Raw genomic sequence first — 72089 nt, forward strand, 5'->3', positions numbered from 1 at the left:
AATTATAAGCATTTCATAAGTATCAAAGGCTTTTATTGACAATTACATGACCTCTGCAATCCGCCCTGGCATGCTGTCAATTAACTTCTGGGCCACATCCTGACTGATGGCAGCCCATTCTTGCATAATCAATGCTTGGAGTTTGTCAGAATTTGTGGGTTTTTGTTTGACCACCCGCCTCTTGAGGATTGACCAAAAGTTCTCAATGGGATTAACATCTGGGGAGTTTCCTGGCCATGGACCCAAAATATATATATTTTTTGTTCCCCGAGCCACTAAGTCATCAATTTTTCCTTATGGCACGGTGCTCCATCATAATGGAAAAGGCATTGTTCATCACCAAACTGTCCCTGGATGGTTGAGAGAAGTTGCTCTCGGAGGATGTGTTGATACCATTCTTTATTCATGCCTGTGTTCTTAGGCAAAATTGTGAGTGAGCCCACTCCCTTGGCTGAGAAGCAACCCCACACATGAATGGTCTCAGGGTGCTTTATTGTTGGCATGACACAGGACTCATGGTAGCGCTCAACTTGACAAGCTTTTTTTCGGATGCCCCAAACAATCAGAAAGGGGAATCATCAATGAAAATGACTTTACCCCAGTCCTCAGCAGTCCAATCCCTGTTCCTTTTGCAGAATATCAGTCTGTCCCTGATGTTTTTCCTGGAGAGAAGTGGCTTCTTTGCTGCCCTTCTTGACATCAGACCATCCTTCAAAAGTCTTCGCCTCACTGTGTGTGCAGATACACCTACCTGCTGCCATTCTTGAGCTAACTCTGTACTGGTGGTGCCCCGATCCCGCATCTGAATTAACTTTAGGAGATGGTCCTGGTGCTTACTGGACTTTCTTGGGCGCCCACAACAATTGAACCGCTCTCCTTGAAGTTCTTGATGATCAGATAAATGGTTGATCTAGGTGCAATCATACTGGCAGCAATATCCTTGCATGTGAAGCCCTTTTTGTGCAATGCAATGATGACGGTACGTGTTTCCTTGCAGGTAACCATGGCTGACAGAGGAAGAACAATGATTCCAAGCACCACCATCCTTTTGAAGATTCCAGTCTGTTATTCAAATTCAATCAGCATGACAGAGTGCTCTCCAGCCTTGTCCTCATCAACACTCACACCTGTGTTAACGAGAGAATCACTGACATTATGTCAACTGGTCCTTTTGTGGCAGGGCTGAAATGTGGTGGAAATGCTTTTGGGGGATTCAGTTCATTTGCATGCCAAAGAGGGACTTTGCAATTAATTGCAATTCATCTGATCACTCTTCATAACATTCTGGAGCATATGCAAATTGCCATCATACAAACTGAGGCAGCAGACTTTAATATTATTAATTACTATTTGTGTCATTCTCAAAACCTTTGGCCACGACTGTATACCTAATAATATATATGTGAAATATGTTTTGATTTAGAATGGACCATTATCATGCACCTGTCTCGAAACATGTAATCTATGCACTTAAATAGCAAATGGAGGATGCTTTTCCTGTGGTTCAATTTCCTGCCAGCCAGGTAGGCTATACTCCTGTTGTAAAGAGAAACAATTTCCTTAATACTAGGAAAGTTGAGAAATAAATATAGTAGGCCTAGCCTATAGAAATCTGATGGGATCCTCGTCTTTATAAGAGGCCATCACTCTGTTTTTGTCATGTTTTGTCTTATATTGTCTTGTCATTTTGCTTTTCCTTCTGTTCGTTTTCCCCCTGCTGGTCTTTTTAGGTTCGTTCCCCTTTTTCTCTCTCCCTCCCTCTCTCTCTTCTCTCTATCGTTCCGTTCCTGCTCCCAGCTGTTCCTATTCCCCTAATCAATCATTTAGTCTTCCCACACCTGTTCCCTATCTTTTCCCCTGATTAGAGTCCCTATTTCTCCCCTTGTTTTCCGTTTCTGCCCTGTCGGATCCTTGTATATTGTTCACCGTGCTGTGTCTTTGTATCGCCCTGTCGTGTCGTGTTTCCCTCAGATGCTGCGTTGTGAGCAGGTGTCTGAGTCTGCTACGGTCAAGTGCCTTCCCGAGGCAACCTGCAGTTTATTATCGAGTCTCCAGTCAGTTCTCGTGATTACGAGTGGAATTGTTTTTTATGCTTTATTTACCGCTCCGATTTGTCTAGGAGTATTGCTATTTCCTTTAACTGGATTAAAGACTCTGTTTTCGCCAAGTCGCTTTTGGGTCCTCATTCACCTGCATAACAGAAGGATCCGACCAAAGAATGGACCCAGCGACTACAGACGCTCGTAACACTGCCGTCGAGATCCAAGGAGCCATGCTCGGCAGACACGAGCAGGAATTGTCTGCTGCTCGTCATGCCATGGAGAACCTGGCCGCTCAGGTTTCCGACCTCTCTGGACAGTTCCAGAGTCTTCGTCTCGTGCCACCTGTTACTTCCTGGTCTGCCGAGCCTCCGGAACCTAGGGTTAATAACCCACCTTGCTACTCCGGGCAGCCCAAGGAGTGCCGCTCCTTTCTCACCCAGTGTGATATTGTGTTCTCTCTCCAACCCAACACATACTCTAGAGAGAGAGCTCGGGTTGCTTACGTCATTTCACTCCTTACTGGCCGGGCTCAAGAGTGGGGCACAGCTATCTGGGAGGCAAGGGCTGATTGTTCAAACAATTACCAGAACTTTAAAGAGGAGATGATTCGGGTATTTGACCGTTCAGTTTTTGGTAGGGAGGCTTCTAGGGCCCTGGCTTCCCTATGCCAAGGTGATCGATCCATAACGGATTACTCTATAGAGTTTCGCACTCTTGCTGCCTCTAGTGACTGGAACGAGCCGGCGCTGCTCGCTCGTTTTCTGGAGGGACTCCACGCAGTGGTTAAAGATGAGATTCTCTCCCGGGAGGTTCCTTCCAGTGTGGACTCTTTGATTGCTCTCGCCATCCGCATAGAACGACGGGTAGATCTTCGTCACCAAGCTCGTGGAAGAGAGCTCGCGTCAACGGTGTTTCCCTGCTCCGCATCGCAACCATCTCCCTCCTCTGGCTCAGAGACTGAGCCCATGCAGCTGGGAGGTATTCGCATCTCGACTAAGGAGAGGGAACGGAGGATCACCAACCGCCTGTGCCTCTATTGCGGATTTGATGGACATTTTGTCAATTCATGTCCAGTAAAAAACAGAGCTCATCAGTAAGCGGAGGGCTACTGGTGAGCGCTACTACTCAGGTCTCTCCATCTAGATCCTGTACTACTATGTCGGTCCATCTACGCTGGACCGGTTCGGGTGCTACATGCAGTGCCTTGATAGACTCTGGGGCTGAGGGTTGTTTCATGGACGAAGCATGGGCTCGGAAACATGACATTCCTTTCAGACAATTAGACAAGCCTACGCCCATGTTCGCCTTAGATGGTAGTCATCTTCCCAGTATCAGATTTGAGACACTACCTTTAACCCTCACAGTATCTGGTAACCACAGTGAGACTATTTCTTTTTTGATTTTTCGTTCACCTTTTACACCTGTTGTTTTGGGTCATCCCTGGCTAGTATGTCATAATCCTTCTATTAATTGGTCTAGTAATTCTATCCTATCCTGGAACGTTTCTTGTCATGTGAAGTGTTTAATGTCTGCCATCCCTCCCATTTCTTCTGTCCCCACTTCTCAGGAGGAACCTGGCGATTTGACAGGAGTGCCGGAGGAATATCATGATCTGCGCACGGTCTTCAGTCGGTCCCGAGCCAACTCCCTTCCTCCTCACCGGTCGTATGATTGTAGTATTGATCTCCTTCCGGGGACCACTCCTCCTCGGGGTAGACTATACTCTCTGTCGGCTCCCGAACGTAAGGCTCTCGAGGATTATTTGTCTGTGTCTCTTGACGCCGGTACCATAGTGCCTTCTTCCTCTCCGGCCGGGGCGGGGTTTTTTTTGTTAAGAAAAAGGACGGTACTCTGCGCCCCTGCGTGGATTATCGAGGGCTGAATGACATAACGGTTAAGAATCGTTATCCGCTTCCCCTTATGTCATCAGCCTTCGAGATTCTGCAGGGAGCCAGGTGCTTTACTAAGTTGGACCTTCGCAACGCTTACCATCTCGTGCGCATCAGAGAGGGGGACGAGTGGAAAACGGCGTTTAACACTCCGTTAGGGCATTTTGAGTACCGGGTTCTGCCGTTTGGTCTCGCCAATGCGCCAGCTGTTTTTCAGGCATTAGTTAATGATGTTCTGAGAGACATGCTGAACATCTTTGTTTTTGTCTACCTTGACGATATCCTGATTTTTTCACCGTCACTCGAGATTCATGTTCAGCACGTTCGACGTGTTCTCCAGCGCCTTTTAGAGAATTGTCTCTACGTGAAGGCTGAGAAGTGCTCTTTTCATGTCTCCTCCGTTACTTTTCTCGGTTCCGTTATTTCCGCTGAAGGCATTCAGATGGATTCCGCTAAGGTCCAAGCTGTCAGTGAGTGTCCCGTTCCAAGGTCACGTGTCGAGTTGCAGCGCTTTCTAGGTTTCGCTAATTTCTATCGGCGTTTCATTCGTAATTTCGGTCAAGTTGCTGCCCCTCTCACAGCTCTTACTTCTGTCAAGACGTGTTTTAAGTGGTCCGGTTCCGCCCAGGGAGCTTTTGATCTTCTAAAAGAATGTTTTACGTCCGCTCCTATCCTCGTTACTCCTGACGTCACTAGACAATTCATTGTCGAGGTTGACGCTTCAGAGGTAGGCGTGGGAGCCATTCTATCCCAGCGCTTCCAGTCTGACGATAAGGTTCATCCTTGCGCTTATTTTTCTCATCGCCTGTCGCCATCTGAACGCAACTATGATGTGGGTAACCGCGAACTGCTCGCCATCCGCTTAGCCCTAGGCGAATGGCGACAGTGGTTGGAGGGGGCGACCGTTCCTTTGTCGTTTGGACAGACCATAAGAACCTTGAGTACATCCGTTCTGCCAAACGACTTAATGCTCGTCAAGCTCGTTGGGCGTTATTTTTCGCTCGTTTCGAGTTTGTGATTTCTTACCGTCCGGGTAGCAAGAACACCAAGCCTGATGCCTTATCCCGTCTTTTTAGTTCTTCTATGGCTTCTACTGATCCCGAGGGGATTCTTCCTTATGGGCGTGTTGTCGGGTTGACAGTCTGGGGAATTGAAAGACAGGTTAAGCAAGCACTCACGCACACTGCGTCGCCGCGCGCTTGTCCTAGTAACCTTCTTTTCGTTCCTGTTTCCACTCGTCTGGCTGTTCTTCAGTGGGCTCACTCTGCCAAGTTAGCTGGTCATCCCGGTGTTCGAGGCACTCTTGCTTCTATTCGCCAGCGCTTTTGGTGGCCGACTCAGGAGCGTGACACGCGCCGTTTCGTGGCTGCTTGTTCGGACTGCGCGCAGACTAAGTCAGGTAACTCTCCTCCTGCCGGTCGTCTCAGACCGCTCCCCATTCCTTCTCGACCATGGTCTCACATCGCCCTAGACTTCATTACCGGTCTGCCTTTGTCTGCGGGGAAGACTGTGATTCTTACGGTTGTCGATAGGTTCTCTAAGGCGGCACATTTCATTCCTCTCGCTAAACTTCCTTCCGCTAAGGAGACGGCACAAATCATCATCGAGAATGTGTTCAGAATTCATGGCCTCCCGTTAGACGCCGTTTCAGACAGAGGTCCGCAATTCACGTCACAGTTTTGGAGGGAGTTCTGTCGTTTGATTGGTGCGTCCGTCAGTCTCTCTTCCGGGTTTCATCCCCAGTCTAACGGTCAAGCAGAGAGGGCCAATCAGACGATTGGTCGCATACTACGCAGCCTTTCTTTCAGAAACCCTGCGTCTTGGGCAGAACAGCTCCCCTGGGCAGAATACGCTCACAACTCGCTTCCTTCGTCTGCTACCGGGTTATCTCCGTTTCAGAGTAGTCTGGGTTACCAGCCTCCTCTGTTCTCATCCCAGCTTGCCGAGTCCAGCGTTCCATCCGCTCAAGCGTTTGTCCAACGTTGTGAGCGCACCTGGAGGAGGGTGAGGTCTGCACTTTGCCGTTACAGGGCACAGACTGTGAGAGCCGCCAATAAACGTAGGATTAAGAGTCCAAGGTATTGTTGCTGCCAGAGAGTGTGGCTTTCCACTCGCAACCTTCCTCTTACGACAGCTTCTCGTAAGTTGACTCCGCGGTTCATTGGTCCGTTCCGTGTCTCCCAGGTCGTCAATCCTGTCGCTGTGCGACTGCTTCTTCCGCGACATCTTCGTCGCGTCCATCCTGTCTTCCATGTCTCCTGTGTCAAGCCCTTTCTTCGCACCCCCGTTCGTCTTCCCTCCCCCTCCCGTCCTTGTCGAGAGCGCACCTATTTACAAGGTACGTAGGATCATGGACATGCGTTCTCGGGGACGGGGTCACCAATACTTAGTGGATTGGGAGGGTTACGGTCCTGAGGAGAGGAGTTGGGTTCCGTCTCGGGACGTGCTGGACCGTTCACTGATTGATGATTTCCTCCGTTGCCGCCAGGATTCCTCCTCGAGTGCGCCAGGAGGCGCTCGGTGAGTGGGGGTACTGTCATGTTTTGTCTTATATTGTCTTGTCATTTTGCTTTTCCTTCTGTTCGTTTTCCCCCTGCTGGTCTTTTTAGGTTCGTTCCCCTTTTTCTCTCTCCCTCCCTCTCTCTCTTCTCTCTATCGTTCCGTTCCTGCTCCCAGCTGTTCCTATTCCCCTAATCAATCATTTAGTCTTCCCACACCTGTTCCCTATCTTTTCCCCTGATTGGAGTCCCTATTTCTCCCCTTGTTTTCCGTTTCTGCCCTGTCGGATCCTTGTATATTGTTCACCGTGCTGTGTCTTTGTATCGCCCTGTCGTGTCGTGTTTCCCTCAGATGCTGCGTGGTGAGCAGGTGTCTGTGTCTGCTACGGTCAAGTGCCTTCCCGAGGCAACCTGCAGTTTATTATCGAGTCTCCAGTCAGTTCTCGTGATTACGAGTGGAATTGTTTTTTATGCTTTATTTACCGCTCCGATTTGTCTAGGAGTATTGCTATTTCCTTTAACTGGATTAAAGACTCTGTTTTCGCCAATTCGCTTTTGGGTCCTCATTCACCTGCATAACAGTTTTCTCCCGCAATTGCATAGCCTATAGAAATATTGTGCAAAGTGAGCTCATGGGCTCTCATCAAGTGTTTGATTAGATTTTCGATTACATTTGCATTGATGTAGGAGTGATTATAGGGACAATAGAGTGCTGAGTACCAGACAGTTAACACGTTTGGTAGGCTACTAATGACCATAAGCAGCATCAGAGCTTGGAGAAGCTTAACTACCGTGACTAAATGTTCACATGGAATTTAACTGCAGTCATGACTCGTGACTGCCGTTGTGGTGGTAATAGGGTCACAGTAACAGCCCTAGGTCTGACTTCTTGGTCCTGGTCAGGAACCTGACAGCACTGTTCTGGACTAGTTCAAATCAAATCAAATCAAATTTTATTTGTCACATACACATGGTTAGCAGATGTTAATGCGAGTGTAGCGAAATGCTTGTGCTTCTAGTTCCGACAATGCAGTGATAACCAACAAGTAATCTAACTAACAATTCCAAAACTACTGTCTTATACACAGTGTAAGGGCATAAGGAACATGTACATAAGGATATATGAATGAGTGATGGTACAGAGCAGCATACAGTAGATGGTATCGAGTACAGTATATACATATGAGATGAGTGTGTAGACAAAGTAAACAAAGTGGCATAGTTAAAGTGGCTAGTGATACATGTGTTACATAAGGATGCAGTCGATGTTGTAGAGTACAGTATATACATATGCATATGAGATGAATAATGTAGGGTAAGTAACATTATATAAGGTAGCATTGTTTAAAGTGGCTAGTGATATATTTACATCATTTCCCATCAATTCCCATTATTAAAATGGCTGGAGTTGGGTCAGTGTCAATGACAGTGTGTTGGCAGCAGCCACTCAATGTTAGTGGTGGCTATTTAACAGTCTGATGGCCTTGAGATAGAAACTGTTTTTCAGTCTCTCGGTCCCAGCTTTGATGCACCTGTACTGACCTCGCCTTCTGGATGATAGCGGGGTGAACAGGCAGTGGTTCGGGTGGTTGATGTCCTTGATGATCTTTATGGCCTTCCTGTAACAACGGGTGGTGTAGGTGTCCTGGAGGGCAGGTAGTTTGCCCCCAGTGATGCGTTGTGCAGTCCTCACTACCCTCTGGAGAGCCTTACGGTTGAGGGCGGAGCAGTTGCCGTACCAGGCGGTGATACAGCCCGCCAGGATGCTCTCGATTCTGCATCTGTAGAAGTTTGTGAGTGCTTTTGGTGACAAGCCGAATTTCTTCAGCCTCCTGAGGTTGAATAGGCGCTGCTGCGCCTTCTTCACGACGCTGTCAGTGTGAGTGGACCAATTCAGTTTGTCTGTGATGTGTATGCCGAGGAACTTAAAACTAGCTACCCTCTCCACTACTGTTCCATCGATGTGGATAGGGGGGGTGTTCCCTCTGCTGTTTCTGTCATGCAGGTGAATGAGGACCCAAAAGCGACTTGGCGAAAACAGAGTCTTTAATCCAGTAAAGTAAATCTACAATCATAAGACATAATTCCACTCGTAATGACGAGAACAGACTGGACTCGATCAAGAACTGCAGGTTGCCTCGGGAAGGCACTTGAACGTAGCAGACTCAGACACCTGCTCACCACGCAGCATCTGAGGGAAACACGACACGACAGGGCGATACACAGACACAGCACGGTGAACAATAGACAAGGATCCGACAGGGCAGGAACGGAAAACAAGGGGAGAAATAGGGACTCTAATCAGGGAAAAAGATATGGAACAGGTGTGGGAAGACTAAATGATTGATTAGGGGAATAGGAACAGCTGGGAGCAGGAACGGAACGATAGAGAGAAGAGAGAGAGGAAGGGAGAGAGAAAAAGGGGAACGAACCTAAAAAGACCAGCAGGGGGAAAACGAACAGAGGGAAAAGCAAAATGACAAGACAATCTAAGACAAAACATGACAGTTTCCTGAAGTCCACAATCATCTCCTTAGTTGGAGCCTCTGTAGTGATCTGGCTGGGAGGCCGCCAAACAGCGCATTGCCGTAGTTGGTCCGAGAGAAGATGAAGGCGTGGATGAGTTTCTCTCCATCTGGCTGGGAGAGTGATGGTATGACTTGGGCAATGTTTTTAAAATGGAAAAATTATGTTTGATCCATTTTAGTTTTCTGTGGGCATCAAAGGACAATGAAGGATCACACTTTATAGGTTGCAGGTGACAGAGCACAAGAGGATGTCCTGGGCAGATTTTTCCATCACTGGTGACCTGTTTGGGTGGCCCAATAAGCATAGCCTTAGTCTTATTACTTTTCAACTGGTGGAAGTTCTCTTTCATCAATGCCCGTATGTCCTCTAGGCAGCTGCTGAATTTTGCTAAGATAGAGATGGTGTCCAGTTTGGTGTTAATGTAAACCTGGGTATCATCAGCGTAGCAGTGGATGTTTAACATTATAATCTCTGAGGATATGGTCGAGAGGGAACGTGTAAATTAAAAACAGGATAGGCTCAGCACTGACCCTTGTGGGATGTCGCAAGTGACGGAAGAATCCTCCGATCTGGACTCTCCAATAGTGATGTATTGGAGGGGTAGCATGAGAACCAGTTCAGGGCTATTCCAAGAGACAGCAGTATGCTTTCTGAGACACCGCAGGAAGATGTTGTGGTCTACGGTGTCAAAAGCAGCACTGAGATCTAAGAGATCCTGAATCAGCAGCCATCAGTAGGTATTTGGTAACTTTAACCAGAGCTGTTTCGGTGCTGTGCAAGGGCCAGAAACCAGACTAGAAAACCTTGTACAGATTTGATGAAATATGCATTTGAAGCTGGTTTGCAACCACTTTCTCTAGTACTTTTGATAGGAAGGGGAGGTTGGAGATGGGCCTGTAGTTGTATAGGATGCCCTGGTCAAGGTCGGGTTTCTTTGGTAAGGCGGTGACTTCAGCTGTTTTGAAGATCGATGGTACCTCTCTGGTTAGCAGGGACTTGTTGATCAGGGTGGTGACAAACATAAGCAGGCTAGTTGAGCAGGTTTTGATTAGGGATAGGATCAAGGGAGTAAGTGGTGGCCTTCATTTTTTAGAAATGGTTGACAGCGGAGGATGGGATTTTCGGGTTGTGGGCTCATGAAGTGGGTTGCAGCCTTCCTACAGGCCATGATGTTCATCTTGATGGTGTCTTTTTTTCTTGAAAATATCTGAGAATCGATTGCACTGCTCAGATGAGGCTGCAGGAGAGCATACGTTTGCAGGGTTGAAAAGGTGCTTGATGGTAGAAAACAGGGTTCTGGGGCTACCTGCAGAATAGATGCTTAATCAGGCTGCTTTTAAGGCATCAGAGTAGCGTGCCTGGTGGTCTATATGGGCCAGCAGGTGGATAGTGATGCCATCCTTCATCCAAATGTCTCTCAAACTTACGGCCATGAGTCTTCATTCTGCGCTGTTCATCAGTGGTGCAAGGAGACAAGCTTTGGAATGTTACTTCACATGTTGTATCAGGGGCAATGATGTTCAGGATATTACTCAAAGTGCTGTTATACAGATTGACCATGTCATTGAGGGCCAGCTCACTGCAGTCAGATTCAAACGCGGGCTGGATATGTTCCTGAAAGGGGGATGGGTTGAAGAAAAACCCCACACAAATCTGGCCCGTATGATGCATTTTGGGTGGAGCTTTCCTTTCTATGTTTCCTCAGGTTAAGGAACTATTATAATAAATAAAAAATGACCTTTTATTTAAATTGTAATTATATGGAGACCTAGGTCTCTTTTACAAATTTACTCTGTATATACTCCACATACATTATACCCAAACAAATACACATTAAAATACAAAAATACAGTCATGGGACCCACAAATAAAACATCACAAATCACCCAGAAAAACAGTTAAATTCCTCCACAAATAAGTCCCCAATCAATACCTTAAATTGCCTGAACGGCACCAGAAAATCAAGATAAAATGAATTTTGAATTCTGTTCTACCAATACAGTGCATTAAAACTAAAAGCAGATTTACCTAGCTTGGTGGAGACCCTAGGAACCTCAAGAGTTAACCAATCCTGTGAACGGGTCATGCAACTCAGGTGTATATACTTCAACAGCAAAGTTAGATGCCTTCTAAACAAGTAAGGCCTTCAAAAACAAAAAGGGAGTGATGCAAAGATCTATGGGTCTTTAGCAAAGTCCAGCCAACCTTTTGATGCAGGATGGAGGGATGAGCATCAAAACTGTCACCTGTAACAAAACGAAGGGCACTATGGTAGATGGCATCAAAAGGTTTAAGAGTAGTAGCAGGTGCACTTTAATAAACAAAATCACCATAATAAAGAACAGATAAAAAGGTTGAATGAATAATCTGACTTCTACTACTGTCCTGATTTGTCATAGATGCGGTTGCTAAAAAAACTTTAATGACCAAGCCTTCCTTCATGACCTGGCCTCTGTAAATTGGTATAGAATCAGTTTGATTCCCTGTGTATAAGACACATGCACCTTCTTTTTTTATATTTTCAGTTGTATTGTTAACAAACACGCCCCTCCTAAAGAAAAGGAGAATTAAAAACAGGTTCAGCCCCTGGTTCGACCGTAATTTGGCAGAGTTACTCCATCTCAAGAATTCCATTTGGCAAAAGGCTTGGCACACGCATACTCAGGCTGACTGGCTCTCGTTCAGGCAAAGGAGAAATAAGTGCGCTCAGGCTATTCGGAAGGCCAAAGTTAGTTACTTTAAGGAGCAGTTCTCTCTCTGTGGATCTAACCCAAAGAAGTTCTGGAAAACAGTTAAAGACCTGGAGAATAAACCCTCCTCACAGCTGCCCATGTCCCTTAATGTTGATGATGTGATTGTTACTGACAAAAAGTACATGGCTGAGATTTTTAATCACCACTTCATTAAGTCAGTATTCCTATTTGACTCAGCCATGCCTCATTACCCATCAAACATTTCCTCATCTCCCACCACTTCGAATGTGACCAGCCCCGATGCTCCTCCCCCATATTCCCCAGCCCACTACAAAGTGTCTTTCTGCAGGCAGTCACTGAGTCGGAGGTGCTAAAGGAGCTCCTTAAACTTGACCCCAAACTAACATTGGTTAGATGGTTTAGATCCTTTCTTCTTTAAGGTTGCAGCACCTATCATCGCCAAGTCTATCTCTGACCTTTTTAACCGGTCTCTCCTCTCTGGGGAGGTTCCCATTGCTCAAAAGGCACGCTACGGTGCGTCCTTTATTTAACGGGACCGATCAAGTTGATTCCCACCATTAGAGGCCAATTTCTGTTTTGCACTGTTTTTTAAAAGTGTTGGAAAAATTTAATCAGCCTACTGGCATTCTTGATATCTAAGGTATTCTCTCTGGTATGGAATCTGGTTTCTGCTCAGGTTATGGATGTGTCACAAGTCCTAAATTATGTCACCATTACCCTTGATTCTAAGCAATGTTGTTCTGCTATTTTTATTGACTTGGCCAATGCTTTTGATACGGTAGACCCATTCTTGTGTGCCGGCTCAGGAGTATTGGTGTCTCTGAGGGGCCTTTGGCCTGGTTTGCTAACTACCTCTCTCAAAAAGTGCAGTGTATAAGTCAGAACATCTGCTGTCTCAACCACAGCCTGTTACCAAGGGTGTACCCAAAAGCTCAATCCAAGGCCCCACGCTCTTCTCAATTTACATCAACAACATAACTCAGGCAGTAGGAAGCTCTCTCATCCATTTATATGCAGATAATACAGTCTTATACTCAGCTGGCCCTTCCCTGGATTTTGTGTAAAACGCTCTACAAACAAAGCTTTCTTAGTGTCCAACAAGCTTTCTCTGCCCTCAACCTTATTCTGAACACCTCCAAAAGAAAGGTCATGCGGTTTGGTAAGAAGAATGCCCCTGTCCCCACCGGTGTGATTACTAGCTCTTGAGGGTTTAGAGCTTGAGGAAGTCACCTCATACAAGTACTTGGGAGTATGGCTAAACGGTACACTGTTCTTCTCTCAGCACATATCAAAGCTGCAGGCTAAAGTTAAATCGTAATCGCTCCTCTTTCACCCCAGCTGCCAAACTAACCCTGATTCAGATGCCCATCCTACCCATGCTAGATTACGGAGACATCATTTATAGATTGGCAGGTAAGGGTGCTCTCGAGCGGATAGGTGTTCTTTACCATTCAGCCATTAGATTTGCCACCAACTCTTCTTATAGGACACATCGATGCACTCTATACGCTTCCATGAACTGGTCATCTGTATACCTGTTACAAGACCCACTGGTTGATGCTTATTTATAAAAACTCTTTTAGGCCTCAATCCCCCCTATCTGAGATACAGTGCCTTGCGAAAGTATTCGGCCCCCTTGAACTTTGCGACCTTTTGCCACATTTCAGGCTTCAAACATAAAGATATAAAACTGTATTTTTTTGTGAAGAATCAACAGCAAGTGGGACACAATCATGAAGTGGAACGACATTTATTGGATATTTCAAACCTTTTTAACAAATCAAAAACTGAAAAATTGGGCGTGCAAAATTATTCAGCCCCCTTAAGTTAATACTTTGTAGCGCCACATTTTGCTGCAATTACAGCTGTAAGTCGCTTGGGGTATGTCTATCAGTTTTGCACACAATCTTTTTCCCATTCCTCCTTGCAAATCAGCTCGAGCTCAGTGAGGTTGGATGGAGAGCATTTGTGAACAGCAGTTTTCAGTTCTTTCCACAGATTCTCGATTGGATTCAGGTCTGGACTTTGACTTGGCCAACACTTGGATATGTTTATTTTTGAACCATTCCATTGTAGATTTTGCTTTATGTTTTGGATCATTGTCTTGTTGGAAGATAAATCTCCGTCCCAGTCTCAGGTCTTTTGTAGACTCCATCAGGTTTTCTTCCAGAATGGTCCTGTATTTGGCTCCATCCATCTCCCCATCAATTTTAACCATCTTCCCTGTCCCTGCTGAAGAAAAGCAGGCCCAAAACATGATGCTGCCACCACCATGTTTGACAGTGGGGATGATGTGTTCAGGGGTATGAGCTGTGTTGCTTTTAATTCCAGCCCCCGTCCCCGCAGGAGGCCTTTTGCCTTTTGGTAGGCCGTCATTGTAAATAGTAATTTATTCTTAACTGATTTGCCTAGTTAAATAAAATAAAAAGTCACAATCTGTTTCTATATAAAAAGCCAACTTAATCTTAGTTTCTCATCCAGCCATATATGTTTATTTATATATATATATTTAAACGTCAAATCTGTTTAAATCCAAATGCCTAAGTATTTCTATGCGGGCACATGTTCCACCTGGGGCGGCAGGGTAGCCTAGTGGTTAGAGCGTTGGACTAGTAACCAGATAGTTGCATGTTCAAACACCTGAGCTGACAAGGTACAAATCTGTCGTTCTGCCCCTGAACAGGCAGTTAACCCACTGTTCCTAGGCCGTCATTGAAAATAAGAATTTCTTCTTAACTGACTTGCCTAGTTAAATAAAATTAAATAAATAAATAAATATTCAAAAAAATCTAATGAGTGAATATGTAGTCCTTCTGAAACATTCTTACGAGAGTTTGAAAGCCACAGGTATTTTGTTTTGCCTGTACTCAGCACAAGTTTAGAATCAGCAAGGGATTCCTGCACAGCTATAAAATCTGAATATAGCTTTGACAAAGCCAGATCAACAGTCGTGGCAATAGCATAAGTAACAGTATGACATTTTAACAGATTGACCAATGTGTTTATGTAAATAGCCCCCTGTCGTACACCTTTATGTACATCAAGGAATTCAGATGTAACCCCATCAATCACGATGGCGTAAGTTCTGTTACTAAGATGATCATGAAATCATGAACAGGCATCAGAGCTGAAGCCTATCGAGGCCAATTATTTTTTTTTGCATGATCAACAGCTTTTGACAGGTTCACAAACAAAGCAGCACATTTCATTTTAGTATCTAAAGCATTGAGAAGATTATTATTAACTAAAGTCGTTGCTCTAATAATGCTATGACCAGGCCGAAATCCTGATTTCTTTACCTTCAAAATACTTGTCTCAGATAAAAAAAGAGCAACGTTGTACATTTAACAAGGATTCAAGAATTGTAGCTAGGCAAGCTAGCACTGAAATGGGGCGATAATTATTAAGTTCACTACGAGTGATCTCGTAGCAACGAGTCGGAGTCAGAGGCCGAGCCTTCTCTGGTCTCTCCTCCACCCGTTACGTGGTCTGAGCCACCAAAGTCTCCCACCATTAGCTCTGACAAATTGAAAAACCTAGACATTGGTGACTCCATTACCCGCAGTATTAGACTTTAAAACAATCATCCAGTGATCATACGCTGTTTACCAGAGGACATGGCTACCGACCTAAAGGCTAATCTGTGGATGGTGATGGCGAAGACTAAAACTGAGTGTAGAGAGTATAGGGATATTGTTATCCATGTCGGCACCAACAATGTTAGGATGAAACAGTCAGAGGTCACCAAGCGCAACATAACTTCAGCGTGTAAATCAGCTAGAAAGATGTGTCGGCATCAAGTAATTGTCTCTGGCCCCCTCCCAGTTAGGGGGAGTGATGAGCTCTACAGCAGTGTCTCACAACTCAATCGCTGGTTGAAAACTGTTTTCTGCCCCTCCCAAAAGAATAGAATGGAATTTGTAGATAATTGGCCCTCTTTCTGAGACACCCACAAACAGGAACAAGCCTGGCCTCCTGAGGAGTGACAGACTCCATCTTAGCTGGAGGGGTGCTCTCATCTCGTCTATGAACATAGACAGGGCTCTAACTCCACTATGAGATAGGGTGCAGGCCAGGCAGCCTGCCAGCTGAGTGGAGTTTGCCACTAGCACAGTCAGTGTAGTCAGCTCAGCAATCCCCATCGAGACCGTGTCTGTGCCTCGATCTAGGTTGGGCAAAACTAAACATGGATGTGTTCGCTTTAGCAATCTCACTGGAATAAAGACCTCCATTCCTGTCAATATTGAAAGAGATGGTGATATCTCATATCTCAAAATAGGGCTACTTAATGTTAGATCCCTTACTTCCAAGGCAGTTATTGTCAATGAACTATTGTCAATCTTGATGTGATTGGTCTGACTGAAACATGTCTTAAGCCTGATTAATTTACTGTGTTAAATGAGGCCTCTACTCCTGGTTACCCTAGTGACCATATCCCCGTGCATCCCAAAGGCTAAGGTGTTGCTAAAATTTCAATTTCAATTTATTTTTTATTTTTAACTTTGCATCTTTTGAGCTTCTAGTCATGAAATCTATGCAGCCTACTCAATCACTTTTTATAGCTTCAGTTTACAGGCCTCCTGGGCCATATACCACGTTCCTCACGGAGTTCCCTTAATTCCTATCGGGCCTTGTAGTCATGGCAGATAATATTCACATGAAAAGGTCCACAGAGCCACTCCAAAAGTCTTTCGGAGCCATCATCAACTCAGTGGGTTTTGTCCAACATGTCTCCTGACATACTCATTGCCACAGTCATACTCTGTCCCTTGTTTTGCAATACATAATGTGGATCTAAATGTTTTTCCTCATAATCCTGGACTATCAGACAGCTAATTTATTATGTTTGCAATCCCAACAAATAATCTGCTTAGACCCCAACCAACGATCATCAAAAGTCATGCCATAAATTCTCTGACAACCTAAAGATTCCTTGATGCCCTTCCAGACTCCCTCCACCTACCCAAGGGCACCGGAGTACAAAAATCGGTTAACCACCTAACTGAGGAACTAAATTTAATCTTGCGTAATACCCTAGATGCATTCGTACCCCTAAAAACAAAAAACATTTGTCGTAAGAAACTAGCTCATTGGTATGCAGAAAATACCCAAGCCCTGAAGCAAGCTTCCAGAAAATTGGAACGGAATTGGCGCTCCACCAAACTGGGAGTCTTCCAACTAGCTTGGAAAGACAGTACTGTGCAATATCGAAGAGACCTCTCTACTGCTCGATCATCCTATCTTTCCAACTTAATTGAGGAGAATAAGAACAATCCAAAATGTATTTTTGGCACTGTTGCAAATCCAACTAAAAAGCATTCCCCAAGAGAGGATGGCTTTCACTTCAGCAGTGATAAATTCATGAATTTATTTGACAAAAAGATCACGATCCCAGTTGTCCTGAGTCTGCAGAACACTGCCAGGACCTAGGATCAAGGGAGACACTCATGTTTTTAAATCCTATATCTCTTGGCACATTCATGAAAATAGTAATGTTCTCTAAACCGTCAAGCTGTATACTGGACCCTATTCCAACTGCAGTGGCTTGCGATAATATTCACCCCCTTGGCATTTTCCATATTTTGTTGCCTTACAACCTGGAATTAAAATAGATTTTTTGGGGGGGTTGTATCATTTGATTGATACAATATGCTTACAACTTTGAAGATGTAACCTGTTCCATAATCAAGACCTCTACAAATACTCAGTCCTGCCACTTCCACACTGCCAGATCGTAATCTCTGCTCAGTCAGCCTACGTTTCTAGCCGCTTGTTACTATTTTTTGAGGTGCCTGTTTTCCTTGCCTGACGTGGTTTCCCACTCCGCTACAGTTTTGCCCGCTCTGACTCTGGTCCCTGTCTCCAGTCCCACATCTTCTCATCCTGCCACTCTGCCCTGGATTTCCAACCCTACTGCTCCCTTGGATTCCCTTCCGGATCTGCTTACCCTGTCCCAATGCCTTTCGGTCCAGCCTCCGCACCTGGTTTCCTGCAACAAGTCCGAGCTTCCCCTGGCCTGTACTCAATCTGTTTTTCAATAAATACCTTGGTTACTTCATCCCAGTCTCCTCATCGGAGTCTGCGCTTGGGTTTCCTTGTTTCACTCCGCGTAACACAAAGTCAACACTTTGTAGAGCCACCTTTTGCAGGAATTACAGCTGCAAGTATCTTGGGGAATGTCTCTATAAACTTGGCACATCTAGCCACTGGGATGTTTGCCCATTCTTCAAGGCAAAACTGCTCCAGCTCCTTCAAGTTGGTTGGGTTCTGCTGATGTACTGCAATATTTAAGTCATACCACAGATTCTCCATTGGATTGAGCTCTGGGCTTTGACTAGGCCATTCCAAGACATTTAAATGTTTCCCCTTAAACCACTCGAGTGTTGCTTTAGCACTATGCTTAGGGTAATTATCCTGCTGGCAGGTGAACCTCTGTCCCAGTCTCACATTTCTGGAAGTTTCCCTCAAGAATTTCCCTCTATTTAGCGCCATCTATCATTCCTTCAATTCTGGCAAGTTTCTCAGTCCCTGCCGATGAAAAACATCCCCACAGCATGATGCTGCCACCACCATGCTTCACTGTGGGGATGGTATTCTCGGAGTGATGAGAGGTGTTGGGTTTGCGCCAGACATTTAGTCTAATCTGACCAGAGTACCTTCTTCCATATGTTTGGGGAGTCTTCCACACTACTTTTGGCAAACAGCAAACGTGGTTGCTTTTTAACATTTTTAAGCAATGGCTTTTTTTCTGGCCACTCTTCCATAAAGCCCCGCTCTGTGCAGTGTATGAATTAAAGTGGTCATATGGACAGATACTCCAATCTCCACTGTGGAGCTTTGCAGCTCCTTCAGGGTTATCTTTGGTCTCTTTCTTGCCTCTCTGATTATTGCCCTCTTTGATTGGTCTGTGAGTTTTGGTGGGGGGCCCTCTCTTGGCAGGTTTGTTGTGGTGCCATATTCTTTCCATTTTTTAATAACGGATTAAATGGTGCTCTGTGGGATGTTCAAAGTTTCTGATATTTTTTTATAGCCCAACCCTGATCTGTACTTTTCCACAACTTTGACCCTGACCTGTTTGGCGAGCTCCTTGGTCTTCATGGTGCCACTTGCTTGGTGGTGCCCCTTGCTTAGTGGTGTTGAAGACTCTGGGGCCTTTCAGAACAGGTGTGTGTATATATACTGAGATCCTGTGACACTTAGATTGCACACAGGTGGACTTTATTTAACTAATTATGTGACTTCTGAATGTAATTGGTTGCACAAGATTTTATTTAGGGGCTTCATAGCAAGGGGGTGAATACAAATGCACGCACCACTTTCCATTTTTGTTTTTTGAATGTTTTTAAATAAGTCTTTTTTTTCCATTTCATTTCACAAACTTGGACTATTTTGTGTATGTCTATTACATGAAATCCAAATTAAAATATTTTTTAAATTACAGGTTGTAATGCACCAAATAGGAAAAATGCTAAGGGGGTGAATACTGTGCTCAAGGGAGACCCTCATGCTTTTTAATCCTATATCTCTTGGCACATTCATGAAAATAGTAATGGCCTCTAAACCTTCAAGCTGCATACTGGAGCCTATTCCAATTGAACTACTGAAATATCTGCTTCCTGTGTTTGATCCTCCTATGTTGAACATTATAAACGGCTCCCTGTCCACCGGATGTGTACCAAACTCACTAAAAGTGGCAGTAATAAAGCCTCTCTTGAAGAAGCCAAACCTCGACCCAGAAAATATTAAAAACTATCGGCCTACATCGACTCTCCCATGCCTGTCAATTTGTTTGAAAAAGCTGTTGCGCAGCAACTCACTGCCTTCCTGAAGACAAATGCATACGAAATGTTTGATTTTAGGCCCCAACATAGCACTGAAACTGCACTCGTGAAGATGGTAAATTACCTTTTAATGGCGTCAGACCAAGACTCTTCATCTGTCTTCGTGCTCCTAGACCTTAGTGCTGCATTTGACACCATTGATCATGACTTTCTTTTGGAGAGTTTGAAACCCAAATTGGTCTACATGGACAAGATCTGGCCTGGTTGAGATTTTATCTGTCGGGAAATATATCAGTTTGTCTCTGTGTATGGTTTGTGTTCCTCAAGGTTCTGTTTTAGGACCACTATTGTTTTCACTATATATTTTACCTCTTGGTGATGTTGTTCGAAAACATAATGTTAACTTTCACTGTATGTGGACGATACACAGCTGTACATCTCGATGAAACATGGTGAAGCCCCGAAATTTCATACACTGGAAGAATGTGTTTCAGACATAAGGAAGTGGATGGCGGCAAATGTTTTACTTTTATACTCTGACAAAACAGAGATGCTAGTTCTAGGTCCCAAGAAACAAAGAGATCTGTTGTATCTGACAATTCATCTTGATGGTTGTACAGTCATCTCAAATAAAACTGTGAAGGACCTCACCTTTACTCTGGACCCTGATCTCTCATTTGACCAACTTATCAGGACTATTTTAAGGACAGCTTTTTACCATCTTCGTAACATTGCAAAAATCAGAAAAAATCTGTCCAAAAATGATACAGAAAAGTTAATCCATGCTTTCATTACACCAGGACAGATGCAGAGCCATGGTGTGACGTCATTAAAATGTAATTTACCACCTTCACGAGTGCAGTCTCAGTGCTATGATGGGGTCTAAAATCAGACTGAAGCGTTCTGTATACATTGTTTGTCTTTGGGAAGGCAGTGAGTTGCTGTGCAACAGCTGTTTCAAACATTGAGAGGAATGGGAGATTCGATATAGGCCGATCATTTTTATATTTCCTGGGTCAAGGTTTGGCTTTTTCAAGAGAGGCATTATTACTGCCAGAGATAATCGGCTGCTTTTCAGAGCCTTTCACGTTGTTGATCAGCTCAATAAAATCCTGTGTCATTAGCTCTGATTTAATCTTTCGATATCATTTGATCCTACATGCACTATGACAGCAGCAGCCCTTGGCTGTGGGACGGACGGAAGAAATCCTATGATATCCTTCACAGTAGGCCCCGGGTAGCACAGAGTTTCTGCTCCAAGAAAGCAGTGGAGTAGAAAAGAAAAAGCTCTTAGGGTGGGGCCTATCCAGGATACGCTGCAATGTCTCAATTTGCTTACTCTGATTGTCCAGCTGGATGTCTAACTCAGGCATTTATTCCTCAATGAGCTGACTGTGTCCACATTCCACAACATTATCCCGTTACTGTGCAAAAATAGGTGCAGCTCCGACATGGGATGAAACAATCACCATAGTCTCTGAAGTGGTAGACAGCATTTTGGAAAAAGTCAGTTCAAATCCACACAAAATAGGTTGGCAAGTTATCAGCTAAAAGTCAATCAATCCACACAGTTTGATAGTTAGTTGGATTGAATCACACAGTTTGTAGGATCACCACAGTTATAGGCAGCGAGCCAGAACCCAACATGGCTAGAAACCAGACAGTTCTAGGACCCACAATAAACACAAGGAAGGCACATAACTCACCAGCATAACGACAGCAAGGAGAGCGGTGACTTACTCAATTCGATTAAATGACATCAACACAGCAATGCAATGGAGTCTGTGTTACCAGTATGATAGCTAGGAGAGAAGCACCTTGGAGGGCATAAAGTATCCAGTACAGGTCGGTGGAGCTGGGAGGGAGGCAAGCGCTACACCGGCCCACGGGAAAGTAAGAAAAAGTAGACCAAATGGAGTTCAAGTTTGGCATTGGTCCAAAAATATGAAAGGCACAATGTCAAGTGGAAGGATGAAAGCAGCAGTAGGCAAGTGTCTGCTCAGACAATGCCCCAGTGCAGAGTAGGGAGTTGAGGTATATTCAAGTAGGCCTCAAAGGGTTTCAGCAGACCTGTTTCATTTACGTCTTCCTTAAAAACTCTGTTTGGAAAATTGCAATATTGTACAATGTTCTCAGCCAGATAAAACAAAGCTAAATGGGGACAAATCCACAAAAAGGTTTTCTGACAAGGACACTGACCAGACAAAAAAAGACATGCTTGCCACCATCTTTAATGGTCCTCTTTGGGCGTTGGAGAGGAGTTGGACCGGTCAGAGACACCTAGCACAATGACATCCAAATCAGAGGCAGGGATAATGAGGTCCAAACGTGTGTCCACGGTTGTGGGTGGGGAACATTTTACGTGTTATACATGGTTTAGACAGTGCAGCAGATTAAAGAACTCAGCAGTCATAAAGCACTTGGGTGAACAAGGATAACCGTGAGAGCTTTTGGTTGTTTACAGTCAGCATCAGTCAGTGGATTTAAAATGATGCAGTCTGTATAAAACAGGAAGGCCTCCACCGTGGCTGGCAACTTTTCAATGTATTTGTATACAGGTGTAGCTGCTCCGTTAAGATGGTAACAGTCACCCTCACTATGCCATGTTTCAGGGAGACTGTAACATAAACACAGATGGTGAGTTTAATAATAACGAGCATATAAAACAAGCCCAGCATCTGGGCATGAAAACTGAACCAATACTGCCTGAAGATTGATGCTAGGGAGTGCTGGATAAATAGGAAGTAATCAGGGTAGTGATGGAGTCCAGGTGTGCCTCATGATGAGGTGCAAGTGTGCGTAATACAAATTGCCAGGACCTGTGGTTAGTAAACCAGCGAGGTCGAGCACCGGAGCAGGAATAGACTTGACAGAGGCAGATCATGGCAAAGTCATTGTCAGAGGTAAGCTCATGGCAAAGTCATTGTCAGAGGTAAGCTCATGCAGAAGAGGAAACTTGTTCGTTAAGGATTGTAAAGTGCAAGCGTGTGAAGGCATTGGTGGAAACAAATTCATTTAATTTTGGTTGGGCCACATTTGTAGTGTTTGTGATTATGAACAAATTTCACGTCTTGACCTCTTAATGAAACATTTTAATAAGAAAAGCACATACAGATGTTCAATGATATAGCATCTTTATTCAAAATGCAAGAACAATTAAATCAGTATGAAAATAGTATAGAAAACCATCCCCTCTCTTCGTAGGACCGCTTTGTTTTTAGTTGTAGATTCTTGTCACTAAATTTAATTAGAGGAGAGCATTAGAAGTAATTTGACAGTGAATAACAGACTTCAACTGTATGAATGTAACATTCTCTGTGTTCTCTAAAGGTTTCCAGCATGTTTTCCGGTCACCTTTCCACTCACCTCGACTGGCTACTTTCTGCTCTTTAGGGGCTTCAGGATCTTAGCTAAACTCTTTATCCCAGCTGCAAAGATACACTTTTTAAAATTTTATTTCACCTTTATTTAACCAGGTAGGCTAGTTGAGAACAAGTTCTCATTTACAACTGAGACCTGGCCAAGATAAAGCATAGCAGTGTGAACAGACAACAACACAGAGTTACACATGGAGTAAACAATTAACAAGTCAATAACACAGTAGAAATAAAACATTTAAAAAGAGTCTCTATACATTGTGTGCAAAAGGCATGAGGAGGTAGGCGAATAATTACAATTTTGCAGATTAACACAGATCATACATGGAATGTGCCGCCTTGAAAACGCCTTGGCTACGGCATGTTTGTTTGTCTGTACACTATGGCATTTAAATACCAGCACAAAAGCTTCTCTGGAGATAGTTTTGACGGTATTTTACTTGTCTGTAAAGCAATGCCGCTTCTGAAGCAGGACTAACGTACACTGGGAGACCAGAACTATCAAATTATCTTGAGCTGCCTGTGCGCAGACCTCTTTCTCCTTAAAAAGTAGGTTAAAGTTAATTAAATGCTGTTACTTACCAAGACATTTAGCAGAAAGAAAACACCCTACCATCAAACAGCACATCCATCGATCATGTGTATTGTTGTCAGGAAAACAATACTGAACATTCTATGCCGGAGCAGAATTCTACTGTATGAAAAGGTACAGACACTTTTGATTCAGTACTTTTTTTTATTGTCTGAAAGGTTATCAATTGTTGCTATCAACATGTCACTTTGTTTTTTTTACCAGGCAAGTCAGTTAAAATAACAAATTATTACTTACAATGAAGGCCTACCGGAGAACAGTAGGTTAACTGCCTTGTTCAGGGAGGAAGGACAGATTTTTAACTTGTTAGCTCAGTGATTCGATCAAGCAACCTTTCGGTAACTGGCCCAACTCTATAACCACTAGGCTACCTGCCGCCTCACGTTACTGTAGTGACCATCGATATCTCCAAAGGGCAAGCGAGAGAGACAGTGGACGTAAAGTGAGATTGTGTATATTAAAAGGAATCATCCACCCATTGTTAAATCAATCCCGCCAGCCCTTCTTACTGTTGCGGCACGAGTGGCGAGAGCTGGGCTTTTCCCCCTGCTGCAAAGATGGAAAAGTCTGAAAGGAGAAGAGGACGGCTTAGTACAACATCATCAGTGGGACTCAATTGTTATACTTGATTAAAAGTAAAGATATATTAATAGAAAATGAATCAAGTAATACTGAAAGTCACCCAGTAAAATAATACTTGATTGAATGTCTAAAAGTATTTGCTTTTATATATACTTAAGGAATCAAAAGTAAAAATCATTTCACATTCCTTATATTAATCAAACCAGATGGCATGATTTTTTTTTTTTATTTATGGATAGCCAGGGACACACTTCAACATGTAGACAATAATGTACAAACAAAGCATTTGTGTTTAGTGATTCAGTCAGATCAGAGGCAGTATGGATGACTGGCGATGTTTACTTGATAAGTGTGTGAATTGGACCATTTTCCTGTCCTGCTAAGCTTTCAGACTTTTGGGTTTCAGGGAAAATGTATGGAGTAAAAAGTACATTATTTTGTTTTTGGAATGTAGTGGAGTAAAAGTCAAAGTTATCAAAAATATAAATAGCAAAGTACAGATGCCCTCAAAAACGACTTAAGTAGTACTTTAAAGTATATTTTTACTTAGGTACTTTACACCACTGATTGGGACTTACAGTAACGTAGGAAATAATAGACAAATGAGTAAGCCTACATTTTTACCCTTTGCACCGTGCTTGTTGGAAGTGACGAAGGGAAGAAATTGGACGAAGGGAAGAAATTGAACAATCTGACAGGGATGGAGAGGAGGGAAAATGAACATGTCATATTCATTTATTGAAATACACACATTCATTGCCATGCGACTCACAGCACACCTGAATTTGAACATTGATTTAAGGACTATTCAATCCACATCGCAGAAGTTCAGCTTTAAAGCGTGATTAAAATGTAAAGACCATGTTCCCGCTTTAGCGGAGACTGCTTTTATGGTAAATGCTGTATATACTCAATCGGAAATTACCCTTTAAATGTATATTGTGGAATCTTCAGCTTTATAGATTGAGTAGAGCCCTAAATAACTCTACAATAATAAATAATAAATAATAATAATAACAATCTACTACTGTTTTATTTTCTGTCTCTAGCCTATGTCCTACCTCTGCTCTGTGACATGCTGTCCTGCTGCTTCCCTCTGTCCCCCTGTCTCTCTGTTATCTACTGTATGTCTCGTGAGGCCCCCTCCTTCCTCTGTCTCGAGTCCTTTCCTTTAACCTCTCTTGGGTAGGGGGGCAGTATTTTCACCTCCAGATGAAAAGCGTGGCCAAGTAAACTGTCTGTTACTCAGGCCCAGAAGCTAGGATATGCATATAATTAGTAAATTTGGGTAGAAAACTCTATAGTTTGCAAAACTGTTAATTGTCTGAGTATAACAGAACTGATATGACAGGCGAAATCCATCTAGGAAGTGGAATCATTTTCATGTTGCTGTTTTTCAACTCCATGCCTATAGAGAATCCAATGGGTTAAAAATCAGATTGCAGTTCCTATGGCTTCCAATAGATGTCAACCGTCTTTAGACATGGTTTCAGGCTTTTATTTTGAAAAATGACGAGTAAAAAGCCATTTTGGTCGGAGGACAAAGGAAGTATACAGACTTGACTTGGGCGCGCTTGCATCCCACATACTCTCTAGAGGTTAAAACTCGTTATTCAACCACACCACAAATGTCTTGATAACAAACTATAGTTTGGCAAGTCTGTTAGGACATCTACTTCGTGCATGACACAAGTAATTTTTCCAACAACTGTTTACAGACATTATTTCACTTATAACACACTGCATCACTATTCCAGTGGGTCAGAAGTTGACGGAAAATTCCAGACAATGATGTCATGGCTTTCGAAGCTTCTGATAGGCTAATGGACATCATTTGAGTCAATTAGAGGTGTACCTGTGGATGTGTTTCAAGGCCTACCTTCAAACTCGGTGCCTTTCTGCTTGAAATAATGGGAAAATCAAAAGAAATCAGCCAAGACCACAGAAGAGAAATTGGTTCATCCTTGGGAGCAATTTCCAAATGCCTGAAGGTTCCACATTCATCTGTACAAACAATAGTAGGGACCACACAGGCGTCATACCTCTCAGGAAGGAGACACATTCTGTCTCCTAGAGATGAACATACTTTGGTGTGAAAAGTGCAAATCGATCCCAGAACAATAGCAAATGACCTTGTGAAGATGCTGGAGGAAACAGGTACAAAAGTATCTATATCCACAGTAAAGTGAGTCCTATATCGACATAACTAGAAAGGCCGTTCAGCAAGGAAGAAGCCACTGCTCCAAAACCGCCATTAAAAAAAAGCCAGACTATGGTTTGCAACTGCACATGGGGGCAAAGATCATACTTTTTTGTGAAATGTCCTCTGGTCTGATGAAACAAGAATATAACTGTTTGGCCATAATGACCATAGTTATGTTTGGAGGAAAAAGGGGGAGGCTTACCATCCCAACTGTGAAGCACGTGGGTGGCAGCATCATGTTGTAAGTCGCTCTGGATAAGAGCGTCTGCTAAATGACTTAAATGTAAATGTAATGTTGTGGGGGTGCTTTGCAACAGGAGGGACTGGTGCACTTAACAAAATAGATGGCATCATGAGGTGGGACAATTACAGTGGTCTCAAATTACTGGCCCCCCTGACTGGCAATGCACAAACAATACTTTAAAAAATATAAACAATATAATTATAGAGAAACTCAAAATACAAACGTGAGAAATACTGTACTTTATTAACAATGGAACCAACAAATCATACACTTATTGAACCAAAATCAAGGTTTCGTAATTATTGGCACTCCTCATTTAGTCCTTAGTGCAACCACCTCTGGCAAGGATAACAGCGTGGAGTCTTTTCCTGTAATGTTTGACAGGGTTAAGGAACACATTTGGAGGGATTTTGCACCAGATCCTTTCCAGATCCTTCACATTCTTGGGTATGCGCTTATCAACTGCCCTCTTCCACTCAGCCCACAGGTTTTTGATTGGATTGAGGTCCGGCAACTGATTTGGCCATGGCAGAACATTGATTTTGTTGTCACAGAACCATTTCCGTGTGGATCTTGAGGTACAGTGCCTTGCGAAAGTATTCGACCCCCTTAAGTTAATACTTTGTAGCGCCACCTTTTGCTGTGATTACAGCTGTGAGTTGCTTGGGGTATGTCTCTAAAAGTTTTGCACATCAGAGACTGAATTTTCCCATTCCTCCTTGCAAAACAGCTCGAGCTCAGTGAGGTTGGATGGAGAGCATTTATGAACAGCAGTTTTCAGTTCTTTCCACAGATTCTCGATTGGATTCAGGTCTGGACTTTGACTTGGCCATTCTAACACCTGGATATGTTTATTTTTGAACCATTCCATTGTAGATTTTGCTTTATGTTTTGGATCATTGTCTTGTTGGAAGACAAATCTCCGTCCCAGTCTCAGGTCTTTTGCAGACCTGAGGTGGTATTCATCAGGTTTTTTTCCAGAATGGTCCTGTATTTGGCTCCATCCATCTTCCCATCAATTTTAACCATCTTCCCTGTCCCTGCTGAAGAAAAGCAGGCCCAAACCATGATGCTGCCACCACCATGTTTGACAGTGGGGATGGTGTGTTCAGGGTGATGAGCTGTGTTGCTTTTACGCCAAACATAATGTTTTGCATTGTTGCCAAAAAGTTCAATTTTGGTTTCATCTGACCAGAGCACCTTCTTCCACATGTTTGGTGTGTCTCCCAGGTGGCTTGTGGCAAACTTTAAATGACACTTTTTATGGATATCTTTAAGAAATGGCTTTCTTCTTGCCACTCTTCCATAAAGGCCAGATTTGTGCAATGTACGACTGATTGTTGTCCTATGGACAGAGTGTCCCACCTCAGCTGTAGATCTCTGCAGTTAATCCAGAGTGATCATGGGCCTCTTGGCTGCATCTCTGATCAGTCTTCTCCTTGTATGAGCTGAAAGTTTAGAGAGATGGCCAGGTCTTGGTAGATTTGCAGTGGTCTGATACTCTTTCCATTTCAATATTATCGCTTGCACAGTGCTGCTTGGGAAATCTTTTTGTATCCAAATCTGGCTTTAAACTTCTTCACAACAGTATCTCGGATCTGCCTGGTGTGATCCTTGTTCTTCATGATGCGCTCTGCGCTTTTAACGGACCTCTGAGACTATCACAGTGCAGGTGCATTTATACGGAGACTTGACTACACAGGTGGATTGTATTTATCATCATTAGTCATTTAGGTCAACATTGGCTTATTCGGAGATCCTCACTGAACTTCTGGAGAGTTTGCTGCACTGAAAGTAAAGGGGCTGAATAATTTTGCACGCCCAATTTTTCAGTTTTTGATTTGTTAAAGTTTGAAATATCCAATAAATATTGTTCCACTTCATGATTGTGTCCCACTTGTTGTTGATTCTTCCCCAAAAAAATAGTTCATCTTTATGTTTGAAGCCTGAAATGTGGCAAAAGGTCGCAAAGTTCAAGGGGGCCGACTACTTTCGCAAGGCACTATGTTTTGGGTCATTGTCTTGTTGGAAAGTCCACATACGTCCAAGTCCCAGCCTTCTGGCAGAGGCAACCAGATTGTCAGCCAAAATTGTCTGATACTTGGTGGTATTCATTATGCCATCATGCCATCAATCTTAACCATTGTCCCTGGACCTCTGGAATTAAAACAGCCCCAAAACATCAGTGACCCCCCCCGCCCCCACCCCTCCATATTTCACCGTGGGTATGAGGTTCCTCTCCTTGTATGCATCTCTGTTTCGACGTCAAACATGCCGATGCTGTATCTGACCAAAATGTGAAATTTTTGTCTATGACCAGAGTGTCACGGCTTGGTCTTAGTATTTTGTGTTTTTGTTAATTATTTGGTCAGGCCAGGGTGTGACATGGGTTTATTTTGTTGTATTTCATATTGGGGTTTTTGTAGGCATTGGGATTGTGGTTGATTAGGGGTGTGTCTAGCATAGGCTTGGCTGCCTGAGGCGGTTCTCAATCAGTCAGGTGATTCTCGTTGTCTCTGATTGGGAACAAACGAAGAACGCCGTTACAGAGCACCTTCTTCCAGTCATAATTTAAATGACATTTGGCAAACTCCAAGCGCTTGCATCTGTGTCCAGAAATGGCTTTCTTCTGGAAACCCTTCCAAAGAGCCTGTGGTTGTCAAGGTGGCGTCTGATGGTGCTTTTTGAAACTTGGTGACCCGAAGACGCCACAAAGGCCTGCACTTATTTCACAGTGATTCTTGGAGATTTTGTTGCTTCTCTCAACATCCTCCTTCCTATCCTGGGGGGGCAAAATGCATTTGCGTCCCCTACGCGTGATGTTTTCAACTGTTCCAAATCTTTTGAATTTTTTAAATAATATTACTGACAGTGCTCAGTGGTATATTCAATCATTTGTGGATCTTGTAGCCATTACCAGATTTATGAAGGTCTACGACCATCAGTCTCTTTTGAACTGCCAGTTCTTTTGTTTTCTTCATGGTGTTGGATGACAGCGGGATACTGCATGTGTGTTACCTCATTTTTATACCCTAGTCAAACCGGAAGTGATGTAATGTCTCAATATAGTTCCTTAAGACTTACAGAAACTTAAATAAGTGGAATTTAATTTGTGGTTTAATTTTGGTAGATGTTATATACAGTAATCTTTAAAGGTGCCATTAATTGTGAAACCTTGATTTGGAGGACCATTGATTTGAACTTTTAATCAATAAATTATTTTGGTTGGTTCCATTGAAACATGAATAAAGTACATTATTTCTCACATGTTGGTATTTTGAGTTTCTATATAATTAACCATTTTTTTGTGCATTGCTAGGCAGGGGTGCCAGTCATTTCGGAGCCCATTGTATGTGGATATGTTGCTTCAATATATCCACATCTCAAGATATCATTCAGGAAGTTAAAGCTTGGTCGCAAATGGGTCTTTCAACTGGACAATGACCCCAAGCATACTTCCAAAGTTGTGGCAAAATGGCTTAAGGACAACAAAGCCAAGGTATTGGAGTGGCCATCACAAAGCCATGACCTCAATCCTGTAGAACATTTATGGGCAGAACTGAAAAAGTGTGTGCGAACAAGGATTGATTCAGTTACACCAGCTCTGTCAGTGGGAATGGACCAAAGTTCACCCAACTTATTGTGGGAAGGCTACCCGACACATTTGGCGCAAGAAAAGGCAATGCTACCAAATACTAATTGAGTGTGTGTAAACGTCTGACCCACTGGGAATGTGATGAAAGAAATAAAAGCTGAAAAATCATTCTCTACTATTATTCTGACATTTCACATTATTAAAATAAAGTGATGATCCTAACTGACCTAAGACAGGGATTTTTACTAGGATTACATGTCATGAATTATGAAAAACTGAGTTTAAATGTATTTGGCTAAGGTATATGTAAACTTCCAACTTCAACTGTATATGTGACCAATAAAATTTGATTTTGAGATGTTGGTTCTTCAGGACATTTCTTCTGGATAGTATCTTTATTTATTTCACTGCATTCTTTTCTGCCTAATCCTCACTGCTCTCTTTTTGCTTTCCTGCACCCTTCCACTTTCCTGCACCCTTCCACTTTCCTGCACCCTTCCATCTACCATTGCTTTTCTCTTTCAGTGCTACCTTATCCCTTTCTTTCCTCTGATCATCCAAACTTTCCTTCTTGATGTTATCCTTTTTCACGCCATTCTTTCCCTCATCCTCACTGTCTGTCCATTCGGATCTGTTTTCCCCTTTCGTCACAGGCCTAGATGCTGTGTCTTCATGACTTTTTTTTTCTGGATGTTATACTTTTTTTTTTTCTTCCATTCGTTTCATCCTCACTCTCTCCTATCTTTTGGCTAGTTTTCTCACCTTCATCCAACCTCCTCAGGATGAAGGAATCTGGCCTGCTGTCCTTTTTCCTTTCCTTCACCCTTCCCTCTTATCATTGGCTCTCTCATTCGTGATACCTTCTCCCCCTCTTTTTCCTGCTCATCCTTCCTTCACAGACATTTTCATCACTATCTGTCCCTTCTATGCAAGTCTGGGGGTTACCTTTCTCTTTCTCATCCTTCTCTCCTCTTTCTTTCCGTTGTTTTCTTTCTCACTCATGCCATAATCATTCACTAACAAAATTGGTGGTCATTGCTTTATCACTATGAAGCTCCTCTCCCCCCTCCTCCATCCCCCTTATCACTCTTCATTTGCTTTATTTTCTTACTCACACTATTATCACCCTTGGTTATTTTTTTTCATCACTCCTCTCCTTCTTTTCCTCTATCTTTTGGGATAATCTCCTCAACACCATTATCGCAATCTGTTTTTGACCAACCTTTATCAATTGGCAGAGGTTGTCAATTCCCACAGCGGTGTTATTCAGCTCTCTTGTCCTCTTTTCCCGCCACCCATTCATTCAGATACTTTTTTTTTGTCTCTTCTTGACATTGTTGGCCTCACCTCTTTTTTCTGCTCTTCTAGCTTTCTATTCTCTCTCTGCTCATTCTCCTCTTCAATTCTAATAACCAGTACAAATATTTTTAGTCTCTTAGTCTCCTCTTCTGTCTTTTTCTTTGCTCAAACAGCTCACTCTCTCTTCTCCAATGTTTTTATTCCTCTCCCCCTCAGTCTTCGCGTCCTATCTCTCTGTCTCCCTCTCCAGCTTCCTCTTTCTCTTTTCCTCCTCCCCCTTTCTTTAGACTTTCTCTCCACCTCTCTTCTCTACCACTTTCATTGTGGACTCTTCTAGCTTCTTGATGAACTCTTCCGCTCTTTTTTTTATCCTCAATCTTTTGCTATTTCCTCACTAGCTTTATATTTGTGGCCAGCTCTCTCACTATCTCCTCCATCTCAATCTCATCCTCCTTCTTCCGCTTTATATTCTCCAGACATTGTCTTTCAACATGCTCCTCCCTCTGCTCCTGTCACATTTCTCTCGCTCTTCTTCCCCTCCTTTTGCATCCTATTATATTCCTCTCACTTCCTATCCTTTTTCTCTTTCTCCTCTATCCACTTTATCCATTCCTCCTCTCTTCTTTCACTCAATTTCTCCTCACTTCTCCCTTCTCCTCCTTTGCCTCTCCATGTATCTCTGTCTCAACTCTTTCTGTCTGTCATCCTGCTGCTCTTTCCTCATCATCCTTTGCTTCTCTCTTAAAGACTCCTTCCACTCATCTTTTTCCTCTCTAATGCCATCTTTCCATTCTTCTGCATCTCTCCGCACGGATTTCTCCTCTTGTAGATCTCTGCTATTCTCCTCCGCTGGAGCTCCATAAATTCACACATCTCCCTTTCCTCCGCCCTCCTCCTCCTCTCTTCCATTTCCCTCACTATCTTGCACTCGCCTCTCCATCTTCTCTATCTCCATCTCCCATCCCTCTTGCTTCCTCCTCCACTCCTCCATATCTCAGCCCTCGCGCTAGCCACTTTACCTTGGGCGAGTCGCCGTCGAAAAACGGATGCAATTAGATTGCTACCTTAATTGGAGGTCCAGTTCACTAACGTTACCACTTCGACCCTCGATTTAGCTTGAGGGAGTGAGTGAAGAACTTTGATCACTTGTGGGGTTGATATGACCCACAATTCAATACAAACTGTAGTCATGTGCCCGCGAAGTGTCACATTTAACCAAAACAGTGATATTTTCAGACAAAAGTATGACTAACTTGCTAATATATATATATATATTTAGCAAGTTAGTTATATTTATATATACTACCAGTGGAAAGTTTGAGTTTTTCTTTATTTTGACTATTTTCTACTTAGAATAAGTGTACTGTAGAATAATGAAGACATCAAAACTATGAAATAACACATATGGAGTCATGTCGTAACCAAAAAAGTGTTAAACAATTCTTCAAATAGGGTTGTCTTCTGTATACCACCCCTACCTTGTCACAACCCAACTGATTGGCTCAAACATATTAAGAAGGAAAGAATCTACAATTGAACTTTTAACAAGATACACCTGTTAATTGAAATGCATTCCAGGTGACGACCTCATGAAGCTGGTTGAGAGAATGCCAAGAGTGTGAAAAGCTGTCACTTTTACTGGATAATTCAATATGTGTTACTTCATAGTTTTTGTCAAGGTAAATTAAAAATGAATAAATAAATGAAATTATTATTTACATAAGTATTCAAACCCTTTGCTATGAGACTCAAAATTGAGTTAACTTCTTGCGGCGAGCCATCCGGGATCGTGAATACAGCCTCAAGCTCATTACCATAATGCAACGTTAACTATTCATGAAAATCGCAAATGAAATCAAATCAATATGCTAGCTCTCAAGCTTAGCCTTTTGTTAACAACACTCATCTCAGATTTTCAAAAATATGCTTCTTAACCATATCAAAACTAGCATTTGTGTAACAGTATTGATAGCTAGCATTAGCATTTAGCGTTCAGCAGGCAACATTTTCACAAAAACTAGAACCATTCAAATAAAATCCTTTACCTTTGAAGAACGTCGGATGTTTTCAATGAGGAGACTCAGATAGCAAATGTTCAGTTTTTCCTGAAAGATTATTTGTGCAGGAGAAATCGGTCCGTTTTCTGCGTCATGTTTGGCTACCAAAAAAAATGAAAATTCAGTTATAAACGCCAAACTTTTTCCAAAATAACTCCATAATATCGACTGAAACATGGCAAACGTTGTTTAGAATCAATCCTCACGGTGTTTTCTACATATCTCTTCAAAGATATATCGTTTGTGGAAGTGTGTTTTCACCTCTGTATCCCATGTGAAAATGCATGCAGCTGAGAGTTATGCACCAATTTAGACAAAGGACACCGGGTGGACCCCTGGCAAATGTAGTCTCTTATGGCCAATCTTCCAATGATATGCCTACAAATACGTCAATGCTGCAGACATCTTGAACGAATGGCAGAGAGCATAAGCTCGTTCATGGCACATTCACAGCCATAGCCTCAAATTCTGCTCATTTCCTGTTTGAGGTTTCATCTTGGTTTCGCCTGTAGCATGGGTTCTGTGGCACTCACGGATATCTTTGCAGTTTTGAAAACATCAGAGTTTTCTTTCCAAAGCTGCCAATTATATGCATAGTCGAGCATCTTTTCATGACAAAATATTGAGCTTAAAACAGGAATGTTTTTTTATCCTATAATGAAATGATACCCCCATAGCTTCAACTGGTTAAGGTGCATCCTGTTTCCATTGACCATCCTCGATGTTTCTACAACATTCACCTGTGGTAAATTCAATTGATTGGACATGATTTGGAAAGGCACACACCTGTTTATATAAGGTCCCAGAGTTGACAATGCATGTTAGAGCAAAAACCAAGCCATGAGGTCAAAGTAATTGTCCGTAGAGCTCCAAGAAGGGATTGGGTCGAGGCACAGATCTGGGGAAGGGTACCAAAAAATGACTGCAGCATTGAAGGTCCCCAAGACACAGTGGCCTTCATAATTCTTAAATGGAAGAACCACCAAGACTCTTTTAGAGCTGACCGATCGGCCAAACTGAGCAATCGGGGGAGAAGGGCCTTGGTCAGGGAGGTAGCCAAGAACCCGATGGTCACTCTGACAGAGCTCCAGAGTTCCTCTGTGGAGATGGGAGAACCTTCCAGAAAGACCACCATCTCTGCAGCAATCCACCAATCAGGCCTTTATGGTAGAGTGGCCAGACGGAAGCCACTCCTCAGTAAAAGGCACATGACAGCCCACTCGGAGTTTGCCAAAAGACACCTAAAGGACTCTCAGACCATGAGAAACAAGATTATCTGATCTGATGAAACCAAGATTGAACTCTTTGGCCTGAATGCCAAGCATCACGTCTGGAGGAAACCTGGCACCGTCCCTCCGAGCATGGTGCTGGCTGGGGATGTTTTTCAGGGGCAGGGTTTGGGAGACTAGTCAGAATCGAGGGAAATATGAATAGTGAAAGGTATAGAGATCCTTGATGAAAACCCGCTCCAGAACGCTCAGGACAGACTGGGGATGAAGGTTCACCTTCGAACAGGACAACGTCTCTAAGCACATAGCCAAGACAATGCAGGAGTGATTTTGAGACATGTGGGAACAAGTTTCTGAACCTTGAGTTGCCCAGCCAGAGCCTGGACTTGAATCCGATTGAGTATCTCTGGAGAAACCTAAAAATAGCTGTGCAGCAATGCTCCCCATTCAACCTGACAGAGCTTGAGAGGATCTGAAGAGAAGAATGAGAGAAATATAGGTGTGCCAAGCTTGTAGTGTCATACCCAAGAAGACTCAAGGCTGTAATTTCTGCCCAAAGTCCTTCAACAAAGTTCTGAGTCTGAATACTGACAAATGTGATATTTTATTTTATTTTATAAAATTTGGTCATTATGGAGTACTGTGTGTAGATTGAGGGCAAAAATTATATTTAATACATTTTAGAATAAGGCTGTAACGTAACAAAATGAACTATACATTTTCAAGTAATATTTAACACTTTCAATACCCACACATAACCTGAAATCATTCAAATGCATGCGTGAACACACACACACAGGTCTCATGCAAATGTTAATGGCCTACACATCCCCCACTTTTCTCTCTCTTACACACACACACACACTTGGCTGTAATACACTAACTAGCTAGTCAGTCTACTTGTGCCTCATCACACAGACGCTAACAGATAGGCAGACACAGACAAGCACACTGTACACATTAAACACTCACAGCCAACTAAACTTGAATGGCAAGCACTTACCATTTGTGAGTTAATTAATCTGGTCACGTCTCTTGACCATCTCCTCTGGGGTAAACAGCAAATTACAGGGCTTTCCTTCGTTGGACTTGCAAGTGCACCTGAACTTGCGGGCCTTTTTAATTTCTTGTCCAGCATCACTGACATTCCCCCCTCGACCAGCTGAAGCATGGTAATTGACGGATCCACCATTAATGGGTGGTCTTCCTCAGTTACCTCCAAGTGGATTGGCCTCGACTTCGTTGAGCTCATCTGAGTCGGTGTCTGTGCTGTCTGGAGGCACTGGTGTAGACTTGATTTGATTTATTAAGATACCCATTAGCCAATGGCAACATCTAGTCTACCGTGGGTCCAACCTATAACGAAAGATACATTACAGACAAAAGACTTTACAATTTACATCCATTTAAAAACATTAACATACTGTGTGTGCAAACTCTCCGACTCAGGTGTCAAAAAGTAGTCACAAATAAGTTGATGCCATTAATGGTCTTAACCAGGTCCTAGCAAAACATTGCTATTTAAAAATCTAGTGATTTTTGCTCTCCTGGGAATCCATCGATGCAGTATAAACTAAGCTAGCTAGCTAAGGTGTAGGCAGTAGTGACAGAGTGACTGTTTATGATGGGGTTTTGACAGATCTGACAGTTGATTTAGTATACTGATTTCTAATATAGTCAATGTATCTCTCTTTCATTAGCACTCATACACTACACAGTCAGTAAAATCAATGAAACACATTAAATCAATATGGTCTTGTTGGGTTTGTGATTATAATGAGACACTACGTCAGCAGTTCCTAAATCTACCACACATGTATGTATGCCTCAAAATGAGTAAGTGAGTTCAGTGACACCAATGTTATTTATTTAGGCATCATTTCTACACACCAGGCACATGTGAGGCAGGGACATAAATATTTCTGATTAATGGAGCCTCTGGAGTCGATTGGCCAGACACAATGGGGAGCAGTTGTGAGATTGGTTCAGGGGATTTCCATAATCTAAAGGCTAATTATATTGTTGTGGATGTCTGTTTCTCAGACGGCTCGATATGTGTGATGGAGACGAAGCGCTAGGCTATTGACTGAGGGAGAAGGTTAGCCCCATCAATCTGAACTATCTACAGGCCTGGAGAGGAGAGAGCAAGAGAGCGAGGAAGACAGAGAAAGAGAAAGAGAGACATACCATGCAGCGAGCCTTACCACTGTACTTGGGGCTGAAACACTTGCTGACTCAGCACTCCAAACCAAGGCAAAGAGTAGACAACAATCTGAACTTAAAGGTTATAGGTCCCCCACGCCCTCCACACACACACAGACCCAACTACCCTCATGATTTATGCTGGGTGGCATCTCTAACTGGTTGGTCAACCTGGTGCCTGTCCCTTTCTCTGTTGCTCTGGCAGCCTCACTGTTAAAACAGGTCTGCAGTCCAGCTTGGCCCCAGTTCATAGCAGAGCCCCATTAAACCCACTCATGCTGCTCTGTACTCTATCTACTTGCCAGCAGCTAAATGGGCTCCAAGTCAAACACTGCAAGGCCTTGAGCACTGCGTGGTACTGGTGTGCCTCAGTGTGTAGAGGTTTACATTAAATAAACCATGTCCTTCCAAGGTCCAATCTAGATCAATTTAGAGGTTCAAGGGAGGGTTGCTTGAAAAAGAGTAACATCAAAACCTGCCTAGATGAGTTTAGGATGGTTGGCTAGATGGGCTAGGCTTCGCCTCTGTATGTTATTCTGTTCACACCACAATCCCAAACATTTACAATAAGTGGTACGATTTTCCAACTAGGGTTTCACATTTCCTAAAATCTCAACGTCATGTCCAGAATGTGTCTGCGCCCTGACATAGTACAGCAGGGAGTAACTGACTGAAAAGCAGACTACTTTTTCACATCCTATTGTTCTGAAAGAATCCGAAAGCCTGTACTCCCAATCCTGCTCCAAAACGTGCTCCCCAACTTTGCTCAGTGTGACATTTGATACAATTGAATCAAAGTGAAAAAGGGACAAACCTCCCTCCGACTCCAGGGGAAGACAAACTGCTGCTTTATGGTAGAAAGGAGAACCATGCGGGCTTGAAGAGCAAACAGCTCCTATGGAAATGGCTTCTCACCAGAGAGAAGGGAACAGATTTAGTTCTCCTGCTCACCAATCCCTCTCAGTCTTACTGAGGAGGAGCGTTTTTCAGACGGAAGTGATTAATTTATCGTTATCACTTCATCTCAGACGTGACTAAGCGTTCCAAATCATCCGTCCAGGGTGCTGGAGAGGTTTATGCGTTGGAAGACTGGAGGAGCGTTTGTTTTGGTCTGGATGTCTGTGAGGGTCTCTCTCTCTCTCTCCCCTCTCTCTGTGTGTGTGCGCGCTTGTGCATGCTTGCATAACTATCAGTCAGGTTGGAATTTGTTAAGTGTCTAGAGACATCATTGAAGTGTGTGTGTGTGCTTGATGATTGGGTGACAGGTGACTCAAGGGGGATGTGTCTTCTTGGCCCAGGTGCTACAGGGCTTCAAGGTTGACAAGACAGGATTAGTATTCTGGAAATCTGCACTTCAAAAAACCCTCAAAGGTCTGACTGAGTCCCTGAGAGGCAACAGAAATGCCTCATAAACAGATTATTATTATTATTATTATTATTATTATTATTATTATTATTATTATTATTATTATTACTAACTATCCAGGGGCCTGCTCCAATGCTTTAAAATGCTCCCTTCTTCCTATCCTCTTGTCTCCTTTCCTTAATTTGCAATGATCTGAAAGCACATGATAGGTGAAAGCAAATTTCTTGCGGGCACCTACCTTTGGATAAACTGTAAAGTTGATCCACATCAATGTGTATCGACAGGGGGAAATAAAGGAAAGATGCTGATTTTAGACGGTTGAGATGCACTCCTAAAGTTGGAGAGTGGAGAGGTTCCCTTATCATGACCTTTCTTTACCTCCTTTTACCTGATCAGCACACAGAGATGAAAGTATAGGGATATATTTGGGACCGGTCAGTTCTCTAGTGGTAAGGGTTTATAGGTTCATTTCATACAGTGAGTCATAGCCCACTGAAATGAAAACCTCCAGTTTGCAGTGAGTTGTTGTTTTTATTCCACCGTGCCTTGATGTTTTAAACCACATTTGGAGTTTGTTTTCTCCCAAGTTTTCTCTAAAATGTTAAATCGTGTCAAGAGACAGTCGGTCAGGGAGTTAGGTGGTCAAATATATAACACTGTAAAATACAAATATTGTTATTTTTCTTTGACTTCTGTTCCATTGAGATGTACAGTACATGCATGTTGGAGAGCAACATACCTTAGTAGAGACAGTAGGTAGATCAGGGGTAGGCAAGCCTTGTCCGGCACTTCATGTTTTTGATTGAACCAACCTGGAAGACTAGGTGGGTTGAATTTAGGCAATCACTGAACTGATCAATTAGCTGCGGCACCCGAGGAACAGGGTTGCCTACCCCTGACGTAAGTCATAAATTATTATTATTAAGGGTGCTATAGATTTCAACGAATAAAATATAGTTCTATTATACGCCTACTGTTTAACTCATCTTAAAGTTAGAATCTGCTGTTTAAACAATAACAAAGCGGTGACCCTGCCTCTGTTTTGCTAAAAAGCTGAGGGGTGGGACTGGAGAAATGTAACCACTCTCAAATTCATAGACAGAGCTATGCAGGGACTGGTCATCCATATTTCGAGGCTATACAGTGTTTACATTTACACACATTGGAGTAAGAGAAGCTGATATTTTGGGTTCTGATGGGGAATGACCGTTTTATAAGTTACATTCTTCATGAATCAAGGGCTTTATATTATTAATTTGTGAGTCCACAAATGGATGTAACAAGTATTCATACCCCTTGACTTAATCAACAGTTTGTTGTGTTTACACCCCAAAATAAAAATGGATTGAATAAAATAAAAATGTCACCCGCCTACACACAATAGCTATTGTGAAAAAGTGAAATGATTTCACATGACTGGGAAAACATATGTTGGTCACAGATACCTTAAAATCAAATTTATTTATATAGCCCTTCGTACATCAGCTGATATCTCAAAGTGTTGTACAGAAACCCAGCCTAAAACCCCAAACAGCAAGCAATGCAGGTGTAGAAGCACGGTGGCTAGGAAAAACTCCCTAGAAAGGCCAAAACCTAGGAAGAAACCTAGCCTGGTTCCTCTCTATGTGGGGTGGCCAGTCCTCTTCTGGCTGTGGAGATTATAACAGAACATGGCCAAGATGTTCAAATGTTCATAAATGACCACCAGCATGGTCGAATAATAATAAGGCAGAACAGTTGAAACTGGAGCAGCAGCATGGCCAGGTGGACTGGGGACAGCAAGGAGTCATCATGTCAGGTAGTCCTGGGGCATGGTCCTAGGGCTCAGGTCCTCCGAGAGAGAGAAATAAAGAGAGAAGGAGGGAATTAGTCTGCACACTTAGATTCACACAGGACACCGAATAGGACGGGAGAAGTACTCCAGATATAACAAACTGACCCTAGCCCCCCGACACAAACTACTGCAGCATAAATACTGGAAATATTAAAACAAAGTTAGGCACGTGGATCAGAAAACCAGTCAGTATCTGGTGTGACCACCATTTGCCTCATGCAGCGTGACACATCTCCTGCACAGTTATTTCAGTCTAAGGCTTCATGCCAATAGGGAGGACATGGGCACGTGACCCCTCAGATATGTCCATATATACAGTAGCAGTCAAAATTTTGGACACCTACTCATTCAAGGGTTTTTCTTTATTTTTAATAGTGAAGACATCAAAACTATGAAATAACACATATGGAATTATGTAGTAACCAAAAGAAGGTTAAACAAATCAAAATATATTTTATCTTTGAGATTGTTCAAAGTAGCCACCCTTTGCCTTGATGACAGCTTTGCACACTCTTGGCATTCTCTCAACCAGCTTCATGAGGTAGTCACCTGCAATGCATTTCAATTAACAGAATTTGCCTTGTTAATTTGTGGAATTTCTTTCCTTCTTAATGTGTTTGAGTCAATCAGTTGTGTTGTGAGAAGGTAGGAGTGGTATACAGAATATAGCTCTATTTGGTTAAAGACAAAGTCCATATTATGGCAAGAACAGCTCACATAAGCAAAGAGAAATGACAGTCCATCATTACTTTAAGACATGAGTCAATCAATATGAAATATTTCAAGAACTTCTCCAAGTGCAGTTGCAAGAACTGGCTCTCATGAGGACCGCTACAGGAAAGGAAGACCCAAATGCAGATGATAAGTTCATTAGAGTTGCCAGCTTCAGTAATTGCAGCCCAAATTAATTCTTCACATAATTCAAGATCCTTGACGAAAACCAGATCCAGAGCGCTAAAGACCTCAGACTTGGGCAAAGGTTCAACTTCCAAAAGGACAGCAACCATAAGCACACAGCCAAGACGACACAGGAGTGGCTTCGGGTTACGTCTCTGAATGGCCTTGAGTGTCCCAACCAGAGCCAGGACTTGAACCCCATCGAACATCTCTGGAGAGACCTGAAAATAGCTGTGCAGCGACGCTCCCCATCCATCATGACAGAGCTTGAGAGGATCTGCAGAGAAGAATGGGAGAAACTCCCCAAATACAGGTGTGCCAAGCTTGTAGCGTCCTATCCAAGAAGACTTAAGTCTGTAATCACTACCAAAGCTGCTTCAACCATGTACTGAGTAAAGGGTCTGAATAATTATGTAAATGTGATTTCTGTTTTGTATTTTTAATACATTTGCAAACATTTTTAAAAACCTGTTTTTGCTTTGTCATTATGGGGTGTTGTGTGTAGATTAATGAGAGGAAAAAAATGTAATCCATTTTAGAAAAAGTCTGTAACGTAACAAATTGTGGAAAAAGTCAAGGGGTCTGAATACTTTCCGAATACACTGTATGTGTGTGTGTGTGTGTGTGTGTGTGTGTGTGTGTGTGTGTGTGTGTACACAAATATAGTGTATATGAATTTGCATGTGTTTGTGTGGAATGTCAATGTAGTGAGTGTGTGTGTATAGTGTTTGTATATATAGTCTAGTGAGTGTATGTAGGGTCAGTGCAGATAGTTTGGGTTCCATTATTTGGCTATTTAGCAGTCTTATGGCTTGGATGTAGAAGCTGTCTCAGAGCCCGTGAGTCCAATAGCGGATGCTCCGGTAGCATTTGCCAGATGGTAGCATGGTGAACAGTCTACGGCTTGGGTGGCTTGAGTCTTTGGCCATTTTTTGGGTCTTCCTCTGACACCGCCTGATATAGAGGTCCTGGATGGCAGGCAACTCGACCCCAGTGATGTACACGGCTGTCCGCACCACCCTCTGTAGTGCTTTGCGGTCAAGGGCAGTGCATTTCCCATACCAAGCGGTGATTCAGCCAGTCAAGATGATCTCGAGGGTTCAGCTGTAAAACTTTTTGAGGATCCGAGGGCCCAAGCCAAATCTTTTCAGACTCCAGAGGGGGACGATGTGCTGCTGTACCCTCACGACTGTGTCGGTGTAACGTGTACACTAATAAATCAGTAAGCAAGTGAATTTAATAAAGGAGTGAATTGAATATATAAACAAGAAATATGAGTAGCGTACAGACATGCAACATATAAACTGAAACAATAACGTGTGGGGAAAGAAACAAAGACAGTGACAGATATAGGGGAGGTAATCAGAAAGGTGATGGAGTCCATGTGAGTCTCAGGTGCGCGTAACGATGGTGGCAGGTGTGCGTAATAACAAGTAAACTGACGACAACGAGCGCCAGAGAGGGGGAGAGGGAGTAGACGTGACATTACACCCCCTCCCTGACGCACGGCTCCAGCTGCAGGACGCCGAACAAAAGGACAGTACTTAGGACCAGGAGCAGGCCGGTCGCTTCTGCTGAGGTGCGGGAACCTGTAGACCCAGGTGAGGCGCGGGAACCTGTAGACCCAGGTGAGGCGCGGGAACCTGTAGACCCAGGTGAGGCGCGGGAACCTGTAGACCCAGGTGAGGCGCGGAAACCTGTAGACCCAGGTGAGGCGCGGGAACCTGTAGACCCAGGTGAGGGCGCGGGAACCTGTAGACCCAGGTGAGGGCGCGGTAACCTGTAGACCCAGGTGAGGGCGCGGGAACCTGTAGACCCAGGTGAGGGCGCGGGAACCTGTAGACCCAGCTGAGGCGCGGGAACCTGTAGAGCCATCTGACGAGCTAGCTGAGGCATCCCCGGTAGCTTCGGCAATGGAAGTCTGACTAGCCAACCCAAGGCTTGTGAACCTGTCGAGCCAGCTGAGGCATGAAAGACTGACGAGCCAGCTGAGGCATGAAAGACTGACGAGCCAGCTGAGGCATGAAAGACTGACGAGCCAGCTGAGGCATCCCCGGTTGCTTCGGAAGCCGCCCTTGGATCCGACATCAACAGTAAAAAAGCAAAACAAATCCCTGTTGCTTCCCTTTGTCGAGGCGTTATTCTGTAGTTATTCAGGAAAGAAGTGCAGGGAGTGAATTTAGTAAATAAATGAACGTGGAACAGAACAAGAAACACGAGTAGCATATGGACATGAAACATATAAACCGAAACAATAACACCTGGGGAAAGAACCAAAAGGAGTAACTGATATAGGAGAGGTAATCAGGAAGGTGATGGAGTCCAGGTGAGTCTCATGAGGCGCAGGTGTGTGTAACAATGGTGGCAGGTGTGCGTAATAATGAGTAATCTGGTGACAACGAGTGCCAGAGAGGGGGAGTGGGAGTAGATGTGACAATCGTTGTGTGTGGACCATGTTACATCCTTCGTGTTGTGGACGCCAAGGAACTTGAACCTCTCGATCCGCTCCACAACAGCCATGTGTATGTGTATGGGGGCGTGCTCTTCCTTCATTCTCCTATAGTCCATGATCAGGTCCTTGGTCTTACTGACATTGAGGGAGAGGTTCTTGTCCTGGCACGACACATGTAAGTCTTTGACCTCCTCCCTGTATGCTGACTCATCGTCATTGGTGATCATGCGGCAGGCCTACAACCGTCGTGTCGTCAGCAAAATGGTTGATGGTGTTGGAGTCGTGAGTGGCCGTGGGTGAACAGGGGACTAAGCACACACCCCTAAGGGCCCAAGTGTTGAGGGTCAACCTGATGGAGGTGTTGTTGCCCCCCCCCCCCACCTGGGGCCGGCCCGTCAGGAAGTCTAGGATCCAGTTGCTGTTGGAGGGGTTCAGGACCCTAGCTTGGTAATGAGCTTGGAGGGGAGGATGGTGTTGAACGCTGAGCTGTAGTCTATGAACAGCATTTTCACATAGTTATTTCCCCTCTTGTCCAAGCGGAAGATGGCAGTTTGAAGTGCAATTAAGATTGCGTCGTCTGTGGATCTGTTGGGGCGGCATGCAAATTGGATTGGGTCTAGGGTGTCTGGAATGATGGTGTTGATGTGTCTCATGACCAGCCTTTCAAAGCACTTCATAATTGCAGACGTGAGTGCTTCCGGAACGATAGTCATTTAGGCAGGTTACCTTGGAGTATTTTAGGAACAGAGCCAATGGTGGTCACAGGGATTACAGACTGGGAAAAGAAAAGTACTGTATAAATTATCATATGTTAAAACCGATTGACTACCAGATACTTCAGGAGTAACTTTGATATTCCCTCTGCACATTTAAATGACAAAAAAAGGGAGATCTTAAAAACAATTGGTGGGTTTTTGCTGTCATGACATTGACTACCATTCATGTTATGGTAAAGAAGTAACATAGGAGGTTTTCTCTCCAAGTTAAACCAGAAAGGACAACCAAATGTTACTAAAGGTATTATTTTCACAATCATAGGCCTATTAGAAATATAACACATTTTTTCCCTTCATTTTGATTTATGCTTGGGTCTCACAGGGGTTAATGCTGAGAAGCGTCAAGTCTTTTGGTATGAATCAACTCATGATCGAACCCTCATCCTTCCAATTGCAGGGTAGACATTATCCGCAAGGCGACTGATTTAGCCCACAGACATTAGCCAACAATAATTGGTCTGAAAGAAAATATTTATGCAACCACAGTTCAACTTAATACACCCTTAGGGGGATTGAACACAATTCAATAAGACTGATAGAGACCCCTAATTAAACACACCAACCACAGTAGGCGTTATTGATTATAATATTGTGTGCTCAGCCAGCAGTAACAATAAAAACAATTAATACATATTAATGTCTCACGCTGAATCAAGCCAGATCAATAACAGGATAGTGAAATGATTGTCGACCTAGAGCTATATTTGTATGTAACGAAATGTGGAAAAAGTTAAGAGGTCTGAATACTTTCCGAAGGCACTGTATGTCCAATAGCAGATGGTAGCAGGTGTCCATGTTAGATTGTTAGATAAAAAGTAATCACCTATCCTGGCCAAGGCTTATAGTTTTCCCTCTCTTTCTACGTTTGTTTCCTTGTAATGACTGAGACATAGTGTGGATCTCCACCACATTGAATTGCATGAAAAAGGTTCTTAAGGATAAGGGTATTGCATTTTGATGATTTTCTGTAGAACTCCACTTATGGCCTGCATTCTGGTCAATAGCTGGACTCTAATACCCTCTTTAATTGCTGTTTAGTATTCGCTCTTCCTGGGGTCCAAACAGGAATAAAACAATTACAATACAACAAAACAACAGCCTGCATCATAAATAAAACAATGCCTCATACAGTACATCATTATTATACAATGGGTGTGTCTAATCCTGGAAGCTGATTGGTTAAAACAACATTCCAGACAGTTTCTATTCCACAAGTTACCACCGGCTAAGGCTATGACGTTGAAATGCCTATTTACTCTGTTCCATCTCACTGTGCAATCCACTGTCTCATCAGCCCAGCCAGACAATATATAAAAGCTTGATCTCCACTGTAAAAATCATCTAGACATTATCTCCCATTTCTTTTAGACTAGCAATTGGTTTTCAATAGTGGAGATTTGTATAAAACTTGTGATTTGTATAAAAAATTCTATATTGAAATTCAATCTCCAGCTGTCCCTTAGCAAAGAACGTGTAGGGGACAGGAGTCGGGACGAGAAAGACAGGCAGGCAGGCAGCCTTTCTCAGCCAGTCGAAATCATGAATCAGCATCATTTTCATGGACATATACTATACTTAAAACAAAACACAATGCAGCTAGTTTGCAGTCTTTCCAGCTTTAGTTTGAACGATTGTATTAGCTGTGTTGTTGGCTAGCTCGTTTGCACATTTTCTATGCCAGGTGAAATCACGCATCATTAGCTCATTCTTATGAATGTATCCAAACACATGTCACTTAAAAACAGCTTAAATGAATGCAAATGCAGCCACTTTGCTGTTATTCTGGATGCACTGTTTGATATTACTGTAAATTAGCCGTAGTTGGCTAGCTAGCAAGCAATGGATAAGAAAGTTGCCAGCCAGTAGGTCAATAGAACATTTAGAATGAACGAATCAAAATTAAATTAATCAAAATATAGTTATGAAAATATGTCGACTTCATCTCGGGCCTAACAACACCCGTGCCGATATATCCTCCAAACACCGACTTCGAGGGCATTATCACTTTTATACAACGGGTTGCCAACATATTCAAATAATGATTGACATATTTTCATTAAAAACTTTAGTTTTATTCATTTATTCATACTATTTCATCCTTCCACAAGATATAGTCCTAACACAAATCTAGGGTTGCTACCCGGGCATTATCACTTAAATACACTATTATTACAAATTACAATATTAAATGTACAATAGAGTGTGTTAGACTGTGTGTGTGTGCGTATGCATATGGATGTGTGTCTCTCTTCACAGTCCACTTTGTGCCGTGAAGTATTGTTTTTATTCATATTTTACTGCTTGTTTGAATTACTTGATGTGGCCATGGCTATATGTAGTAGTGTGTGTTTCCCAGAGTTTATTCTGGACATGGGGACTGTGAAGAGACATGGCATGTCTTGTGGGGTATGTATGGGTAGGGATGGAGGAGAGACATGGGAGCAGTGAAACTGGGGAAAAGGTAACTAGGCAACAGGATGGATAATAGACAGTAGCAGCAGCAACGTGTGTGTGTGTGGATGGGTGTGTGTGTATGGTGTCAGTATGCATGAGTGTGCCTGCGTGTGCCTGCGTGTGTGTGTGTGTGGCGTCAGTATGCATGTGTGCGCCTGCTATGTGTGTGTGTGGGCATATATAGTGTGTGCGTGTGCATGTGTTTGTTGGGATGTCAGTGTACGTATGTGTGAGTGTGTGGGTCCAGTGTGTGTGCATAGTCAGTGCAAGAGAGTTAGTGCAAAAAAAGGTCAATGCAGGTCGTCCATGTTTACCATTTGATGAGCTATTTAGCATTCTTGTTTAGCAATCTTATGGCTTGGGGGTAGAAGCTGTTTAGGGTCCTGTTGGTTCCAGACTGTGCACTGGTATCGCTTGCCAAGAACAGTCTATGCCTTCGGTGTCTGGAGTCTTTGACCATTTTTGGGGCCTTCTTCTGACACCGCCTGGTGTAGAGGTCGTGGATTGCAGGGGCTCCGTACCAGTGATGTCCTGGGCTCTACTCACCACCCTCTGTAGCACCTTGCCTTACCGATGCCATACCAAGCGGTGATGAAGCCAGTCAAGATGCTCTCAATGGTGCAGCTTCTCCCTTTTCAGCCTCCTGGGGAGGAAGTGGCACTGACGTGCCCTCTTCACAACTCTGTGTGTGTTTCATAATTCCTTAGTGATGTGAACACCGATGAACTTGAAGCTCTGGGCCCTTTCCACTACCGCCACATCGATATGGATGGGGGCGTAATCGCCCCTGAGATCTCTGACCTCCTCCCTATAGGGAGTCATGCGCGGCCATGTAGTCGTGGGTTACCCAGGAGGGGACTAGGCAGACACCCTCACCTTTTGATCTGTTGGGGTGGTATGCAAATTGGAGTGGGTCCAGGGTGTCTGGGATGATGATGTTGATGTGAGCCATGACCAGCCTTTCAAAGAATTTCATTTCATTTGGGCAGGTTACCTTGGTGTTCTTGGGCAAGAGGGATATGGTGATCTGTTTGAAACAAGTTGGTATTACAAACGGGGTCAGAAGTTGAAACGTCAGTGAAGACACTTGCCAGCAGGTCAGTGCATACTCTGAGTATGCGTCATGGTGTTCCGTCTGGCCCTGCAACCTGTTCAAAGGTCTTACTCACGTCGTCTACGGAGAGCGAGATCACACAGTCGCCTGGAACAGCTGTTGCATTGTTCAGTGTTGTTTGCCTCGAAGCAAGCATAGCTCATCTGGTGGATTCGCTTCACTGGGCCAAGGCAGCAGCTACTCTTCCTGGGGTCCAGCAAAATTGAGGCAGTTATACAATTGTAAAACAATACAACACATTCACAACAGATTTCACAACACATCAAGTGTGTGCCCTCAGGCCCCTACTCCACTACCACATATCTACAACACAAAATCCATGTGTACATGTGCGTATGTTATAGTGTGTGTGTATGCATGTGTCTGTGCATGTGTTTGTGTTGCTTCACAGTCCCCGCTGTACCATACGGTGTATTTTTATCTATTTTTAAATCAGATTTTACTGCTTGCATGAGTTACTTGATGTGAAATAAAGTTCCATGGCTCTATGCAGTACCGTGCGCCTCCCGTAGTCTGTTCTGTACTTGGGGACTGTGAAGAGACCTCTGGGTGTCCGGGTAGCGCCAGTGGTTCAAACAGACAGCTCGGTGCTTTCAACATGTCAATACATGTCACACATACAGGTAGTGATTGAGCCACGAGAGATTGACATGCATATTATTAACGTTAGCTCTCTGTGTACATCCACGGGCCCAGCCGTGCTTCCCTGTTCTGAGCCAATTGTAATTTTCCTAAGTTCCTCTTTGTGGCACCTGACCACAACTGAACAGTAGTCAAGGTGTAACAAAACTAGGGCCTGTAGGACCTGCCTTGTTGACAGTAATATTTTTGTCTTTGTTTACGAGTAGGCCCAGGCAAAATTGCATATGAATGGACAGAGGCTTATTTGGATTTCCAACTCAAATCAAAGTCTTGATTCTCCCTGAAAAAGCCCTATCTGAGATGATGAATGTATGATTGCATTGTTATCTCTGCCAGGTAATTTCCTGTCCAATGTCACCAGTGTGACGTTTCTCAAACAACCTCCTTTTTTTAATCAGTGCTGGGTATTTACCAGCTGGGCTAGTTACAGGCGAGCTGGGGATATGTTTGCAGAAAACCACCCAAACGTGTCCCCTTAGACAGAATCCTGTAAAACCATTAAACACGGATGGCTTGTGAACACACATCTAACATGCAGGGTTTTAATATTGCATGTGCAACACTCATGAAACACCCTCTGGTTCCATTGGAGGTGCGTTCAGAGAACTCATTGAACATGTTAATTTATTTTATTTTTATTTAACCTTTATTTAACTAGGCAAGTCAGTTAAGAACAAATTCTTATTTACAAGGACGGCCTACCCCGGCCAAACCCTAACAACGCTGGGCCAATTGTGCGCCGCCCTATGGGACTCCCAATCACAGTCGGTTTTGATTACAGCCCAGGATCGAACTAGGGTCTGTAGTGACACCTCTAGCACTGAGATGCAGTGCCTTAGACCGCTGCATCACCCTAACCCTTCATTGCAGTCTAATGTGTTTAATGTGTTGTCATGTAGAGTAGGCCAGAAGGCTAAACTTGAAAACCTAACCTATATCAAAATAAAAAGATGGACACAAAAGTTCTTCTGTGCAAGGGTGTTTATTTACAAAGGGATTCCAGAACAAAAATGACAGTACTGGCATCAAACATATACCTTATGGGACAGCTAAAAACAATGCTGCCCCACCCACAGCTCAATCCAAAATGCCTTCCTATGAACTGAAATAGAGGCTCCTTTTGTAGGGCTAGCCCCTCCCCTCAGAACAATTAACACAAATTAATTAGGCAATTACCTATACAAACCTACATTTTCCATTTAACCTAACATACTAAAGTGTATACATTGCGACACGTTTATGAAACAATATCACAATATAACATTTACAACATTACATCACTACTGACAGTGTCTTTCAATATGCCCATTTACATTAAGGGCCATTCGGGACAGGCACTACAAAGTCAGCCCATTCCCTTAGCTCGGGTCCTTATCCAGCATACCCGGAAGCTACAGAGATGGAGAGAGAGAGAGGAACAGAACAAACAAGACAGTATAATAAATATTGCTATATTAAATATGAATACTGACATAAATGTGAAATGTATGTACTAAGACAGAAGTTAACTTGTGTGCCGACCCACATTGTTAACTTCTCTGATAACGGAGCAGGGAGGAGTGATGAATGTGTGCGTGCGTTAAAGTACCAAATGCTGCCCGCGGCCAGGGACGGACTTCTACGTCACGTGTGTTAGCTGGCATGTTGAACAGGCTTGTGGTGCTTTTACACCCAATGTGTGTGGTGTGTAACACCTTTTAGGCATGCCATGGTTTCACTTTGGGGTTTGTCCGATTTCAATTAGGTGTGTGTGTGTGTGTGTATGTGTGTGTTAGTATGCATGTATGTTTGTGTAATCACTTGTCCTATTCCATGGACTGTATGCATGCGTTTACACAGGCAGCCCAATTCTGATATTTATTTTACTAATTGGACCAATCAAATGAGCTTGGAAAAATATCTGATGTGAAAAGATCTGATGTGATTGGTCAAAAGACCAATTAGTGGAAAACAAGATCAGAATTGGACTGCCTGTGTCAGTCACAAGAGATCTGAGGGTTGTTATTATTATGGTGGATATAAACCATATTTGTGGAACTAAGACCTGCACAATCATACAGAAGACTCATCTGTATGTGTGTGAAGAAACCGTGTGTGTGTGTGTGTGTGTGTGTGTGTGTGTGTGTGTCATAGGCACATATAGTACAGTACCAGCCAAATGTTTGGACACCCTACTCATTCAAGAGTTTTTCATTATTTTTACTATTTTCTCATTGTAGAATAGTAGTGACAACATCAACACTATGAAATAACATGTATGGAATCATGTAGTAACCAAAAAACTGTTAAACAAATCCAAATATATTTATGTTTTAGATTCTTCAAGGTAGCCACCCTTTGCCTTGACAGCTTTGCACACTCTTGGCATTTCTCTCAACCAGCTTCATGAGGTAGTCACAGTTTTGATGTTCTCACTATTATTCTAAAATATAGAAAATTGTAAAAATAAATAAACACCCTTTAATGGGTAGGAATGTCCAAACTTTTGACTGGTACTGTACACACACACACACACACACACACACACACACACACACACACACACACACACACACACACACACACACACACACACACACACACACACACACACACACACACACACACACACACACACACACACACACACACACACGTGCAGACAAATACACACTTTGATCTAACAGACTTTGGCAGTCCATTGAATGGAGCATGTCTGCACAAGCCTGATGCTCTTTTTCACCTCCTCTATGTACCCTTTAGGTATTTTTAGATTCTTACATCCTTGTACTGCAGCGTATAATGATTTATCACACACAGAGGCCTAGTTATGAGTCAGTCGAACACTATAAAAATAACAGATCTGTCACACCTTGATCTGTTTCACCTGTCTTTGTGATTGTCTCCACCCCCCTCTGGGTGTCACCCATCTTCCCCATTATACCTGTGTTCTCTGTTTGTCTGTTGCCAGTTCGTTTTGTTCGTAAAACCTACCAGTGCTTGTTTCCCTGCTCCTGCTTGTTTCCCTGCTCCTGCTTGTTTCCCTGCTCCTGCTTGTTTCCCTGCTCCTGCTTGTTTCCCTGCTCCTGCTTGTTTTCCTGCTCCTGTTTTTTAGTCCTTCCTGGTCTTGACCGTTCTGCCTGCCCTGACCCTGAGACTGCCTGTTGTTTTGTACCTTACCCCACTGTTCTGGCAAGCCTTTATCTTTTCTCCTCCTGTCCTCATCCCCTCCATCTACCGCCCTCATCTCTCTCTCTCTCTCTCTCTCTCTCTCTCTCTCTCTCTCTCTCTCTCTCTCTCTCTCTCTCTCTCTCTCTCTCTCTCTCTCTCTCTCTCTCTCTCTCTCTCTCTCTCTCTCTCTCTCTCTCTCTCTCTCTCTCTCTCTCTCTCTCTCTCTCTCTCCTCTAGCCCTCTCCTCCTGTCCACCTCTTTATCTATTACTCCTCCTCATTTCCTTCTCACTCCTCTTGTTACGACAAATGAGTGAGGAGGTGTGGAGTCAGGCGCAGAGAGCAAAAGATGTGGGAAAAAACACGCTTTAATGTCCAGGAAAAATAACATGATCAAAAGTGGGAAAACAAATGATCAGAAATAAAACCGGACAGCGCGAAACCCAAAATACAAACAAAATGCACTCAAACACAGAACAGACTAACAAGCCTGCACGAAACAGAAGCGGGCTGAACAAACTATATATAACCCTACCCTAACAACCAAACAAGAAACAGGTGATACTAATCAGACAAAACCAAAGGAACACAGAACAACGGATCGGTGATGGCTAGTAGACCGGCGACGACGACCGCCGAGCACCACCCGAACAAGAAGGGGAGTCCCCTTCGGTAATATTCGTGACACCTCTGCCCTCCTCTCTCGCATCCTCATCTCTTTTGACGTCTAGAAGTTGAATTGTTTTCCAGCATGAGATTTGAGTAAACACACCTACAACATTGAAACAGAATCAGAATCGTATTATACAATGTATTCAATTGTTTTATTTCCTCATCAATGTACACACAATACCCCACAATGACAAATAAAATAACAAGTTTTGGGAAATTCTAGCAAATGTATATAAAAAATAACTGGAAATATCACATTTATATAAGTATTCAGACCCTTTACTCAGTACTTTGTTTGTTAAAGCACCTTTGGCAGTGATTAGACTTGAGTCTTCGTGGGTATGACGCTTCAAGCTTGGTACACCTGTATTGGGAGTTTCTCCCATTCTCCTCTGCAGATCCTCTCAAGCTCTTGCAGGTTGGGTGGGGAGTGTCACTGCACAGCTATTTTCAGGTCTCTCCAGAGATGTTCGATTGGGTTCAAGTCCAGGCTCTGGCTGGGCCACTCAAGGACATTCAGAGACTTGTCCCAAAGCCACTCCTGCATAGTCTTGGCTGTGTGCTTATGTTTGTTGTCCTGTTGGAAGGTGAACCTTCACCCCAGTCTGAGGTCCTGAGCGCTCTGGATCAGGTTTGTATCAAGGATCTCTCTGTACTTTGCTCTGTTCATCTTTCCCTCGATCCTGACTAGTCTCCCAGACCTGACTAGTTTCATCAGACCAGAGAACCTTGTTTCTCATGGTCAGAGAGTCTTTAGGTGCCTTTTGGCAAACTCCAAGCGGGCTGTCATGTGCCTTTTTACTGAGGAGTTGCTTCCGTCTGTCCATTCTACCATTAAGGCCTAATTGATGGAGTGCTGCAGAGATGGTTGTCCTTCTGGAAGGTTCTCCCATCTCCACAGAGGAACTCTAGAGCTCTGTCACAGTGACCATCGGGTTCTTGGTCACCTCCCTGACCAATGGCCCTTCTACCCCGATTGCTCAGTTTGGCTGGGCGGCCAGCTCTAGGAAGAGTCTTGGTGGTTCCAAACCTGTTCCATTTATGAATGACGGAGGCCACTGTGTTATTGGGGAGCTTCAATGCTGCATCATTTTTTGTTACATTTCCCCAGATCACTACCTTGACACAATCCTGTGTCTGAGCTTTGTGGACAATCCCTTCAACCTCATGGCTTGGTTTTTGTTTTTTACCTGTTTTAAAATTTTCATTCTGGGGTATTGTGTGTAGATTGGGGTATTGTGTGTAGATTGGGGTATTGTGTGTAGATTGCTGAGGATTATTTATTGTTTCAATCCGTTTTAGAGTCGGGCTGTAAAGTAACAACATTTAATAAGTCAAGTGGTCAAAATGTAATAAGTCCGAAGGCACTGTACATTCTTCTCTCCAACTCATCTTCTGTTTTTTTTTCTCCTTCTTTCGCACACACTCTTTTCAGCAGTTTCAGTGATTCATCCTGGCAAAGTAACTCATACTGGTTATGGTTGCTTGTGCATTCTGCGTTTTTTCTTACGGTTTACTGTAGGTGTAAATGAGACTGGTTGAGAGGTGCCATCAGGCAACACTGCTGAGTGTGTCAGATACTTATGAAAGCTTTGGCAAAAAGTGAGACTAAATTGCTGTAATAGTTGATGGTTTTGTAATGTATAGAGAGAAAAAAAAGAGAGAGGGGAGGATGACTGAGGAGGAATGTGCGTGTAGATATGTGTTTTTGTTCACAACCAAGGAAAGTCACTTAAATGAACATCCTGAACCTTCTAAACTCCCTCTCCTCATTGCGCTGAGTTGGTGTGTCGCTTCCAACACCGATCTCTGTGTCTCATCACATTCTCCTAACTAACACAGAGAAGTGGCAGAGTGAAAGAGATTAATATAATGTTGTCCTTGCCATCAATATCCTGTCCCGTCTCTTAACTCCTCTCTGTGGCAATATCCAAATGCATCTGTTGCAGTTTTGCTGAGATGAGATTACATTTGGTGGTAATGGGATGCCATTCTGTAAGCAGAGATAAATTACCATCTGTTTCTCCCCTACTTTCTTTCTCTTCTCATTATGGTGGTGGCAGGTAGCCTAGTGGTTAGAACGTTGGGCCAGTAACCAAAAGGTTGCTGGATCAAATCCCAGAGTTGACAAGGTGAAAATCTGTTGTTCTACCCCTGAACAAGGCAGTCAACCAACTGTTCCTTGGTAGGCCATCATTGTACATAAGAATTTGTTCTTAAGATGACTTGCCTAGTTAACCAACTGTTCCCCTTGTGTAGGCTGTTGTTGTAAAAAAAAAAAATTCTCTCTTCTCTCACCACATAGCCCCCGTCTCTTCATCCTCTCTTTTTCTTGTGTATACTGTCTATCTTCTTCTCTTCTTCCATTCTGTCTCCAGGTCTCTCTCCATCTCACCCTTTCCCTCTTTCACTCACTCTGTCTCTCACCTCCTCCCTTTCCCACCCTCTCATCTGTCTCTCCTCTTTCATCACATCACACCCCACAACTCCATTGTGTATTGCTGTGAAAAATTGCTTTCCACCTGATGCAATCTCTAGTTGCAATAGTTTGTATTGGACACTGTTGTTTTGGATAATGTGATGACCCAGCCATCTACAATGCTATGGTTTGTGTGTGTGTGTTCTTCTGGATGAGTAAAACCGAGACCCATGTCATACAGGGACACAGTGGTGGGCTGCAGTATACTGTACCACTGCTCCACTCACGAGCAGAGGGCAGCAAGACACCTACGTTACCCAGACTGCCTGTGGGCTGTGTAGTCAGCAGCACTGTTTGATAATGCACTCTTTAATTAATTCATACATTTTTATTCTCATTTAACAACAGTAACAGATTGTCTGGAGAATGTCAACACGGTAGCACATTATTTCCCCCTAAGAGGCATTAGAAGAAAACATTTTTTTTTTTTTACCAATTGAACAACCTCTAGTGCAGGATAAATCAATGTTAGACTTTACATAGTTGGCCCTAAATGGATGTAGCATTTCATTTTGTGGGTTGGCTACTAACCCAGTGCTTTATACTTCAATACAGATAATAATACGATTAGGCTATATTTTTATATTAAAAATCAAGTTTGACATTTCCAGTCATTCCAATTAAGACTTGTAAATGTGGAAATATAGATTTGTAAAATAAACACCTGAACATAAAGCCAAAACAAAGGGCTTTTTAACCTCCTCTGTTGTTTATGTTATTGTTTTTAAAGGGATAGTTGACCCAAATTACAAAATGACATTGTTCAGGTTTCCTGGATATTATGAAAGGTGTCCCGTGATTCTGGGTCCTGTACTTTTTAAATCAAAAATCAAATCAAATGAAATACTTTTTACTGTTTACATCAACAATATTGACTTGTCTTTAAAATACTGTAACCTGCACTTAATATAATAATAATAATATGTATGCAGATGATACTGTTGTGTATGCTATTGCTGCCACGGTTGACCAGACTCTATCTGAACTACATTCTACCTTCATTGTATTACAGAAAAACTTTATTGACCTGAAATTGTACTTCCGGCGCCGACAGAGATGGCCGCCTCGCTTCCCGTTCCTAGGAAACTATGCAGTTTTTTGTTTTTTTACATGTTATTTCTTACATTGGTACCCCAGGTCATCTTAGGTTTCATTACATACAGTCGAGAAGAACTACTGAATATAAGAGCAGCGTCAACTCACCATCAGTACGACCAAGAATATGACTTTCGCGAAGCGGATCCTGTGTTCTGCCTTTCACCCAGGACAACTGAATGGATCCCAGCCGGTGACCCCAAAAAACGACTTCGTAAAAGGGGGAAACAAAGCGGTCTTCTGGTCAGACTCCGGAGACGGGCACATCGTGCACCACTCCCTAGCATTCTTCTCGCCAATGTCCAGTCTCTTGACAACAAATCAAATCAAATTGTATTTGTCACATACACATGGTTAGCAGATATTAATGCGAGTGTAGCGAAATGCTTGTGGTTCTAGTTCCGACAATGCAGTAATAACCAACAAGTAATCTAACTAACAATTCCAAAACTACTGTCTTATACACAGTGTAAGGGGTTAAAGAATATGCACATAAAGATATATGAATGAGTGATGGTACAGAGCAGCATAGGCAAGATACAGTAGATGGTATCGAGTACAGTATATACATATGAGATGAGTATGTAAACAAAGTGGCATAGTTAAAGTGGCTAGTGGTACATGTATTACATAAGGATGCAGTAGATTATATAGAGTACAGTATATACGTATGCATATGAGATGAATAATTTAGGGTATGTAAACATTATATTAGGTAGCATTGTTTAAAGTGGCTAGTGATATATTTTACATTTCCCATCAATTCCCATTATTAAAGTGGCTGAAGTTGAGTCAGTGTCAGTGTGTTGGCAGCAGCCACTCAATGTTAGTGGTGGCTGTTTAACAGTCTGATGGCCTTGAGATAGAAGCTGTTTTTCAGTCTCTCGGTCCCAGCTTTGATGCACCTGTACTGACCTCGCCTTCTGGATGATAGCGGGGTGAACAGGCAGTGGCTCGGGTGGTTGTTGTCCTTGATGATCTTTATGGCCTTCCTGTAACATCGGGTGGTGTAGGTGTCCTGGAGGGCAGGTAGTTTGCCCCCGGTGACGCAAGGTTGATGAAATCCGAGCAAGGGTAGCATTCCAGAGGGACATCAGAGACTGTAACGTTCTTTGCTTCACGGAAACATGGCTCACTGGAGAGACTCTATCGGAGTCGGTGCAGCCAGCTAGTTTCTCCACGCATCGCGCCGACAGAAACAAACATCTTTCTGGTAAGAAGAGGGGCGGGGCGTATGCTTCATGGTTAACGAGACGTGGTGTGGCCACAACAACATACAGGTACTCAAGTCCTTCTGTTCACCTGATTTAGAATTCCTCACAATCAAATGTCGACCGCATTATCTACCAAGGGAATTCTCTTCGATTATAATCACAGCCGTATATATTTCCTCCCCAAGCAGACACATCAATGGCTCTGAACAAACTTTATTTGACTCTTTGCAAACTGGAATCCATATATCCGGAGGCTGCATTCATTGTAGCTGGGGATTTTAACAAGGTAAATCTGAAAACAAGACTCCCTAAATTGTATCAGCATATCGATTGCACAACCCGAGCTGGAAAAACCTTGGATCATTGCTATTCTAACTTCCGCAACGCATATAAGGCCCTGCCCCGCTCTCCTTTCGGAAAAGCTGACCACGACTCCATTTTGTTGATCCCTGCCTACAGACAGAAATTAAAACAAGAAGCTCCCGTGCTGAGGTCTGTTCAATGCTGGTCCGACCAATCTGATTCCACACTCCAAGACTGCTTCCATCACGTGGACTGGGATATGTTTCGTATTGCGTCAGACAACAACATTGACGAATACGCTGATTCGGTGAGCGAGTTCATTAGAACGTGCGTTGAAGATGTCGTTCCCATAGCAACGATTAAAACATTCCCAAACCAGAAACCGTGGATTGATGGCAGCATTCGTGTGAAACTGAAAGCGCAAACCACTGCTTTTAATCAGGGCAAGGTGACCGGAAACATGACCGAATACAAACAGTGTAACTATTCCCTCCGCAAGGCAATCAAACAAGCTAAGCGACAGTATAGAGACAAAGTAGAATCTCAATTCAATGGCTCAGACGCAAGAGTTATGTGACAGGGTCTACAGTCAATCACGGATTACAAAAAGAAAACCAGCCCAGTCACGGACCAGGATGTCTTGCTCCCAGGCAGACTAAATAACTTTTCTGCCTGATTTGAGGACAATACAGTGCCACTGACACGGCCCGCAACCAAAACATGAGGAATCTCTTTCACTGCAGCCGATGTGAGGACTCAATCATCAAGTTTGCGGACGACACAACAGTGGTAGTCTTGATTACCAACAACAACAAGACGGCCTACAGGGAGGAGGTGAGGCCACTCGGAGTGTGGTGTCAGGAAAATAACCTCACACTTAACGTCAACAAAACTAAGGAGATGATTGTGGACTTCAGGAAACAGCCCCCTATCCACATCGATGGAACAGTAGTGGAGAGGGTAGTAAGTTTTAAGTTCCTCGGCGTACACATCACAGACAAACTGAATTGGTACACCCACACAGACAGCATTGTGAAGAAGGCGCAGCAGCGCCTCTACAACCTCAGGAGGCTGAAGAAATTCGGCTTGTCACCAAAAGCACTCACAAACTTCTACAGATGCACAATCGAGAGCATCCTGTCGGGCTTGTATCACCGCCTGGTACAGCAACTTCACCGCCCACAACCGTAAGGCTCTCCAAAGGGTAGTGAGGTCTGCACAACGCATCACTGGGGGCAAACTACCTGCCCTCCAGGATACCTACACCACCCGATGTCACAGGAAGGCCATAAAGATCATCAAGGACAACAACCACCCGAGCCACTGCCTGTTCACCCCGCTATCATCCAGAAGGCGAGGTCAATACAGGTGCATCAAAGCTGGGACCGAGAGACTGAAAAACAGCTTCTATCTCAAGGCCATCAGACTGTTAAACAGCCACCACTAACATTGAGTGGCTGCTGCCAACACACTGACACAACTCCAGCCACTTTAATAATGGGAACTGATGGGACATTATGTAAAATATATCACTAGCCACTTTAAACAATGCTACCTAATATAATGTTTACATACCCTACATTATTCATCTCATATGTATACGTATATACTGTACACTATATCATCTACTGCATCTTTATGTAATACATGTATCACTAGCCACTTTAACTATTCCACTTTTTTTACATACTCATCTCATATGTATATAGTGCACTCAATACCATCTACTGTATCTTGCCTATGCCGCTCTGTACCATCACTCATTCATATATCTTTATGTACATATTCTTTATCCCCTTACACTTGTGTCTATAAGGTAGTAGTTTTGGAATTGTTAGCTAGATTACTTGTTGGTTATTACTGCATTGTCAGAACCAGAAGCACAAGCATTTCGCTACACTCACATTAACATCTGCTAACCATGTGTATGTGACAAATAAAATTTGATTTGAAATTAGCATTGAATACAGGTACAAACTTAGTATGTTGATCTCTAGACCACATAAAAATAACTGAGTTTAGCATATGTACTTTGGATGGTGTCCATATTGATCGTGTCCCTGTCTTTTAAAAACATATTGATGAATTAGTTAAGAAGCTGATAATGAAATTGGGCTTCTTCTATACTGTAGCAATAGGTCCTGCCTCTCGCTAAATAGTAGAAAGCAGATTATTCAGTCGACGTTCCTATCGGTCCTCGACTACGGTGACATCATCTATATTAACAAAACTGCCACTTCATTAAAGCCGTTGGTATAATGACGCCGACAGAGATGGTCACCCCACTTCGCGTTCTTAGGAAACATATGCAATATTTATCTTTTTAATGTATTATTTATTACACTGTTACCCCAGAAATCTTAAGTCTTATTACATATAGCTGGGAAGAACAATTGGATATAAGAGCAACGTCAACTTACCAACATTGCAACCAGGAATACGACTTTCCCGAAGCGGATCCTCTGTTTGGTCCACCACCCAGGACAATGGATCGGATCCCAGTAGGCGACCCAAAACAACGGCGCCGCAGAAGGGGCATCGCTCACTGCTCCCGAGTATACTACTCGCCAATGTCTAGTCTCTTGATAACAAGGTAGACGAAATGTGAGCATGGGTTGCCTTCCAAAGAGACATCAGAGATTGTAACATTCTCTGTTTCATGGAAACATGGCTCACTCGGGATATGTTGGAGTCGGTACAGCCACCCAGTTCCTTCACGCATCGCACTGACAGAAACAAATCTCTCTGGTGAGAAGAAGTGTGGATCTGTATGCCTTATGATTAATGAGTCGTGGTGTGATCATAACAGCATACAGGAACTCGAGTCCTTTTGTTCACCTGACCTTGAATTCCTTACAATCAAATGCCGACCGCATTATCTACTAAGAGAATTCCCTTCAATTATAATCACAGCCATGTATACACCCCCCCCTCCAAGCAGACACCTCGACGGCCCTGAAAGAACTTCATTAGACTCTATGTAAACTGGAAACCATATATCCTGAGGCAGCATTTATTGTAGCTGGGGATTTTAACGAAGCTAATCTGATAACAAAGCTCCCTAAATTTTATCTGGCAGCATTCTGGGCTGGCAGTATTCTGGATCATTGCTACTCTAACTTCCGCGACTCATACAAAGCACTCCCTTGTCCTTCTTTCGGCAAATCTGAGTACGACTGTCAGGTTCTCCCTAGGAGAGGTGGGTGTGGAGTCAGGCGCAGGAGAGTGAGAATTGCAGGAAGGGCGTTTAATTATAAGTCAAATTAAGAACAGGCACAGGACCACAACATCAGTCACAAAACAACAGGAACGCAGTCCAGAAAACCACCTGTTCAACAGAACAAACCAAACGCAACCCAAACAAATGACAGATACACAAACAATTCCGAACAAAACCAAAAGGGTAGGGCGAGATTAAATACCCCACAATTAACCTAATCTCGACAAGACAGACAAAACCAAATGAAAAGGGATCGGTGGCAGCTAGTAGACTGCCGGTGACGGCCGCCGAGTGCCGTCTGAACAGGGAGAGGAGCCACCTTCGGTGGAAGTCGTGACAACGACTCCATTTTGTTGCTCCCAGCCTATAGACAGAACCTAAAACAGGAAACGCCCATACTAAGGTCTGTTCAACGCTGGTCCGACCAATGGATTCCTCACTTCAAGATTGCTTCGATCATGTGGACTGGGATATGTTCCGGATAGCCTCAGACAACAACATTGAGTTTATTAGCAAGTGCATCGGTGATGTAGTACCCATGGTGACTATTAAAACCTTCCCCAACCAGAAACTGTGGATTGATGGTAGCATTCACATAAAACTAAAAGCACGAACCACTGCTTTTAATCATAAAAAAAAACTTTTCCTTTCACCTCTATTTAACCAGGTAGGCTAGCTGAGAACAAGTTCTCATTTACAACTGCGACCTGACCAAGATAAATAAAACCTTATACACACGTGTGCGCAACCTCAGGAAACTGAAGAAATTTGTCTCGTCACCGTAAACACTCAAACTGTTATCGATGCACAATCGAGAGCATCCTGTCGCGCTGTATCACTGCCTGGTACAGCAACTGCTCCGCCCACAACCGTAAGGCTCTCCAGAGGGTAGTGAGTTCTGCACAGCGTATCACTGGGGGCAAACTACCTGCCCCTCAGGACACCAACACCACCCGATGTCACAGGAAGGCCAAAAAGAGCATCAAGGACAACAACCACCCGAGCCACTGCCTGTTCACCCCGCTATCATCCAGAAGGAGAGGTCAGTAGAGGTGAATCAAAGCTGGGACCGAGAGACTGAAAAATAACTTATCTCAAGGCCATCAGACTGTTAAACAGCCACCACTAACATTGAGTGGCTGCTGCCAACATACTGACTCCATCTCTAGCCATTTTAATAATAACAAATGTGATGTAATAAATGTATCACTCGTCACTTTAAACAATGCCACTTTATATAATGTTTACATACCCTACATTACTCGTCTTGTATGTGTATACTGTACTCTATACCATCTACTGCATCTTGCCTATGCCGCACGGCCACCGCTCGTCCATATAATTATATGTACATATTCTTATCCATTCCTTTTACACTTGCTAGTTGTTGTGAAGTTGTTGTTGTTGTTGTGAAATTGTTAGCTTACTTGTTAGATATTACTGCACGTGTCAGAACTACAAGCACAAGCATTCCGCTACACTCACATTAACATCTGCTAACCATGTGTATGTGACCAATCAAATTAGATTTGTCATATGCATTTTATAATAGCACACTGCGCTGTTTTACGGACAATAACTTTAGTACTCATCACTGCGTCCTCTACCAGAATGTCGGTTGGCCCTCTTCGATGTCATGTAGGTTGACGCATTGTTATGTTTTAATTTATAAAGCCCTTTTACAAAAAAAGTGCCACTGTACCTAACATCTTTACGAAACTTTAGACATGAGAGTTATCACACCCGGTCTCAGGGACGGTTGACTCTGGAAATTCCTTTGGTCTCTACTGAGTTAGGTAAATCAGCTTTTACTTTTCTTGCACTTTATTTGTAGGAACAATCTTCAAAATGTTCTTAAATGTGATGCTTCGGTGCCTCTAGGGTAATTCAGAATGCTGATTGAGGACCGTATTACTGATGAATGTGTTTTTTTATGACCATGTGTTTCTTTCTGCTTACATTTCGGATTTATATTGACGTCTGTAATTTATGTAATTTATGTAATTCAGGGCTCATCAGTTAAAGAGACCTTGGTCTCAGTATGACTCCCTGATAAATAAATAAATATTTCCCTACCCTGTAAGCAGGAAAATGCTACTATCGGTATGAATTGGATTTGTACCACAAATGCTAAATTGTTAGCATGTCGAAATTGTTCCAGGGAAACTAAACCAAAGCATGGATTGCTGTCATACCATGTCCATAAACTGCTTGCAGGTAAGGAAACCAATGTGTAACTTTGCTATCTGGGCGGCAGGGGTAGCCTAGTGGTTAGAGCGTGTGACTAGTAACCGGAAGATTGTGAGTTCAAACCCCCGAGCTGACAAGGTACAAATCTGTCGTTCTACCCCTGAACAGGCAGTTAACCCACTGTTCTTAGGCCGTCATTGAAAATAAGAATTTGTTCTTAACTGACTTGCCTGGTTAAAAAAAAGGAAGACTGATTGGGCCAATTGATTGAAAACATGGTTGAAAAGTAAATGCTGCTCTCATGCAATCAGAGGCATTTGGTGTGTCACCATGGTGAAAGGGAAAAGGGGATACCTTGTCTGAAATGTGTCTTCCGCATTTAACCCAACCCCTCTGAATCAGGTCTCCAACTCGCTCAAGCGGAACAAACTTCAACTTTTTCAATGCTGATTTGAATGTCATGGAGAAAACAAATGTATTTTTTCACAACCATCCTTTTTGAATTTGAAAGTAACCCTAGTAACCCTATCATCTAGTTTTACAAAATATATTTGTTTTTCTGTTGGTAACATAACGGATTACAGTTAGTTTCTTGGTAATTAGTTACAAGTTACTGAGTGTATGTAATCCGTTACTCCCCAACCCTGATGACTTAATTACATGTTTATTTTAATTTAGCAACTGTTGTGTACCTTCACTCTTATTAGTTCCATCTTCTGTCTTTAATGAACTATAAAGCTACTTCATATGAGAACAAAAGCATGTCTGCACAATGTCAGCAATTACAGTGCACCTTAACTCTCTTGTGTCAAACAATCTTCCATTTTTTGTTAATTGATCAAGTTATATTATTATCTAAAAACTGTTTATGTGAGAAAAACACCCAGCTTGTCTAGAAACGGTCACTCTTTCGTTCCCTACCATCCTTCATTTTCAATGAACTAATCAAGTTTTACTTCCATACAACAGCTGTGTGACAACCAAAAACTTCTCTAAGCATGCCAGAATTCCGACGGTCACAGTCTAGCTCCACGGAACTGCACTTGTTTCACTGTCTTTACTCAGAGCTGTGAGAGTGAGCTAATCTAACGTAGTGGGATTGTGATTGGAGCAGCTGTCAGTGTTTCTCTTTCTGGTAACTAGGAGCCGGGAGCGATCCAAGTTCTCCTGCTGCCCACTCCACAGAAGCATGCCTTTTATCTGCTTGCCTGAGTGTGATATTCTCTGACGGAATCCAAAGACAACATCACAATGGAGCTAAGCACTGTACTGTGAGGACACCGTTTGGTGATGTGTGTGTGTGTGTGTGTGTATTTTAGGTTGTGCGTAAGGTACAGTAAATGTGTGTTCAGTTCACTGCTAATGTGCTGAATCACTCCCCTAGCTTCCTTCTCCTCCCCCTGCAGGTGTACCCTGTCCCCCCTTGTCCCCCCTGTCTGGTGGGACGTCCCGGTTGAGTAACCTGTCCAGATGGGCCGGTTGGGTAGAGGACAATGTCCACTGATCCTGTTCCTCAGTCCTGACCCTCTCCACTGAAGCTGTGACAGAGACTCCGGAGAGTCAGAGATCTTAGCAGGGAAACAAGGATACAACTCAATGTTTGCACTAAGATATGTCTTTTAAACTTCTGATTTAATTCAGTTCACATGCTCATGGCCAAAGTTATTCAAATAGTCACAAGCAGAACTTTTTCATACATTGTTATCAGTTAGTGAAAAGAGGGATAATTCCAGTAATGGATTGGTTATCTCCAAACTCTGAGGTCATAAGAGGACTGTGCAATATGTTACATTTTACTAAAATTATAAATGCAGTCAGAAGACTCCATCCCCTAGACATCTCGAAGTCAACATTTATTGATGTTATTCTAACAAACAGTCCACATAAATACTCAGCCGTTGATATTTTCGCTAACGATTTAAGTGATCATTGTGCAGTTGCTTGTATTAGAGACACCAACATCCCCATGAATGCTAACACCAACTCCTCTGGTCTTCCTCTGAAATTGACCTCAAATTGAATGTATGTGACTGACAAGAATAATCTGCTTGGCATGTTTAACGAGCATTTTGCTAAAGCTGGGCATTTATTTGATAATGAACTCCTAACATCTCAAATGAGGCTGTGACGGAAATTGCCGCATGCCGGCCTATGGTTCATCCATTTCATTTTGCCGAGATTGAGCTTTCAGAAGTTGTAAAGAAACTCAAATCTATTGATATTAAGAAAGCAGCTGGCCCAGATGAATTAAACTCATATTTTCTCAAAATTGGTGCAGAGATCATTGCTGCCCCTTTCACTCACATATTAAATCTTTAATTGGCGAGTAATACCATTTCCAAAAGTCTGGAAAGCAGCCTATGTCATGCCTTTACATAAAGGTGGAGATCCGTCACAGTTGGATAACTACCATCCCATATCTAAACTGTCTGCAGTGGCAAAAGTTTTGGAAAATCTTGTGTACTCACAATTGAAAGACTTTCTTTATAATAACTCAGTTTTATCTGTTCCAGTTGGGTTTTAGAGCCAAGCATAGTACAATTATTGTTATAAGTAAGGTTGTAGGTAACATTCTAGATGCTCAAGACAAAAACAATCACTGGGTTTCACTTTTTATTAACTTATCGAAGGCCTTCAACACTTGAACATGCCCTGCTGTTGAATAGACTAAAAAAGGTTGGTTTAAGTGTTCATGCATTGGATTGGTTCCAAAACTACCTTTCTGACAACAGTGTGTAGCTCAGGAGGGTATGAAAGCTGTGTTTCAAAGGCTTACAAAAGGAGTTCCCCAGGGTTCAATTCTAGGTCTGATCCTTTTTAACACTGTTTATAAATGATATAGGGAAGACTGCAAATCTCCATCTGTATGCTGATGACGCAAGTATTTATTCTAGCGCATCTAATATAGGGCTTTTCCGGACTTACAGTTGGCCTTTGTCATTCAAAGGCACCTTTTCCAATTGAAACTTGTGCTTGATGAAAGGAAAACAAAGTTTATGGTTTTCTCTTCCCTGAAAGTAAACAGATGGAGTCACTTGCCAATTTGAACTATAACCGGCCAGCAAATTGATAGGGTCACCTATAAGTATTTAGGGATTTGGTTAGATGAACAGTTGAATTTAAAATGGCACATTGATAACTTGACCAAGAAACTGAAGTTGAAATGGAGTTTCTATGATGGGACAACTCCCTAAATCAAATCAAAATCAAATCAAATCAAATTTTATTTGTCACATACACATGGTTAGCAGATGTTAATGCGAGTGTAGCGAAATGCTTGTGCTTCTAGTTCCGACAATGCAGTGATAACCAACAAGTAATCTAACTAACAATTCCAAAACTACTGTCTTATACACAGTGTAAGGGGATAAGGAACATGTACATAAGGATATATGAATGAGTGATGGTACAGAGCAGCATACAGTAGATGGTATCGAGTACAGTATATACATATGAGATGAGTGTGTAGACAAAGTAAACAAAGTGGCATAGTTAAAGTGGCTAGTGATACATGTGTTACATAAGGATGCAGTCGATGTTGTAGAGTACAGTATATACATATGCATATGAGATGAATAATGTAGGGTAAGTAACATTATATAAGGTAGCATTGTTTAAAGTGGCTAGTGATATATTTACATCATTTCCATCAATTCCCATTATTAAAATGGCTGGAGTTGGGTCAGTGTCAATGACAGTGTGTTGGCAGCAGCCACTCAATGTTAGTGGTGGCTATTTAACAGTCTGATGGCCTTGAGATAGAAGCTGTTTTTCAGTCTCTCGGTCCCAGCTTTGATGCACCTGTACTGACCTCGCCTTCTGGATGATAGCGGGGTGAACAGGCAGTGGTTCGGGTGGTTGATGTCCTTGATGATCTTTATGGCCTTCCTGTAACAACGGGTGGTGTAGGTGTCCTGGAGGGCAGGTAGTTTGCCCCCGATGATGCGTTGTGCAGTCCTCACTACCCTCTGGAGAGCCTTACGGTTGAGGGCGGAGCAGTTGCCGTACCAGGCGGTGATACAGCCCGCCAGGATGCTCTCGATTGTGCATCTGTAGAAGTTTGTGAGTGCTTTTGGTGACAAGCCGAATTTCTTCAGCCTCCTGAGGTTGAATAGGTGCTGCTGCGCCTTCTTCACGACGCTGTCAGTGTGAGTGGACCAATTCAGTTTGTCTGTGATGTGTATGCCGAGGAACTTAAAACTAGCTACCCTCTCCACTACTGTTCCATCGATGTGGATAGGGGGTGTTCCCTCTGCTGTTTCCTGAAGTCCACAATCATCTCCTTAGTTTTGTTGACGTTGAGTGTGAGGTTATTTTCCTGACACCACACTCCAAGGGCCCTCACCTCCTCCCTGTAGGCCGTCTCGTCGTTGTTGGTAATCAAGCCTACCACTGTTGTGTCGTCCGCAAACTTGATGATTGAGTTGGAGGCGTGCGTGGCCACGCAGTCGTGGGTGAACAGGGAGTACAGGAGAGGGCTCAGAACGCACCCTTGTGGGGCCCCGTGTTGAGGATCAGCGGGGAGGAGATGTTGTTGCCTACCCTCACCACCTGGGGGCGGCCCGTCAGGAAGTCCAGTACCCAGTTGCACAGGGGCGGGGTCGAGACCCAGGGTCTCGAGCTTGATGACGAGCTTGGAGGGTACTATGGTGTTGAATGCCGAGCTGTAGTCGATGAACAGCATTCTCACATAGGTATTCCTCTTGTCCAGGTGGGTTAGGGCAGTGTGCAGTGTGGTTGAGATTGCATCGTCTGTGGACCTATTTGGGCGGTAAGCAAATTGGAGTGGGTCTAGGGTGTCAGGTAGGGTGGAGGTGATATGGTCCTTGACTAGTCTCTCAAAGCACTTCATGATGACGGAAGTGAGTGCTACGGGCGGTAGTCGTTTAGCTCAGTTACCTTAGCTTTCTTGGGAACAGGAACAATGGTGGCCCTCTTGAAGCATGTGGGAACAGCAGACTGGTATAGGGATTGATTGAATATGTCCGTAAACACACCGGCCAGCTGGTCTGCGCATGCTCGGAGGGCGCGGCTGGGGATGCCGTCTGGGCCTGCAGCCTTGCGAGGGTTAACACGTTTAAATGTCTTACTCACCTCGGCTGCAGTGAAGGAGAGACTGCATGTTTCCGTTGCAGGCCGTGTCAGTGGCACTGTATTGTCCTCAAAGCGGGCAAAAAAGTTATTTAGTCTGCCTGGGAGCAAGACATCCTGGTCCGTGACTGGGCTGGATTTCATCTTGTAGTCCGTGATTGACTGTAGACCCTGCCACATGCCTCTTGTGTCTGAGCCATTGAATTGAGATTCCACTTTGTCTCTGTACTGACGCTTAGCTTGTTTGATAGCCTTACGGAGGGAATAGCTGCACTGTTTGTATTCAGTCATGTTGCCAGACACCTTGCCCTGATTAAAAGCAGTGGTTCGCGCTTTCAGTTTCACGCGAATGCTGCCATCAATCCACGGTTTCTGGTTAGGGAATGTTTTTATCGTTGCTATGGGAACGACATCTTCGACGCACGTTCTAATGAACTCGCACACCGAATCAGCGTATTCGTCAATATTCCCATCTGACGCAATACGAAACATGTCCCAGTCCACGTGATGGAAGCAGTCTTGGAGTGTGGAGTCAGCTTGGTCTGACCAGCGTTGGACAGACCTCAGCGTGGGAGCCTCTTGTTTTAATTTCTGTCTGTAGGCAGGGATCAGCAAAATGGAGTCGTGGTCAGCTTTTCCGAAGGGGGGCGGGGCAGGGCCTTATATGCGTCGCGGAAGTTAGAGTAACAATGATCCAAGGTTTTACCACCCCTGGTTGCGCAATCGATATGCTGATAAAATTTAGGAGTCTTGTTTTCAGATTGGCTTTGTTAAAATCCCCAGCTACAATGAATGCAGCCTCCGGATAAATGTTTTCCAGTTTGCAAAGAGTTAAATAAAGTTCGTTCAGAGCCATCGATGTGTCTGCTTGGGGGGATATATACGGCTGTGATTATAATCGAAGAGAATTCTCTTGGAAGATAATGCGGTCTACATTTGATTGTGAGGAATTCTAAATCAGGTGAACAGAAGGATTTGAGTTCCTGTATGTTTTCTTCATCACACCATGTCCCGTTAGTCATGAGGCATACGCCCCCTCCACTCTTCTTACCAGAGAGATGTTTGTTTCTGTCGGCGCGATGTGTGGAGAAACCCGTTGGCTGCACCGCCCTGGATAGCGTTTTCCCAGTAAGCCATGTCTCCGTAAAGCAGAGAACGTTGCAGTCTCTGATGTCCCTCTGGAATGCCACCCTTGCTCGGATTTCATCAACCTTGTTGTCGAGAGACTGGACATTGGCAAGAAGAATACTGGGAAGTGGTGCGCGATGTGCCCTTTTCCGGAGTCTGACCAGAACACCGCCGCGTTTCCCTCTTTTTCGGAGTCGTTTCCTTGGGTCGCTGCATGCGATCCATTCCGTTGTCCTGTTTGTAAGGCAGAACACAGGATCCGCGTCCCTTTGTATCTATCTCTGTTCTTTACTGACCAGATCAGTCAGTCAATATAGTCTTCGTTCACAGTCACTGCTGTCCTTGTCTGTTCCTAAGACTAGAACTGAGATGGGGGGAAAAAATATTTTTCCCATAATGCCCCTTCATCTTGGAACATGCTTCAGAAGATTTAAAAGTTAGGGGAGTTAGTGTCCTTGTCTGTTTTTAAGACTCTGATCGACAACACTGTGACAAATGCATCTCTAACTTGTGACACTTTGTCTTTTGTGTGTATTCTGTATTTTTATGTAATGTTTTAAGGACACGCTGCTCTCTGTTTTTCCATCTTGCCAGGTCGCCCTTGCAAAATAGGTGTTTACACTCAATGGGTTTAAACAAAAATAAAATAAAAATAGCAGATGCTAAGTTTGTTACTGTTACCTGTTCTGGTGTTTTTTCTTTATTTTGACAGGCAGGCGCACACACCATATAATCAACTAGCAGGTGTTGTTTTATCTAGGTAGCTGTGACAAGATTGCGTTTAGAGGTAGGTGAAGGAGTCAGGCGCAGGAGAGCAGAGATGTCCACAAACTTTCAGGTCAGGTACAATTCCAAAATAAAACGCCCTCGACAACAGAGAAACCCATTACTCACGAAAGGAGGAATAAAAGCTCCTAAAATTATACACACTTAGTATAAATACGTGAAAACAAAATAGGCACAACATCACATGAATAATCCCACACAAACCTAGGCAGGCAACAGGGGTAATTATACACACAAATTAAGGAAAATGAAACCAGGTGTGAAAGAACCAAAGATGAAACAAACAGAAAAGGAAAAAAGGATCGGTGATGGCTAGTATGCCGTCGACGCCGTGCGCCGCCTGAACAGGAAGAGGACCTGCCTTCGGTGGAAGTCGTGACAGTAGCTATTTATTAATTTACTTAATTTGCACACAGAGATCAACACTGGATATGGCCCACAAAATAAAATATTTTGTTACTTTTGCAAAGAAATTAACTTAACTGGTGTTACATGTCACATACCAATAATTTGTTAACCTCTTAAGCCCACCCGATACACGCAGGCGTCCCATCTAGCCATCTGGAAATGCAAATGCGCTACGCTAAATGCTAATAGCACTCGTTAAAACTCAAACGTTCATTAAAACACACATGCATGGTACTGAATTAAAGCTACACTCGTTGTGAATCTAGCCAACAAGTCAGATTTTTAAAATGCTTTTCGGCGAAAGCATGAGAAGCTATTATGTGATAGCATGCAACACCCCGAAATACCTGAAGGGGACGTAAACAAAATAATTAGCATAGCCGGTGCTACACAAAACGCAGAAATAAAATATAAAACATTCATTACCTTTGAGGAGCTTCTTTGTTGGCACTCCTACATGTCCCATAAACATCACTATTGGGTCTTTTTTTCGATTAAATCGGTCCATATATACCCAAAATATCGATCTATGAAAAGTGTGTGATCCTGAAAAAAACAGCGTTTTAAAACGCAACGTTATTTTTTTAAATTACAAAAGTTGACGATAAACTTTCACAAAACACTTCGAAATACTTTTGTGATCCAACTTTAGGTATTAGTAAATGTTAATAATCTATCAAATTGATCACGGGGCGATGTCTATTCAATAGCTCCACGTCTTCAAATCATGGTCGGAAATCTCTCTTCCAAAACATCCTGTCGGAGACCGGAAGGAATGGGGTCTCTCTTACTCGTTTGACCAAGAAACAACCCCCAGGCAATTGACAAGACTGGCGACATTGTGTGGAAGCTGTAGGACTTGCAATCTCGGCCCCATCTAATTTGCTGTCCCATAGACAATACATGCAAGTGCCGCATTGATATTTTTTCCAGTTTTTGGTAATCAGTTTTCCTTGCGCTTTTCGACGAAACACACATTCTGTTATAGTCACAGCCGTGATTTAACCAGTTTTAGAAACGTCAGAGTGTTTTCTATCCACATACTATATTCCTAGCATGAGTAGCAGGACGCTGAAATGTTGCGCAATTTTTAACAGAATGTTCAAAAAAGTAAGGGTTGTTTCCAACATTAGGATTGTTTTGCTAACGAAGCAAAATCACCTTCGTGTTTTGTTTCCTTGCCACATCACAAGCGAGTATCGCAATACAGATATCATCCCGACGAGTTGATACTGTATCTCTCCAGTCTCGCTGACAACAGCGTATGAAGGTCACAGCAAACACTGGGGCATGCCAGTAAAGCCACTACGCAACACAACACTAAACAATACATCAATTGCACTATAACGGTGACAAACGGTGCCCACAAACTGTTAGGGCCTAAATAAAGCTATCCCAACAGCAGTTCCAACATCTTACCACTGCCACACCTGGCTATCAGTGGAGCCTTGTCTGGCAGCAAAACAGTTCATTCAACCTCATTTACTGCCTTTTAAAAAAACATTTGTCATACTTGAGTAAAAGTAAAGAGACCTGACTAGAAAATGACTCAAGTAAAAGTGAAAGTCATCCAGCAAAATACTACTTGAGTAAAAGTCTGTGTTTGATTTTAAATATACTTAATTAAATATCAAAAGTAAATGTAATTTATAAAATATACTTAAGAATCAAAAGTAAAAGTATAACTCACTTGTGTTATGCAGGTGAATGAGGACCCAAAAGCGACTTGGCGAAAACAGAGTCTTTAATCCAGTAAAGTAAATCTACAATCAAAGCATAATTCCACTCGTAATGACGAGAACAGACTGGAGACTCGATCATGAACTGCAGGTTGCCTCGGGAAGGCACTTGAACGTAGCAGACTCAGACACCTGCTCACCACGCAGCATCTGAGGGAAACACGACACGACAGGGCGATACACAGACACAGCACGGTGAACAATAGACAAGGATCCGACAGGGCAGGAACGGAAAACAAGGGGAGAA

This window comes from Oncorhynchus gorbuscha, linkage group LG04 (assembly GCF_021184085.1).
Source record: "Oncorhynchus gorbuscha isolate QuinsamMale2020 ecotype Even-year linkage group LG04, OgorEven_v1.0, whole genome shotgun sequence".
Classification (NCBI taxonomy): Eukaryota; Metazoa; Chordata; class Actinopteri; order Salmoniformes; family Salmonidae; genus Oncorhynchus; species Oncorhynchus gorbuscha.